Below are 50,483 nucleotides of genomic sequence, written 5' to 3' on the forward strand. Positions count from 1 at the left end.
TGGTAATATTTTATAATTTTTAGAATCGTAGTAGGTATGGTATACTTTATATAAATATATAATATTTATTAGTGAAGAAGAATTTGTCATTGAGCTGATGGAAAATGTGTCTGCACTCGGCTTCGTTTCAACCCGGAGGAAGATTGGCAGCATCAATAGGAAGCTGATGAATAACAAAAAAAAGTGTCGCAGGGCTGTGTTTGTTTAATACTATAATTTTTTGAACAGTAGTACAGTATATTATGAATATTTACTTAAATTATATTTAATTTTTATGGTTTTTTTCAGATAATATACTGTACTACGGTTTTAGGTGTTCTTTTTATTTTAATAATACATTGAAACATTACCAATTTTTTCAATTTTTTTCTTATCCCAAAGCAAGTTCGTCTTTGTGTATGTTTAAATTTATATTTTTTATAGTTATTGTGCTGTTTAACTTTCTTATAAAAGAGAGTGAGGAATTAAAAAGGTGGCCACCGAACAGAAAGTTAAACTGCAATATACTATAATCTTTTTAGTTCTTGTTTACATTTTTAACTGATAAATTATGAATATAAAATTTCAAATTAATTTAAATTCAAAAATAAAAGAACACCAACATAGATTTCTTAAACATTGAAATTTTACTATAAGTTTAAATAACATTTAATCTGCACATTAGTTGAAGTTTTATAGGAACCGAACATTTGGCTGGATCGTGGACTACTCACCGACGAAGAATTTGTCATAGAGCTGATGGAAAATGTGTCGGCACTCGGCTTCGTTTCAACACGAAGGACGTCTGGCAGCAGCAAAATGAAATTCAACTGACGATAATCAACTGTCGAAGGTATTTGTTTATATTATATTATAATTTTTAGAATCGTAGTAGGTAAAGTATACTATATATAATTATATTATATTTATTAGTGAAGAAGAATTTGTCAAAAAGCTGATGGAAAATGTGTCGGCACTTGGCTGTATTTCAACACGAAGGACGTCTGGCAGCAGCAAAAAGAAATTCAACTGACGATAATCAATTGTTGGAGGTATTTGTTTATATTATATTATAATTTTTAGAATCGTAGTAAGTATAGAACACTATATATAAATATATAATATTTATTAGTGAAGAAGAATTTGTCACAAAGCTGATGGGAAACATGTCGGCTGTATTTCAACACGGAGGACGTCTAGCAGCAGCAAAAAGAAATTCAACTGACGATAATCAATTGTTGGAGGTATTTGTTTATATTATATTATAATTTTTAGAATCGTAGTAGATATAGTATACTTTATATAAATATATAATATTTATTAGTGAAGAAGAAGATGTCACAAAGCTGATGGAAAATGGGTCGGCACTCGGCTGTATTTCAACACGAAGGACGTCTGGCAGCAGCAAAAAGAAATTCAACTGACGATAATCAATTGTTGGAGGTATTTGTTTATATTATATTATAATTTTTAGAATCGTAGTAGATATAGTATACTTTATATAAATATATAATATTTATTAGTGAAGAAAAAGATGTCACAAAGCTGATGGAAAATGGGTCGGCACTCGGCTGTATTTCAACACGGAGGACGTCTGGCAGCAGCAAAAAGAAATTCAATTGACGATACTCAACTGTCGAAGGTATTTGTTTATATAATATTATAATTTTTAGAATCGTAGTAGGTATAGTATACTTTAAATAAATATATAATATTTATTAGTGAAGAAGAAGTTGTCACAAAGCTGATGGAAAATGTGTCGGCACTTGGCTGTATTTCAACACGAAGGACGTCTGGCAGCAGCAAAAAGAAATTCAACTGACGATAATCAATTGTTGGAGGTATTTGTTTATATTATATTATAATTTTTAGAATCGTAGTAGATATAGTATACTTTATATAAATATATAATATTTATTAGTGAAGAAGAAGATGTCACAAAGCTGATGGGAAATGTGTCGGCACTCGTCTTCGTTTCAACCCGGAGGAAGATTGGCAGCATCAATAAGAAGCTCATCTTTATGTCAACTGTTGAAAGGATTTGTTTGCATTATATTATAAGTTTAAATTACATTTAATCTGCATATTAGTTGAAGTTTTATAGGAACAGAACATTTAACTGGATCATGGACTATCCACCGACGAAGGAAGAATTTGTCATTGATCTGATGGAAAATGTGTCGGCACTCGGCTTCGTTTCAACCAGGATGAAGATTTGCAGCATCAAAAAGAAATTTAACTGACGATAATCAACTGTCGAAGGTATTTGTTTATATTATATTATAATTTTTAGAATCGTAGTAGGTAAAGTATACTATATATAATTATATTATATTTATTAGTGAAGAAGAATTTGTCAAAAAGCTGATGGAAAATGTGTCGGCACTTGGCTGTATTTCAACACGAAGGACGTCTGGCAGCAGCAAAAAGAAATTCAACTGACGATAATCAATTGTTGGAGGTATTTGTTTATATTATATTATAATTTTTAGAATCGTAGTAAGTATAGAACACTATATATAAATATATAATATTTATTAGTGAAGAAGAATTTGTCACAAAGCTGATGGGAAACATGTCGGCTGTATTTCAACACGGAGGACGTCTAGCAGCAGCAAAAAGAAATTCAACTGACGATAATCAATTGTTGGAGGTATTTGTTTATATTATATTATAATTTTTAGAATCGTAGTAGATATAGTATACTTTATATAAATATATAATATTTATTAGTGAAGAAGAAGATGTCACAAAGCTGATGGAAAATGGGTCGGCACTCGGCTGTATTTCAACACGAAGGACGTCTGGCAGCAGCAAAAAGAAATTCAACTGACGATAATCAATTGTTGGAGGTATTTGTTTATATTATATTATAATTTTTAGAATCGTAGTAGATATAGTATACTTTATATAAATATATAATATTTATTAGTGAAGAAAAAGATGTCACAAAGCTGATGGAAAATGGGTCGGCACTCGGCTGTATTTCAACACGGAGGACGTCTGGCAGCAGCAAAAAGAAATTCAATTGACGATACTCAACTGTCGAAGGTATTTGTTTATATAATATTATAATTTTTAGAATCGTAGTAGGTATAGTATACTTTAAATAAATATATAATATTTATTAGTGAAGAAGAAGTTGTCACAAAGCTGATGGAAAATGTGTCGGCACTTGGCTGTATTTCAACACGAAGGACGTCTGGCAGCAGCAAAAAGAAATTCAACTGACGATAATCAATTGTTGGAGGTATTTGTTTATATTATATTATAATTTTTAGAATCGTAGTAGATATAGTATACTTTATATAAATATATAATATTTATTAGTGAAGAAGAAGATGTCACAAAGCTGATGGGAAATGTGTCGGCACTCGTCTTCGTTTCAACCCGGAGGAAGATTGGCAGCATCAATAAGAAGCTCATCTTTATGTCAACTGTTGAAAGGATTTGTTTGCATTATATTATAAGTTTAAATTACATTTAATCTGCATATTAGTTGAAGTTTTATAGGAACAGAACATTTAACTGGATCATGGACTATCCACCGACGAAGGAAGAATTTGTCATTGATCTGATGGAAAATGTGTCGGCACTCGGCTTCGTTTCAACCAGGATGAAGATTTGCAGCATCAAAAAGAAATTTAACTGACGATAATCAACTGTCGAAGGTATTTGTTTATATTATATTATAATTTTTAGAATCGTAGTAGGTAAAGTATACTATATATAATTATATTATATTTATTAGTGAAGAAGAATTTGTCAAAAAGCTGATGGAAAATGTGTCGGCACTTGGCTGTATTTCAACACGAAGGACGTCTGGCAGCAGCAAAAAGAAATTCAACTGACGATAATCAATTGTTGGAGGTATTTGTTTATATTATATTATAATTTTTAGAATCGTAGTAAGTATAGAACACTATATATAAATATATAATATTTATTAGTGAAGAAGAATTTGTCACAAAGCTGATGGGAAACATGTCGGCTGTATTTCAACACGGAGGACGTCTAGCAGCAGCAAAAAGAAATTCAACTGACGATAATCAATTGTTGGAGGTATTTGTTTATATTATATTATAATTTTTAGAATCGTAGTAGATATAGTATACTTTATATAAATATATAATATTTATTAGTGAAGAAGAAGATGTCACAAAGCTGATGGAAAATGGGTCGGCACTCGGCTGTATTTCAACACGAAGGACGTCTGGCAGCAGCAAAAAGAAATTCAACTGACGATAATCAATTGTTGGAGGTATTTGTTTATATTATATTATAATTTTTAGAATCGTAGTAGATATAGTATACTTTATATAAATATATAATATTTATTAGTGAAGAAAAAGATGTCACAAAGCTGATGGAAAATGGGTCGGCACTCGGCTGTATTTCAACACGGAGGACGTCTGGCAGCAGCAAAAAGAAATTCAATTGACGATACTCAACTGTCGAAGGTATTTGTTTATATAATATTATAATTTTTAGAATCGTAGTAGGTATAGTATACTTTAAATAAATATATAATATTTATTAGTGAAGAAGAAGTTGTCACAAAGCTGATGGAAAATGTGTCGGCACTTGGCTGTATTTCAACACGAAGGACGTCTGGCAGCAGCAAAAAGAAATTCAACTGACGATAATCAATTGTTGGAGGTATTTGTTTATATTATATTATAATTTTTAGAATCGTAGTAGATATAGTATACTTTATATAAATATATAATATTTATTAGTGAAGAAGAAGATGTCACAAAGCTGATGGGAAATGTGTCGGCACTCGTCTTCGTTTCAACCCGGAGGAAGATTGGCAGCATCAATAAGAAGCTCATCTTTATGTCAACTGTTGAAAGGATTTGTTTGCATTATATTATAAGTTTAAATTACATTTAATCTGCATATTAGTTGAAGTTTTATAGGAACAGAACATTTAACTGGATCATGGACTATCCACCGACGAAGGAAGAATTTGTCATTGATCTGATGGAAAATGTGTCGGCACTCGGCTTCGTTTCAACCAGGATGAAGATTTGCAGCATCAAAAAGAAATTTAACTGACGATAATCAACTGTCGAAGGTATTTGTTTATATTATATTATAATTTTTAGAATCGTAGCAGATATAGTATACTTTATATAAATATATAATATTTATTAGTGAAGAAGAATTTGTCACAAAGCTGATGGGAAACATGTCGGCTGTATTTCAACACGGAGGACGTCTAGCAGCAGCAAAAAGAAATTCAACTGACGATAATCAATTGTTGGAGGTATTTGTTTATATTTTATTATAATTTTTAGAATCGTAGTAGATATAGTATACTTTATATAAATATATAATATTTATTAGTGAAGAAGAAGTTGTCACAAAGCTGATGGAAAATGTGTCGGCACTTGGCTGTATTTCAACACGAAGGACGTCTGGCAGCAGCAAAAAGAAATTCAACTGACGATAATCAATTGTTGGAGGTATTTGTTTATATTATATTATAATTTTTAGAATCGTAGTAGATATAGTATACTTTATATAAATATATAATATTTATTAGTGAAGAAGAAGATGTCACAAAGCTGATGGAAAATGGGTCGGCACTCGGCTGTATTTCAACACGGAGGACGTCTGGCAGCAGCAAAAAGAAATTCAACTGACGATACTCAACTGTCGAAGGTATTTGTTTATATTATATTATAATTTTTAGAATTGTAGTAAGTATAGAACACTTTATATAAATATATAATATTTATTAGTGAAGAAGAATTTGTCACAAAGCTGATGGGAAACATGTCGGCTGTATTTCAACACGGAGGACGTTTAGCAGCAGCAAAAAGAAATTCAACTGACGATAATCAATTGTTGGAGGTATTTGTTTATATTATATTATAATTTTTAGAATCGTAGTAGATATAGTATACTTTATATAAATATATAATATTTATTAGTGAAGAAGAAGATGTCACAAAGCTGATGGAAAATGGGTCGGCACTCGGCTGTATTTCAACACGAAGGACGTCTGGCAGCAGCAAAAAGAAATTCAACTGACGATAATCAATTGTTGGAGGTATTTGTTTATATTATATTATAATTTTTAGAATCGTAGTAGATATAGTATACTTTATATAAATATATAATATTTATTAGTGAAGAAGAAGATGTCACAAAGCTGATGGAAAATGGGTCGGCACTCGGCTGTATTTCAACACGGAGGACGTCTGGCAGCGGCAAAAAGAAATTCAATTGACGATACTCAACTGTCGAAGGTATTTGTTTATATAATATTATAATTTTTAGAATCGTAGTAGGTATAGTATACTTTAAATAAATATATAATATTTATTAGTGAAGAAGAAGTTGTCACAAAGCTGATGGAAAATGTGTCGGCACTTGGCTGTATTTCAACACGAAGGACGTCTGGCAGCAGCAAAAAGAAATTCAACTGACGATAATCAATTGTTGGAGGTATTTGTTTATATTATATTATAATTTTTAGAATCGTAGTAGATATAGTATACTTTATATAAATATATAATATTTATTAGTGAAGAAGAAGATGTCACAAAGCTGATGGGAAATGTGTCGGCACTCGTCTTCGTTTCAACCCGGAGGAAGATTGGCAGCATCAATAAGAAGCTCATCTTTATGTCAACTGTTGAAAGGATTTGTTTGCATTATATTATAAGTTTAAATTACATTTAATCTGCATATTAGTTGAAGTTTTATAGGAACAGAACATTTAACTGGATCATGGACTATCCACCGACGAAGGAAGAATTTGTCATTGATCTGATGGAAAATGTGTCGGCACTCGGCTTCGTTTCAACCCGGATGAAGATTTGCAGCATCAAAAAGAAATTTAACTGACGATAATCAACTGTCGAAGGTATTTGTTTATATTATATTATAATTTTTAGAATTGTAGTAAGTATAGAACACTTTATATAAATATATAATATTTATTAGTGAAGAAGAATTTGTCACAAAGCTGATGGGAAACATGTCGGCTGTATTTCAACACGGAGGACGTCTAGCAGCAGCAAAAAGAAATTCAACTGACGATAATCAATTGTTGGAGGTATTTGTTTATATTATATTATAATTTTTAGAATCGTAGTAGATATAGTATACTTTATATAAATATATAATATTTATTAGTGAAGAAGAAGATGTCACAAAGCTGATGGAAAATGGGTCAGCACTCGGCTGTATTTCAACACGAAGGACGTCTGGCAGCAGCAAAAAGAAATTCAACTGACGATAATCAATTGTTGGAGGTATTTGTTTATATTATATTATAATTTTTAGAATCGTAGTAGATATAGTATACTTTATATAAATATATAATATTTATTAGTGAAGAAGAAGATGTCACAAAGCTGATGGAAAATGGGTCGGCACTCGGCTGTATTTCAACACGGAGGACGTCTGGCAGCAGCAAAAAGAAATTCAATTGACGATACTCAACTGTCGAAGGTATTTGTTTATATAATATTATAATTTTTAGAATCGTAGTAGGTATAGTATACTTTAAATAAATATATAATATTTATTAGTGAAGAAGAAGATGTCACAAAGCTGATGGAAAATGGGTCGGCCCTCGGCTTCGTTTCAATCCGGAGGAAGATTGGCAGCATCAATAAGAAGCTCATCTTAATTAAGTTGTCCCCCCCTTTACGCATTAGCGCTCATCTCTCATCCACTCATCCAACACATTGACTATCGCCGGCCGGCAACACACACATATTATACACATTACCCGTTTTATATTATATAAAATTATTAATATCTACATAGTTTAAGTTATTGTATATTTTTTTTTTATTATTTGAATGCATTCATATGATCAGTTGCGTATTTAGAAATTTTAGGATAAGAGCAACACATATTTGGTTGCCTCCCCCCCATTAAATAAAAAATTAAAAAAACTTCTATCCCGCGCATTGGTCAAACTGTTAATACCATAGAATACCATGTTATATAAATACTATATAGTATTTTATACCTCTATGTCACACATTTGTTGTGAAAAATATTAATAATTGACGTCACTGTGCCAGTACTCATAAAGTACGAAATAAAAATTTGCTGCCCCTCTAAATCTTTAAAAATCTGCCGTTCTGGACTACTGGACCCAAAGCCCCTACCTAAATACGCCCCTGCATATAATGCTTACAATGTGGATTAGGCCTACTGGGGACACCACAATAAAAAAACGCGCCTCGTGTAATACCTCATAAAGTTATTAAACCATACGGACAATGTTATTGTTCGTCGTTTAATAATAAAGGTGGTGTGGAAAATTACCTAACACTGTTATTCTTATCTTATAGTTACCTTGCATACATTTGTTTTTATTAAATACCAATTAAATAATCATTTATATCAAGAAACGAGAAATATTAACGTTTTATTAAGTATTTCAATAAAATAATATTTAATATTTAAAAAATATTCTTTGACTTGTTAAAAAAAAGACTCCAACTTCCAAGTATAGTTATTATATTAGTTCTTATTTTACAAATACACTAACAAAAGCGGGTCAAGTTTAATATTGCCAGAAATATTGTGTGTATCTATTACTTTACTTAAAACATTGAATTTACACATATTTTTATTTACTAATTTTTGTTTATTTTACCAGGTAGCTGAATTACCCGGCGTTGCCCGGAAAAACTCCTTTTAAGTGTAAAACGCTGTGGAAGCGTTGTCGAGAAGAAGAATTTTTTTTAAGTCTAAATTATATAGTATTTAAATTTGTAGCCACATGTGTAAAAAAAAGCTTAAATATTTTAGATGTTATGCGTGTCCGAACTGCTGGTACTACCTACGGAGTGCAAATGAAATGAACGTGTTTAGTGTGTAGGCACCGTGGCAAGGCAATGGAGAGATAACTAATAATTAGAATTTGTATGTGTACTGATTTATGTTATCGATTGTTATTATTATATGAATATAAATATACAAATTACACGTACAAATTTATTTTCACAGATTTCAACCCTTTAAAATCAAAATTTTGAAAATCGGGCGACACTCAGACAGGTATTTGGAACAACTCTGTGAAAAAAAAATTAGAAAAAAGTTAAATAGCGTCGTCACAAACGAATACATAAAAATGGTCTGTTCTTTTATATATATAAGAATAAATATAATGATTTTATTTTTATTATTAAATTTGAGACTTCATATTATTCTACTAATTTACTGACGCATTGGTTACGTAAGTATTTGTGTCTTATAATAAAATACAAATGTTTGCATGTGAATATGTGATTGTGCACATTTGGATTTTATTAACCATAGGAAATTCCTCTAAAATTTTATGTTCTTAATCTTTTACACTAACCAGTTATCAACAAAAATTATTTTTTATTTTCTTAAAATTCAAAAACGAATAGCCGTAAAATTTAAAATGTTTACTAAGTATTTATAATATCAATTTTTTCTATAAATGGTATAACTTTCAAATAATTGTATTTCATTTTGAGCTCTTTATAGACAATTATATTTTGTATATAATATATATTTTCCTCTACCATACTGTCTAATCTATAAATTTAGGTATTTTAAAACAGCAAATCAAACAAGTCTGTTTGAAAATGCTTGAAGAAAAAATAACATTGTATTTAACTATTATTAATAGTATACTTAGGAATATTTTGTTTATTCACATTAATATATCATGTTATTACATGTCTTTAAATAATATGCACAAATTCAATCCTTTTAAAAATAAAACTAGCCTTGACATACTATATATTACAAGTTATTAATAAAATAATTGAATAGTATTCTTATTTAACACATCACCGTTGAAATTTAAATAAAATTATGGCCCTAAAAAGTTAAAATAAAAATAAAATTATTTTGCCTTAAGAATGATAAGATAAAAATCTTGTTTTTGAGTTCTTCAAATAATCTTATGTTTTATATTTATAATTTCAAAGACAATTAAACATGAATCATGTGTTAGTAAAGCAGAAAGTTAAAAGAAAACCAAATTTTTAATTAAAAATATCTAAAATAAATAACTCTTTTTCATCTCAAATTAATAATTTACATTTTTTATTTTTGTACAATGTACATACATACAGGTAAAATTTGTGTTTATACTAAGATAATACAACATTAAAAAAAAAAAAAATAATGAATATAAAACATTTCTTATGCGTTAGACTTTGGACATTTAAAATGAATTGTCATTATCTACAATTAAACGAAAAGATGGATAGACCAAATAAGTCTAATCCAAACAAAGTACAAAATACGTAAAATTTCAAAATTATACATAATAAATTTGTATATTATCACAGTTGATGTATTACTTCATTTTTAAAATCTTATCTTACAAGAACTACACTTAACAAATTATGTTTATATAATATACTATATAATTACAATGCAATGTTTCTTCTTTAAAATTAAGATGGTACAAGTATACAAAAAAAATAAATATAATATTTACTTTCTTCTAAATTTACATTAATATAAACAACAATTAATATAGTTAGCGTGGTGAATAAACCCTGTCTGAAAATAACAAAAAATCAATGTATTTATATATATGTATGTAAAATGCATATGGTTTGAAATACAAAAACTATATAATGTCTTAATATTACACATTATAATACAATGTAAAGGTTAAGTAGAAATATAACTATTCATAGCTATAATATTTTTTCCAATAGTTGTAACTCCTAGACTTGGATTTATAATTTTCATCACCTCTATAATCTCTGTAATCTTTGTAGTCTCTATAAGTAGGTACTAATCTGAAAAATAAGTTGAAAAAATGTCTTATTAGTTCATGCACAATAATAAATTTTTGTGTCTTATAAAAACAAATATATAACATTGTAAAGTATATACCATTGAAAAGTAATATGAGTAACTTATTTAACTTTCATTGGCTCATCACATATTATACAATTTAAAAAATCCATAATAATATTTTTTATTATAAAAAGTACTGTGATATTATTACATTTAACCTACCTAAGAACAAACTAGGTTCAATTTACTAACCAAAACATCATAAGCGCAATTTGAGAGGGGCGTACATGCAAATTATAATAGCCCCCTCCCCTAAAGTTAAAACTCAAATTGCGCCTACGAAAAATATCCCACTAAGTTGATGATTGGAGCATTTTATCTACCCGATAAAATAACAACTGATATAAAATTGAAAAGTAATATCATTACATTAATTTCCCATATCAAAATCTATAAAGTAATCAGGGAAAAATGAAAAATTACAAGTCTCAGATTAAACTTACAAGGAACCTAACCTCTAGTAACCTGATTTGAATCTTGTTATACATACAAAATTATTAAGTTGTTAACATACTTGTTATTGGTTGATGATTTATGACGACGATATCCCGAAGAACTAGATGAACCAGAGGATGAACTTGAATATCGTTTACGACTTTTATTTGATTTTCTATGGTGTTTATGAGTTCTTCTATCAGATATTGATTTGGAACGAGATCGCTCATGACTAATCAATACAAAACAAAATTATAAATTATCCTTTTAAACACAACTAAATAATATTTTTCTTACTTTCTTTTTTTGGATTTCTTTAAATGTCTTGGACTTCTACTTCCAGACTTAGTTTCTGAAGGTGTTCTACTCCTACTCCTTTTTTTAATTGGTTTTCTATAAGAATTTAATATAATTAACACAATAATACATAAATTTCAGCAAGAAAATGAAAGTTAATAAACATACTTATTTGGAGTGGTTGAGCTAATATTTTCAGGGGCAACAGTAGTAATTCCATTACTAGGTGGAGGTACGACAACTTCTGTTTGTACTACAGGATGAACAATAGCTGCTCTAGCTTTTTCCTTAGCATGATCATATTCTTTCTTCAACTCTTCCACTCTCCTTTCTAAGTCTTCTGTGATAACCTGTAAATGATTATAAACAAATATGGTTATACTGAACATAAAAACTATGAATCTTTACTCACTTTAGGTCTGATATAAAGTTTTAGTATTTTGCGACAGATGTCCTGGATGTCCGTTTCATTCGAATTGAATAAAGAGTACCATGCTGGACTTTTTGGTAATGGTATTTGTAATTTCCTGGCCGACAAATATATACAGGCACAAGCAATAGTTTCTGGATCGAATTGAACAAAAACATCAGTTTGTAACGAGTCATTCATGTAGTTCCAGGACATCTGCATTATTGACTGGTGTTTCTCAAATCCAAGTGCCTGTAGGTACATGACAATGAGTTTATGTGGGTGTTTAACATGCACGCAAAAGCCAAGCTCCTTGAGCACGCGTCGTTCCGCTTTTATTACCTGCGTCTTTTTCTGTACATAATTTTGATCAAGTACCAACGGCGTAATCAATCTGCAACAGGGGCGGGGTATTTTTGGGTCTTGTTTTGGACTAGTGATCACATGGCAATACCATGGGTGAGACAAAATAAAGAATGATAGTATAATCAACCACAACTGACTATTTTTTTTTATATTAAAATGAGGTATTTAAATAAAATCTTTTAATTACTGTTTATATTTATATTTATTTACCGTTAGTGGCATTCAATCCTATTTGTTTTTTATTTAAATTTTTATTACAAAAATTCTTAAATTATAAATATTAATCTAATATTTACTAAATAATAAATTAAGTACATTGTACTCAAATCTATTATAATTTATTCTAACGTTAATTTGATGTTTTTATTAGTAATGAATAATGATTGTTATATAGTCATAATTTTCACCGAAAAATTTAATGATTAATTTAAACGAATATCATATTATTATATATACCAATATTAGTAAATAATAGAATGTTGTAATTAACATAATATTATTTTCATTAAAAAATAATTAAGTTCCTGGTAGATACCACGAATAAAAAATTGTATAATACAAATAATGCATTGTTTAATGCCATATAAATCCTTAATCCAAAACACATTTATTATCTTGAAACATAAAAATATTAATTATCAAACCATCAGGTAATTCAACAATTATAAAATTTGTCCTGTTAATTAAATGCTTTAAATTCTTGGCTTGATTCCACGCGCATTTAAAAGTTCACTAATTTAAATACTTAAAGCATGGTTTGTCCATATTTCATTAACTGTTTAAAACAATTAACATTCACCTTCAAACAAAAATATGAAAAAAAAAAAAGAAAGTTCACTTCAACTTCTGATTTAATCCAAGTCCATTTAAACGTCTACAAATAGAGTAGGTACCTTATGAGATGTAGAAAAACCATCATGTGGCACATATGATATCTTCACACATGATTTGCTATCTTGAATTCCGTTGTTTGCCATTGTGTAAAAAAGAGTTCTTAATTATCTGTGAAATTCTATGTTGCTTGATACAAAACTTTTATGGTTAAGTATAATCACTAAATTAGAGCACATTATGTTACAATGTTATGCACATTAGTTTTATACTATACCTCTCTTTTTGATAAATACATATATACATATATATTTTTAATTTTTTTTTTTTTTGGACACAGACCCTAACACTTTTTTTTTTGAGAGAAACCATATAGCTTATTTTTGGTTAAATCATGTTACAATATAATTTTTTAAGGGGTCCAACAGTGTTCTTGACGTGACGACCATCAATTTCAACGTGAATCCACCACGTTCGCTTTCCTCTCCACAATTCAAACCGAGGGCAACTCACCCGGCGGTCAGCTGTGGAAAGTATCTGCGAAAACGCAAGTTATAAAATAAATTTGTGCGTTATATTTGCACTCGGATTAACATTAACAACCACTGACTTTGTTGCATTAGACAATTTACAAATAAAAATAAATAAGAACAAAACAATTGCAACAAAAACAATGGATTTCTGTGCACCCTACAGTTATCGCATAAAGTCAACACATTGTAATTTTAACTAAATAATAATAATAAAAAAAAAAAAATAGTTAATATTAGATATAAATAAATAACAGAATAAAATTAATAGATATTAACATTTAATATGAGTACAAGTTATATTAATCTTTTTCTATGTGCAGGTACAGTATGCATACTCGTACATTACTAATGTTTTGTTTTTTAATTTTGTAGATTAACATAAATAACCACCCCAGTATTTGACACGTTTTGCCCATATAGCTACTACTATATATTGAATTCGGACTGCCATGCAAGATTTAGAAAAAACAATTAAATAACAACATAAGAATGAATGTTACGTTGATATCCGTTTGTGACTATAAAATGTATTGACATGGGAGCAATGCTACAGTTCTCTATTATTTAACTGAGACACTTAAGTTAAGTTAAAATAAATAAAGATTCTTTTTATCAATATACTCCAAAGTACTTTATAATAGCATTAAAATTTGTTATAGAAAATATATTGTTCCTTTTCTCAAATATATAAATATTTTTTGTTAACAAAACTTGTACAAATATAAAATGTCATCTGTAAATCAATCTTTTATTTTGTATTTATCATATCTATAGAAATATTAAAATATTAAAATATTTAATGAATGTGCATTTTGCGACTGCTGTAGGATATCTGAAAGTAATTAAACAACTAAATCAATTTAAGTAATCTTAAATTAAGTGGACACCACACTCCAATAAAAACTTAATTAAAAACCTTTAGTGCGGACAAGGACCACTTGGTCTATAGTCCTAGTTTAAACTTAATTTTCACCATAAAAAGAGAAGAACTTTAAAGGTGCTGTGTGATCTTTTTTTTTCAATAATTCTAAATGAAAAAAGTTAATATTGTTTTAAAATTTGTTACTTTCAAGTTTGACTAACTTGATAGAAAAAAAATAATAAAACTATATTGTACAATAAAAGTTCTCTTCTTATAGAAAAAATTTGTTTCTTACTATAACTGTAGCGTACACGGTATATCCCACTCAAAATCAGTTTTTATTTTTAAATGATTCCATAATCATGTAATGTATTCCATAATGTAGTACCATAGTAGCACTAGTTAGTTTTTTGAAATAAGTATTAAATTACAGTGAAACCGCCTTATTTAAATCTTAAAAAAGCAAATGCATGACGATCTCTTATTATTTAAAAAGTAAAATGTAATTAAATTATGAGGTAAAAAAAATATGTATGAATATAGAATGTTTAAGAAGTTGAAATTATGGATATTCATTCCACCAATCTTCCATCAAAATGAATGTTCATACATTAACATACTCAACTATATGCGTAGTTATACATTTAAGATAAGGATTCAAAACAATAAATAATTCAAATTATGCTAACAATATAATTTTAAAGTTAATAAATAGAAGATTGAATGAAATAAAAATGATAACTATGAATTATTGGCATACATATTTAAACTGGGTTACAACTTAAGATTAACTTAAGTGTGTATGCTAAGTTTAAACCTAAATTAATATAAATTGGTAAGACAGCACACGCCTTATAAGATAGACAGGCAAATATTATATATTTTTCAAATTAAATTTGACACTAACTTACCTTAAACTAAAGTTAATCAATTAATATATCTACTTTTTATTTAAAGACATATTGAAAAGGATTTAAAGAATATTGATAAAATTTACATATTTACTTTCTGGGTTAAAAGAAGTGTTGTTACAGGTTTACCTAATTTGAGTAATTTAAAAAATTAAATTTGGAAAATATAACATTTATATTATCTTTGTCTAAATAAAAATGAAAAATTTAAATATGGAAACATAAGCTAGCAGATTAGTCAGTTGTGATTAAAAATATTTAAACAAGATTCAAATGAAAAAAATATATTAATTATGAAAAATAAAAACCACTTCAACTTACTTTTGATTTAAAACTTGACGGATATGATGATAAACATTAATAACATCACGAATACGTCTAGGAGATTCTTCAACTTTAGAGGCCAAACATGTGCATGCCATTGCAGTTATTTCCATTGGGTGACGAACAAAGGATTTTGTGTAGTAAAACCGCTGAAACAACACCTGTCCAGTTGCCATTGCAACCTGAAAAATCAAAATCATGCTGTAATTTTTAGCATATAAAAAAATTAGTGACTCAAATTAATAACTTAATTTTTTTTACATAAAAGGTAAGCAGGACATGAGTGTAATGATTTTGCATATTGATTTAATTTATTGTAAATTCAAAATAAGTGATATACAAATTGTATTCAAGGCATACCAATTCTAAAAGGTGTGTATTTTTTAAATTTTATTTGTGTTTATAGTATTTTTTTTTAATTATTAATACTCAACATATAGGATATAAAAATAAATTAATATTTTTAGTTACATAAGATATTTGAATAGATGTCATAAAAATTATGATTCAACATGTTAATACATTTATATTTCTTAACATACATTAAATTATTTAAATACAGTGAAACTTGCTTAAGACGCTTTCCCGTATAAGACGCTGTTTTTCGTTGATCCCTAGACATTTCCTATACTAGATTAAGAAGAAAAAAACATTAAATTTAATAGCAAAAAAAAATATTTGTATGTTATTAATATTAATTTATTAGTGTATTGCCAATTAAATTATATTCAATAATAAGAAAAATTAACTCCATACTTCAATCACTTATTTTTATTTCATTACCGCTTAAGATGCTCTAAAGAGCTTGTCCCTTAAAAAGCGTCTTAAGCGAGTTTTACTATATTTATGTATGTAGATTATAGCCTATAGGTAGTTATACCACCTAATATATTCTTAAATTAGTTTAATAAGTTATATTAAATGAATATAATATTATTTTTAGTAGCTCATATTTGAAAAAAATATTGAATAGAAGTAAAATAATAATTGTGAATTAATGTTTATAAACACATATTTATTTATCATAGTATAATAGTTACATTATGAAAAATGTTGGTTAAGTCATATACAAAATTGTTGACTGGTTAATCTCTATTATAAGCATAATTGATTAATGAAATCACAAAATTAATTATAAAACTAGTCTAAAAAGGTCTAATTTTTTCAGTGGTTTAAGTAGTTAGATAAAGTACCAAAATAAGCAACAAAGAATGTGACATAGTATCTATAGCAACAATTTAAAAAGGCAAAATTTAAGCCTATAAATACTACAAATAGTAGTGCTAGATCTAGTATTTTTATCTAGGGCAAAATATAAAATTAGTTCTCTCTCATAATTTAGCCCTCTCTCCCTATTATTATACTTTAATACCAGTTACTACATATCTAAAAAAATATATATAATATATGATTGTCGTTCCGTAATAATTGTTAGTGTGACTATGTTGAATTAAAACTATATAATTTGTAAATATTTGTGTAATAATAATCAGATTTGTTTAAAAAAAAATTAAAATGTAATAAAAAAGTATGAGTTTAAAATTTGTGCCTGGGGCATGAGCACATTCGGATACTGATTAACAATATAAACCACAATACTGTAATGCTGATGTATGTTATCTAGTTATCTAAAAAATGAAATTATGGATTAAATAACATAGTAATTGGAATCAAAAACAAAGGGAAAAAATCGTGAAAAATAATAGTTGACATAAGGTGGGGGTCTTAGTCCTTGGCGCACGACGCGCGGATATGGTCTATAGTTTAATAATAACATTATCATAATATTTGTCTCGGTGGTCGCCCTATGACTACCGTTATAATTGGAAAAAAGAAAACCATGCCAAAATATGAACCCGATGGACGTAATTGTTACGATAACAAATTTGCGTAGCCGAGAGTTGGGACAAGTGTATACATTATGCAATAATCGCACCCGTCATTATAAGATGTGCATAGCGGGTACTTACGATTTATAATTTCTTACCTGGGGCAGTTTGAGTAGAATGCCAGCAGTTTGAATCCACTCACAGCCAACAATTCTTAGGTCGACTTCGGTTTCGAAATCTAACCCATCGATCATCGACGGTGTGGATGTGAGTTTTTCCTTGGGCAACAGTACGTTGCTAAGTGTCAATAGTACCTTGGTGGGTTGTTTTAATACATGGCGGTCGTGGTGTACGTCCGCCGCCGTTGTCGTAGCAGCAGTTTCCATTTTACACATCACCCACTACGCGAAGAAAAATCGTAAATTCTTCGTCACAGGGTTTTGAGGGAAAACACTAAACACGTCCTGGACAGAGGAGGATTAGGAGCATAGAAAAGAGATTGCAACTTGTGACGGTTGAATGAAAATTACTTCTTATTTCGCATTTGCGAAAAAGAGCAGAAGGTAGGTTACTTACCAGACGAGCGTGAAGTGTAAACAACAAACATGGCTGCTACGACGTTATGGCGGGTGCTCAGTGTTGCCAATACAGGAGTCATAAATATTATCTAAATGTCTGGCCATTGTGGTCATGGTCATATCTGTGATTGTGCGAACTGCGAGTAGTGAGCACGATTTAAATTGTGGTAGTGAGTGATTCATTACTCTAAGCCCTATAGTGATTACTGTCTTACTGTCTACTGACCTATGGGCTATGAAGTATCAATGAGTTAAAGACTATATTTTCTACTTAGTACAACAGGGGCGAAATTTCAATGAAAAAACTGGGGGTTCTGAAGCTCCTCTATCTATTTTTCATAATGTTATCTTAAGGTTATGGATACCTGTTACTTTTGAAATCTAAATTAACATGAAACAATTTAGGGGGGAGGGTGTTAACTGTTAAGCACACCAAAGCCACCCCCTCGAATTACGCCTATGGAGTCAGGAGTACAGTCGTGGCGTCGAAGTCCACGTTAAGGTCGGGCCATTATTTTGCAATGATTCCGGAAATCGTTTGGATAAACCTTTGGGAGGTTTATCGACTGATCTTAGAAAATATTTTTCAAAATAATGGTAAAAAAACAATCAAATTTGATTTTGTTTTTACCAAAATTCAAAAAAAGAATTATACCCAGAAACTAAACACCAATTCTTTTCTAATATTTTGTTTTATTATTTTTGATCTTTCTTCGTAATTAATACGTTTTAAATTTCTTAAACAACGAAACTCATTTAAAAACTAAAAAAGAAAAAAAATCGTTATTTAAACTATCAGTAATCAGAAAAAAATTAGAACAAATAAAATTATATTTTTAGGGAGAATACGAGATCACGCAATGTATATTATCAAACTTTACATAATATGATGCAACAATAAAATCTTTATCCTACTTTAAGGTTAAATGATGTCACTGATCAAGAATAGTTCAAACTAAATTAAAAAACTTTAGTTTTGATAGGTATTAATAGAATTAAAGAAATAATCCATATCAAATTATTATTTCTCTATATACTAGTTTTTAAAAGTAAAAAATTGATTAGAAAAATCAATGTTTTGTAGTAGATTGTTAATTTCAGTTATTGTTAACTTATAGGTCTAATATTTATAATTGGATAATAATAAAGGATTTAAATTAGAAGTAACTTCTAATCCCCATTCCCCATAGATTAGTAATTATGAATATATGCTTAGGTATAAGTTATAGGTACCAAAAATCACATTGAGGATTATACATATTTTAGAATTATAATATGTATTTATAAATCTTGATAGATATTCCTAGATTAGTAACAATGAAATGCTAAAAACGTATTGTATCTATTGTTAACTTGTATGAGTTATCAAAAGGGGTAAGAGAAGTTTTTAAAAATATAAGCCAGCATTGACAATATCTCTCATCAATCTTAACAAAATGTTACTAAATAGTAAATTTATCAGCTTGGTTCCTATTAAAAATTAAGTAGATTAGTAGGTCATTGTCAGATCATTTTTCTTGAAATCCACCTCATAGTTATTGAGCATTTGTTGAATGCTTACGAGCATAAGCTTTTCTTCTGTATTACTCTAAAAACATCATCAAAATAATTTTATTAGCACTAGGCTATAAATATTCATGTCATATCAAATAAATACAATTTATATCATTATGGTTGTAATTAATTTTGAGTTGAAAAATAAGGATAATGAGTAGTATCAACTATTCAGTATTATTACATAATATATGGTAAAATGATAGATAGAAAGTATTTGATGAGTAATTTGGCGTTTCTGTAAGTAATGCAAGTATGAGTCATTTGGTATTTACTCCAAATATGAACTAATCATATGTGTTATGAATTAATGATGTATGATTAATTAGCAATAATCTATTATTTGATTAAAATTTCTAGTAATGACAGTATATAAGTGAACGAGAATAGATACTTAAAAATAATCAACATTAGATTGTGTAGTCTTCCCTAAAGGTATGTTTGGAACAAAAGTAATTAGAAAATTAATTACTAGCATCTAAATTTTGAAAACAAGGGGAATTCAATAGTGCATACATTTAATTATAGAGAGAAAACCAGAAACTTTAATTTGTATTTGTTATGGTAATTCAGTGTATAAAAAAATTTAGAAAATTAAAGTAAATAAATGATGTTGGAAGAAAATTTCCAAAATTTTAGAACTGAGAGACAAAAAATGTGTTGAAATCTACTTTTGATTCAAAAATTGGTTAAATGAATATGAAATTAACTGACTTAATTAGGTTGAAATATATATATAAAAAGCATGTTTACCAATTATTAATAATTGCATAATTTATAACTGAATGAATAAAAATAATTAAAAATAAATAACTAATACATTTAGTAATGAAAATGAGATTATCTTTGTTGAGATTCTTCTAATAAATTTGTCAGCTTTTGTCGTAACCGTTTATTGTTTTGACACACACAGTTTATAACAGCTAATAGTTGTTTATGTGTGTATTCCTAAAAATTTAAATGCGTACAATTAGTTATTTATACAGTTATATTATATATACTGTTTATTAATTAAATACATTAATAAATAATTATAACCTGATGATCTCTTGTCCATGTCTCCAATGATGTTTCAGGTAAATAATAAGCCTTGATATACACTTCAACTAGTTCTTTATGCGGTAATGGATTGATAGGGCAAATTGAGTTTATTTGTGACATGAACTGCGTGAAATCAAGTTGCATTAATGCTCGACCAGCATTTGAACATTTTTTGGCTAATGAAAATCTACAATAACAATACCATTGAATATAACAAAAAATTTGAATAATTATATTACACAATTTTACCCTTCGATAAAAACAGACGACACTAGAACAGCTATAGCTTCCCAAATAGAATGTAATACCTGCTCATTTAAGTAAATATTTGATGTTGATGTTTTAAGAGTTTTAAAAAATACTCGTAATTCCTAAAAACATTATTATTTATTGAATAAGAAAAAAAATTTGATTTTCATAACCAATACAACATAACATACTTGGAGGAAATAATCAACATATTTGCTGTGTTCACACATGATATCTTTTACCTCCCAATTGACTTTGGTCATCATGCTAAGTACTTGATTATAATCAATAGATTTACACACCACACGACCATATACTGGCTTTCGTAAATCTACAGCTACTGCTACAGTCTTAAACAAATATTAAATACAATTTGTCTTTGTAACAACTCAATAAACAAATGTTAGAAATTAGAATTAATAACTATTTGTACTTGATTATAAAATTGCTGCAGTGAATAACTGCTGGTATCCGATGTTAATAATGTATTTAAATAAGTATGTAATAGCTTGTATTGCTCTCCTAAAAACATTAATGATTCTACAGCAACAATTCGTTCAGAAACACTATATAAATTATTTGCATCTGATAGACTTAACACGTGAAGTGCTACAGGTTCACGGATCTGAAATCAAATACAAATTTTTTCATACAAATATTAATATACATAATATTAAACATTTTCCTGTACAAAAAACATTTTTCATTTTGATCTACTTAATGACAAACAATTATGAACAAGAAAAACTATACACTACAATAATATGATTGTCTATCTTGTTATATTCATTTTAACAGATACATTGTAATTGCAGTATGCGCTTTACCTCAAAATATTTAAAATATGTTTCTTTTCATATATTTTTTTTTGTATAATTTTATTTCATTATCAAAATTAATTAAGAGATTTTTTCTGATTTAAAATTAGTTATGATTCTTCATTTTCAATAAAGCGTGAAATTTTTAAACATGTTCATATCTTAAAATGACACTTACTAATCCGAGCAATGTCAACAATTTACTAAATATAACTAAAAGTTATAATATGAGTTACAATTGATGGACAGCTTATCATAGATAAAGTATAGCAAACAGTTAAAGGTGTGACTAATTTAATTTGAAATTATAAATGACTATTAATTGTCGAGCTGTTTTAAAATATAATATGCAGGCATAACAATTGATAAATTGCTATCAAGAGTAAAGTACTAAAGTACATAAAACAAGATAATCATATTAAAAATATGCATGTTATTGAAAAAAATATCATGGCCTAACCTGACAAAAGGTTTTGTATAAGCTTAATTGTAATTTGTATCTAAAAAATATATATTTTAATATTTTATATTAATTTTCAAGATTGGGCATTAGTAAGCTTAAAAATTAAATTATTTTTAACTAGGTTATACATTTTTTAAATATCTAATGTCTAATTTAATTAATTTGTCTGGGTCCCATATATGCAGTAACTAATCAGTTAGATTTATAGTCAATTGTTTTCTTAATATAAATTAATATTATGGAATTACATGGATTAACATATATATATTTTTTTTTACAAATGAATATTTTTATATAAAACAAAACAAAATTAATAAATAATTATAAAAATGATTTATTATAGTAATATTATGAATATTGTAAATACTAAATTTTAGATTATAAAAATGTTTAATGCATTACTTCTAGGGTTAAAAAGGTATCAAAATAACAAATATAAAATACAAATACTTAAAATAAATATCCATAGATTACAGTTTCATCTAAACATATTCATTAATCTCTTAACAATAACACTACCTACTAGATATCTGAGTTTAACATTAAAAAAAAAATAATTATGCCTCTTGGTTCCTTAAAAATTAACCTAAATATTTAAAAATTTCTGTTAATGGGGCCTAATATTGGATTTTTATAAAATATACTATTTTTAGTTACATATTTTTTTTGTGTTAATACTTTATTAGTTTTACAAACAGTGGTTTAGTACGGATTATAAATATTTAGTTTAAAAAATAAATGCTACAAGTTTGTACATTTTATAAGTTAAAAAATAGTTACTTTAATCTTTAAATATAATTTATATTTTTGTATATTGAGTATTGACTATTACAAATAAAAAACATTAGTTAATTTGCTCAGTAATGATTAATTGTAAATCAAAATGTAAATACTTACAAATGGATCTTGATTTTCAGAATTACATTGAATCAGAGTGTTGCATATTCTTGTTATTACTGATTGAAGCTTTACACTATTTACACCACTACATATTTGAGGCTAAAAACCACATATAAGGTATTTATTTAGTAATTTTTTGATTAACATTTAGTTTATTATAAATATTTCGTACAGTAACAATAAAACAGTAACATTTAAAATTAAATTAAATTTAGCTTATGCTTTTTGAACTTACCAACATGTCTGATGTAAATAACAAATGGACAGAATACAAATAATATTCAAACAGTTGACATAAGCAAGTGACTACATCTTCTGATATTGATTTTAATATATTACATATTTTTAAGTACTTTCCACAATGTCTCATCACTGTTAATGTTGTATTTGTAAGCAAAGGTGGTTTTTCATAGTTATCTGCTGTTATATTATAATTATCTGTGTCTTCATAGCTGTTATTAGTATCATCACTACAAACACTATTTCCATCCATCTAGAGAATACAAATAAACAACATTAATACATCACAAAAATTGTAAAAAATATATTTTAATATTAATGATATACTTAAAAACAAAGTTTGTTATTACTTCTGTATCCAATATATCTTCACAATATGTAGAATTTAAATCAGTATCAAATGGTGATTTTTCTGATGAGAAATGAAAATATTCACATGTACTAATAGAGCTACTGTCCATAGACGAATTTCTACTATGACTTAGACGAGATGAATCACTTTTTTGGATATGATTTTTAATTGTTCTAAATTCCTTATGGTAAAAATAAATAAAATATAATATATTAATAAAATCATTAAAATCAAATATTTCATTATTTTCTTACTTGTAGTTGAAATAACTTAAATTCACGTTTTACTGGACAAGGAGTCCAACTTTCATTTTCAAAAAATATTGTTAGCTCATCCAGACAATTTTTATGATAGGTATGAAAATAACTGATACAAGACTTTTTGGTATCATTTTGTAATTGTTCTGATTTACTATTGCAAAATTCTTCACCAATTTTTATATGCCTAATATATAATATAATAAAAATAATAGATAAATATAAATTATTGCTTTATTGTTATAATATAACATGGTATAATTGTTATCGTGTTGAGATGATAAGTAAAAACACAAAACTAAATAAAGAGTATTAATAAAAATGAAAAATTGATTAATCTTCATGATTAAAATGAAGTATCATTTCTTAAAATAATTAATTTAAGTTTAAATTAATGTTTAAACCTACGTAAATTAAAATAATTTAAGAAAAGAGTGTTTAGTAAACTGCATTTGTTTTTAAAATAAATAATTTTTAATACTTGTTTAATATAGACAACACTTGAAGAAAGTCGTCAAATTTGAATTTTGTCATATTGGAATTGAATACTAAATTAGATATTTTAGTAATGATGTCACCCCATAATCGTGTTGGACCTATTTCAAATTTTTTACTTATATATTCTTGATTAACACATTCTTCAATATCATCTAAAACATACACATTGGTAAATATTATAACAATAAGTAATTACCATTATTAAAATTATATTGCAATATTTATTCAACCAAAAAAGGTTTAAAAAGTTATTTACACAATACCAATATTTATACCTTCAATATCTGTACTAATATCTTTAAATTCTCTATGCCAATCTGCCGCTTTCTTATAGCTTTGTAAAATATTCCAAAATATTTTACTCAATGCAATAAGACACGGAATTAACTGTTCATCAGGAACACACTATTTTAACAATAATATAACATTATTTCAATAATAATAAATAGTTTAAGAAATAAAATATAATGGATAACCTGACACAAAAGGGCAAATGAATTTTTATTGTTTTCCACCTTATCTGCATTCACAAATAAATTTATTGTATCAAACGAAGCACTATGGACTGCTGATGTATAATGCATATGCAATTGGTCAATAGCAATTCTTGTTTTACCCAGGCGCCTATAAGCTTCTTGAACAGCTGAATACTTTTCATTATCAAAATTGAAACACATCTAAAAATATATTTATATAATTTAATCACTTTTAGCCAATGTAAAAAACACTATAATAATTTTAGTTAGTAACAATTATCACAATTATTATTATTTTTAAAATATATTGTCTAAGTAATTATTTGATCCAACATACATTTGATAAGACAATGTCTAATTGCTCTTCGGTCATAATTAATGCATCTTGGAGTTTAATAGATAACGCAGCAATGCAAGTAAATTGTTTAAAAGCAGAAGCACCTTGTGTGCATTCTAAAAGTAATGCTATTCCTTTGGCATAATTAGCTTGAGAAACTAATTCTTCAAGTTTTTTTTCAGTTTGTAACTAAAAATATACATTATTTTGAAGAAAATATAAGAACAAACTGATGTATTTTATCTTACCAGCATTTTGATACTATTTAAAGAATTTAATAAATCGAGGATTAAAGATTTTTTTCTGCAATTACCCAAAAGGCCCAAACCAGCTGTAGTGATTTGTCTTTTAGCTAGTTTTAAGCGATTCTTAGCATGTTCACAGTTTTCTAGACTAGATTTTAAATTATTTTGTAACATGCCAATTCTGAAAAACAAAAAAAAAAATTATAATAATATAAATAATTTATATATATTATAAAAATTAGTATACTTGTCTAATTCATCATCACACGCAGCTTGATTTTCAAGAATTAATTGTAGCAGTTGTTTCTCAACAATTTCATGTTGTACCCTTAGTTTTTTTATATCATTGGCAATCAATTTTTTATCAAGGATTCTTGGTAATTTCTAGAATTAGTAATACATTTATTTAAATTGCATGCAAAATAATTGGTTCACTGAGAAAAAATAATGATAATTATAAAGCAACAATGTACTTTCAAAGAGAACACATATACAATTTGTTTTCTCAATGAACTGATTTTATATAATAAATTATTTTTAACAATAGCGTACAACATACTTCTAGTTCAAATTTAGTAAAATCGAAGTCAGAACTGTTAAAATATACTTGATCTATATTTGATACAAGTTCAGCATCACACTTTTCGACAAAATTTTCATTATTTACTGCTTTTAATAAAAGTGAGTCACTTTTTCTTTCAGGAATGTCCCAAAAGTCTTGTGATCCTATTAGTGGAACCTTCACAGCAGTCTATACAAATATAAACAAAATATAAGTAATTTATTATTATATAATATACATAATAAAAACAAAATTGACAGTATGTAAGAAATAAACAAAATACAATTTTGTTTTGCTCAATTAATTTATTCTAATAAATGGTAAAATTAAATAATAATATTGTAATTTATTATATAAGTGCAGAAAATTAATAAAAATAATTAATAATGTTAAAAAAAATATATTTTATTTTAATATTATTTATAGAAATAAACCTAAACTTTCCATGACTTTCTTTTACAAAGATTTGTTTTGTAAATAATTACAAACATTTAAGTTTATGAAAAGAAGTATAAAACAGTATATACAATATGTTTTGGTCCAATGGATAATTATGATTTCAGATTCTGTAAACTAACTATAACACATTTTATGTAATTAGTGTATTCAAAAATAAATAACTATAGACTTGAATTTTTCACTAAATATTTATATTTATTTGATATGATATAATTTTTGCTTCAATTTATATTTAATACCATTTTTGATTAAAAGTAAATAAGCTTGAAAATATAACTCAAGATTCTTCAATTGACTTAATTGGATTTTGTTGAAATGACAAAGTGACAAGTGATGTATATATAAATTATCTATATAGATAGAGGCAGATATACGGTCCTCGATTAGTATAATTTTTCTGTATTTGAATTGAATTAAAATTTAATATATACATTACAATGACCTTCTAAATACTATAAGATGTATAAAACAGAGTGTCTTTTTCACAGTATTTTAGTATAATACCTAAAATTATGTTTAATTGAATATGTTAACTAAATTGATATTTCTACATAATATACAAGGATACAGATATCATTAAGAGTGATTAAATTCATACACACCTTAGCATCTAAGAGATTCTTTAGTTTTTGTTTGAATTCTGCCATGCTGTTTTGGTTTTAATAGAAAAAAATTGAGATTCTTCTTTATTTTTTTTTAATTCTATTGACATTTTTTATCGTAAATACATAACATTAAAAATATTTTAGATTATTGTATTACACACATATGTATGCATATATATATAAATATATCACATAACGCTTTATATACCAGCGGGTATACATTTTTAACAATATAAAAATAATTAAACAATAATATGAATTTAAATCACAATTAAAAAAATACTTATAAAATATAACATAAATATTAAATTATGATACGTATTACATATCTCTTTAATCTTGCTTAGAAATTGTACTGATAAAAATTACTGATTATAAGTGATAAGTCACTCATTCATGGAATAAAATGAATAATCAAAAATATTGAGATTTTAGAACAACAACGTCCTGTGTCCAAAGGTACCTATCGTCGATATGTCGTTTACGCTAGCGAAAACAACCACGGCCGTGGTTCCACCGTTATATTCACAGAATAACGAATATTGGTCACTAATCTTATCTCTAAAAGTCTGAACTTGTTTAGACTTGAAATACCTTGTTATTACATGCTTCACAATTACCCGGAATTCCAAACTTTTAAACTTGTAACAATTTTTTGTATTTTAAACAGTCTAAAGTGCTATACATGTAATGGATACTATTAAATTTGAAAAAGAGGACGTAAGTGAGGTGAGTTATTATTTACGTTTATCTACACATGTATTTTTTTTAGCTTAATCAAAAAGTTATTTACCTATAATTATAATTTAAATTTTATTAGGTTAATTTATTAATTATTTACGTACTACAAATGACAATTTATAGGTGGACAATAGTGAAGCCGAGACGGAATCACCATCTTTCAGTGAAGAATCAGAATCTAGTTACCAACATTTAAGACAAACTGGCTTACAAATTTGTACTGAAGATTATCCTGGGCAATTTAATTTTAATTTTTATTTAGATGTTACAGAAATGTCTAAAAGACATTGGATGGCAAGTATTTTTTTTAACAATAAATATTTGTTGCTTTTGGTGAATTAAATTTAAAAAATATTTTTGTTCATGCTATTTAGCTATTTTCTTGTGTAATATTGCTTTTACTAAGGGTAGATAAATAAATGATTTTTATAAGCACTTTTAAAGATCTTAAATAGACATCTATAACATAACATTTGATGTTAGTTATGTTACTTAGTAATTTATATTAAATTGTAAATTTTCTTTTATTACAAATTATTTACTTTAATAGATGATTATTTTAACGTAAAACACTCATTATTTTATAAGCTATTAACGTTTTTAAAAATAAATTTTTTTCACAAATTATTCACAATTATTTTTATATACATAAAAATAAAATCAAAATAGTTAAATAGTCAAGTGTACTTTAATTGTTTTAATTGGCCATCTGAAATAAAAAAAAATATATATGTGATATTTAATTATATAATTAGTTAGCTATAAATGATTTTCACTCGTAGTGTTTATAAACATGTTATATTTATTGTTACTACCTAGATCCAAATTTTAAAATCATACATATTTATATAAAATAAAAGTTTTGATGGGTAGGAGTGATGGGCCAATATTTACTGGTGTACACTTGACTACCATTCCACTCGTATAAATCACAAATAATTATAAGTTATCACTCATTGACTACTCATCCAATAAAATTTTTGTATATCTAAGCATTTTAAAAATTATTCTACTTTGAAATAAGAATTTAAAACTGTTTAATAGTGTATACTGTATTCTATGAATACTAGTATTGTCATTAAATACAAGAAGTAATAAATATAGAATTCTTTCAAAGATGTTTTATAACTTCTTAAAATTATGTAAAAATAAATATTTCCAATAACACTAATAGTTTTAGAAATAATGAATGTTCATGGATAAAAGTATTACTTGGTATAAAATAATGCATGATTTGTGATTTTCTGTAAAAATTGTTAATTTTAAAAACATGTAGGTAATTATTTATTTAGATATCATTATAAAAATTTATATTAAATATAAATAACATTTTTTAATTCCTCTTATAATTGTTGAAGTATATTTATTTGGATATTTAAACAAGATACATAATTAAATCCATTTCTGGTATTATTTTGAATAACAAAAAAAATGTAGTAATTTAATTATAATTTATATCAAATTTTTTTTTTGCTTATTGTTTTATGTGTTAGTTGTAATTGTTGTTTTTTTAAGCTAGGAATTCATCTGATCAATTATCTATGTTTTAGTATTCTGAAACTTTGAATAAAGTATACATTGATATGAATAGAGTACTGCCTATTCAGTTCCAATGGCAATTTGATGATATTGGATTAGTAGGACTAAAAAGTCTTCAAATTCGTGCTTTACCAATATTTGCAGACTCTGAATTTCAGCAGTTATCTGTCAAACGTTGCCCTATACATATTATGCAGGATAAATTATGTGGTATAAAATAAATTAAATAATATTTGGCTGTAAATTTACGTATTCAAATTTAATTTTACTAAATTAATTTGTTTTAAATTTGATTTTAGATAGAAAAAAAAAGGAACATATACTTTGGTGTGAACAAAGTGATGCCATATATGAACAAAATCACATAAGTCAAAGGCATAGTGTTATTGCCATTGTTCATAATTTTATTCCTTGTTCAGATTTTAAAACTTACAATGTATTATATAAATTTATGTGCAAATCTAGTTGTAGTATGAGTCTTAGTCGAAGACCCATTTATATAATTTTTACTTTAGAAACATTAAAGTAAGATGTTTGCTATGCAATAATGGCTTTTTGAACAATTTAACTAATACTTTTTTTTATTTTGTTTTAGTGGACAAGTGTTAGGTAGAAAAAAAATTGGTGTAAAAGTTTGTAGTTGTCCAAGGAGAGACATGTTAAAAGAAGAAGAAATAGAAAAAAAAAGAATAGCAGGAGTAAAAATTTTTAAAAAACGTACATCATTAACTGATGATAATGAAATTCCGGGAAAAAAACTGAAAACTAATAATGATAATACTGAAGATAAAATTTATGAACTACCACCAGTATGCATTTTTATTATATCAATCAATTTTAATATTAAAATTATTAAAATGAAAATTAATTTTATAATGATTTTTAGTTACCTATTCTAGGAAAAAGGTTATATTTAAGCACTTTAGAATTATTACATGGTCATTTTTTGGGTAGTGCTGTTCGAGAAGATTGCTTAATAGACTCACATCCTTTGATTAGCATGCTTTCTGATCTTATATCTCAAGTGAAATCTGAAAATAATAATCATGTAAGTTATTAGATATTGCTTGAAAATGAATATAAAGTTAAAATTACTTTTATTTTATTTAGAATAAAGCTGAGTCAGAAAACCCATGAACACAAACAAATTAAAAATTAAAAAAAAAAAAAAAAACATTGATGTGATAATAATGACAGCATTATAAAAGTAATTTAATTAAGTTAAGACAATTTAATTGTTTCTTCTAGAATGTAAAAAAATATTTTCATCTTCTGTAATCATTAATTTTCATTTTGAATTGTGATCGTTATCTGTATAGCCTTCATATTTTACAACTGCAGAAATAATCTAAAATTAAAAGTATAAAAATTTAACTGTAAATATATTTATAACAATAAAATTGTATACATAAATATTTGTCTAAATTTACTGTAATATTATATGTAAAAGTTTTTGAAGAATTCTATAAATTATAACTACCGTCTACCTATAACTGAAAACTAATTAATTTAATTTATTAACTGTTAGGTGCAAACAAATTATGTTATTCAAACTGACAATACAAAAATAAAGTGATGTTACAAAAGGTAAATTGTATTGTTGTACCCACTTCATTATTAAAATGTTTTTACAATTATTTTACTATTTCAATCACTTGTATTATTATTACCTGAATGACCAATACAGCATAAAATAAGTATGTTGTGAATGCAATAGAGTTAATTTTATTAACTATTATGGAGGAACAACTATTTTGATAATATTTTTCTGGATCTGGTAGTTCACAATCTGTGAATGTATTGCAAATAGCATTAGGTAAACAACAACTTATTGGTGCAGCTGGTATAATGAATTTTCTGTTTTTTTGTGTATATCTTGAATAAAGTTTTAAATAATATCAATCTAATTCATAAATTAATATTATTTTGTACTTTTTTAATAGAGAAAATGAAGATAAAATAATTGGTGAAACCCAAGCTGTTTGGAACCAATCTGTATTTTTGGAACTACCACAGCAATAATAATGTTGTTGAAATTGATTCCAAAACAATTGCCAAGCTCTATTTGTGGAATATTTATTGAGACTAGCAGTCAAAATGTTTTCTACCTCTCCAGAAATTATTTGCAAAGTAAATTGTAAATTGGCACAATAAGAAATAAGTACTATGGCTTCGACTGTAGTTATCACAACATAAGATCTCAGTTTTAGATTTTTCTTTGTTAATGCCACTTTTCTGAAAATTAAAAAATAATTGTTGATTATTCAAAATGTATACATTTTACAAATGAAAATTTAGTTTTAATATATAATTGTGGGGAATCTATTACTGGCTAAATTTATTTAAAACCCTGGCTAATGAAAATTATATTAAATTTTGATTTAAGGCCATCTTCAATATTTTATAATTTTTTATGTCCACATTTATACAAAATTATTATACGTCCTCTCTAAAATGGTCTGATCAGATAAAAAAACAATGTGTAGATTTTTTGAGATTTTGAATATTTCATCACTATTAAGTATTATTGTTGTCTTGTAAATCTGAGGATATTTATTTATCACAATGAAAGTTTACATACCTACATATATGTATTTGTTAAGTTATAATTGTGTTTTATTAATATCAAGATCGGCTTTTTTTTTTAAGGCTTTACATTTTGTAGTAAGTGAGATTTAACTAATTTTATGAGAGGCTAGTTAGAAGTAGTTTTATTATTTATTATTATTTAGTCCAAACAAATTGAGTTTTAGAGTAATAATTTTACATGATTATTTTATTCTTGTTACTCTTTTACTATTACCCAGTACCCTTGTCCCTTTATGACTAGATTCGTTTTTGTATTTTCTACTGATAGATGATTAGTATGGGTTCTATTTTTACATCTTTATATTTTAGACTATTATTAGAATATAATGTTAGATATTTATTTAAGTTTATAACCGCGATTCATTTTCAAAATGTTTTCTATGTAGTGTGTGTCAGGCGTTACGCCGCCACTGTGCATTACGAATTTACGAAAAAACGCAACGGTTTTCAGTGGCGACACTGGCACCAGAACGCTTACAACGCACGTGTATGGCTGACGAATGTTGGCACTTCTGAAAATTATGTACAGGCTCAACATGAGTAGTAATAATAATACAATTGTTTACAGAATAATAATCATCATATTATTTAAACAGAATCCTGGTTATCACGATAGAATTTAATATTAATGGAGCCTTATTTGTAATAGTTGTTAATAATATAATTATTATTGTTCGTTTATAGTAAATCATCGTCATCTGAAGCGGTTCATAGCAGTGTTCGTCGTTCCCTGCGGTCCATCTACCGCCAGAACCTGACCATCGTGCCATGCACCGGCAGTAGACGTATTCGTCCGCGCAGACCGAGTGGCGAATACCATCCCCCAAAAACCGAGGTAATAACATAGTAGTAGTCATTTAAGCGAGTTTAGTGTAATTATTTATTAAATATCATTCTCGGGGCTGTTTAGGAATTGTTTCGGTTGCGTACAATTTTTCTAAAGCAGTCTCGTTTGCGGAAACGCGTATTTGCGTTAAAGCGTTGCCGGCACTAAGCCACCAACGTCGCCGCCTCTGGGTTTGACACATGCTGTCAAACGATCTTCATAGTTTGTTCCTAGCACCGTTTTAATGATATTTATAATTGTTTTCAGTAGCGACTTATTTGATAATATGAAGTTTTATACACCATGTGTACAATAATGTTTAATGATTATATATATAATAAATATTTGTGGACTCGTGGTCGTGATTGTTATTACTATGTGGTCCGACGTCGATAATAGCAAATAATAAATGTAATGTAGTAAATATACTGTGGTAAATGGTAATATTGTTGAATGTTGTATTGTTGTTATTCAGTGGGTAGAAGTGGGGGATGTGTAATCAACAGGGAGAAATTGAGAAACCTGATAAGCGTATACCAATATTACCAAATACCAATTAGACTTACCGCTATTGAAAATAGATAACCATTAACCTACCGCCTGTAGTGTCTGTATTCAGTATATCAGTATATTTTGTAGTTTGTTTAGTCTGGCGTCTGTATAGTGTTTACTTACGGCATGTTTCGTTTCTGTTCGGTTTTTATTTTGTAGTTTTTATTATGCTGCGACAACTTACGAATCAGTTACTTTTTAAATACTTAGGAAAGTGTGTAGACAGTTTAAAGTTCCAAAAATAATATGACCCAATAGATATTTCATGCTATTCAAGGCCAGTTCTGTAATATATTTTTAACATTGATCTCCTTGATGTTGTCCTCATTGCGTTCAAATCGAATAAAATATTAAAATAATATTGAAATTATTTAAATTAAGTAAGTTTTGTTTACTCTTATTTACACATTATTTCTATTTAACTGGTTAATTTGGTAGTAATTAACTTTTTGAATTGATTCAATAATATTAAATTTAGTAATTTTTCTTAGCTTTATATTGATGTCAGTAAAGGCTTCTGGTGGTACCAATTATTTTGTGAGGCTAAATTTATCCTCCCCTTCTACCGTTTTATAAGTTAGTCATCATTTTATTAATTATGAATTATTTTGTTTTATCAATAAAAAAAAAAATTAATTTGGAATTGGATTGTTTCTCACATATAACAAGTGTTGTCTTACATCTGTGTTCAGCAGAAACAGATTTGCATTGTTATTTATAATACTATAATAAATTTAATTAACCTATTTTCAAACTTAAATATTAGTATATTATTTGTGTTAATACGTGGGATTTTTACTTAATAAAGTTGTTAGTGCCAAATGTCCTAGCATTTTATTACCTACGGATAAAATGATAAATGAAAAAACATAACTATAATCATATAAATATAAACAAAAAAAATAAAATAAAATGGTGCAAAGGGAAGAGATATATTTTCTTATCTCCCCCGTAAATATGCCACTGTTCTTACATTCATTAAGATGTACCTACTACTCATAACTTGTTTATAAATTGAAATATTAATATGATCAATATTCAAACACAGATAATGTGTTTATCTTTAATTTTGACTAGATATTTACTTCAATTCACTAATATTAAAGCAAATAACTCAAAACTGATTCTGGTAATTTACTTTGTTGTACATTCTTAAGACAGAGACATATATATGTAAAGATCTCTTAGGTCAAGCTTATTAAAGTTTATTCAAAATTTGAGTTTCTTTTAAAATAAAATTACAACTGATTACTGAATCATTTAGAAAATTATTTTTAATGTATAGAAATTCTGCGACGTACTAGAATTTAAAATTAATAATATTTATATGATAATTAAAACAAGACAAAATTAGTTTGTTTATTTAAACACTGCTGTCCTGTATTATTATTGTAATACTGCTCACTTGATATTTATTTTATAATTTTTTTATTTTTATAATGGAACTTGTCTTATTTATATTTATTATGTTTTTAATGTGTACTTCTGGTGTACATTTATTAATTAAGAATTATTGAATAAAACCTATAACGGCTATAACAATTAATTCTGTTGTATTTTTAGTATAAAGAATAATTAAAATAGTATATATTTTTTCCAATCATTCCATATCAATTAGTATAAAATATACTCTGTCCAGCAAGAGAACGCGTTGCAGACTGACCAAAATCAGTTGTTCTGTGCATTTCCCAATGATACCCAGCCAAAAGCAAACCAGTTTTGATGTGAAGGGTTGCACAGAATCGGCGCGTTTTCTCACTGGACAAAGTATAGAAATATATTAGGTTCAAGCTGGCAATTAATGCCATTGATGAATTCATAATTTTTTAATTTATATTTTTTGTGTAATTATTATTGAGAATTAATATTTTTAATAACTATATTTTGAAAATGTTTGTTTTCAGAAATATTGAAATTTGTTTGAACTTCTTCACAAATTAATCATGGCAGATACAAAAAGACCTAATTTAACGGCATTGAATGGTCTGTCATTAAATGCATCATTAAAATCCAATCCTACAAAAAAACTAATAGTGAAAAATCTCAGAAATAAACCAATGTTACCGGACAATTATCAGGAACAAACATGGAAGAAGTTACGTGAAGCTGTTATTGCCATACAAACCTCAACTGCTATTCAATATACTATGGAAGAGCTGTATCAAGCTGTAGAAAATATGTGTAACAATAATTTAGCAGCAGCGTTGTACAATAATCTTATTGAGCTTAGTGAAGCGCATGTTAAAAAGCTTTTATTGAATTTTACTGAAATAACAAATGATAAAATTATATTTTTAAAAAAAGTAAACCATCATTGGTCATCACACTGTCAACAAATGTTAATGATACGCAGTATTTTTCTATATCTAGACCGAACTTATGTACTTCAAAATCCTAATGTTAATTCTATTTGGGATATGGGTTTGAATTTGTTCCGTCATCATATTATGCTAAATACTAATGTTCAAAACCGAGCAGTTGATGGTTTGCTTCTACTCATAGAAAAAGAAAGACAAGGTGATATGGTAGATAAAACATTACTCAAATCATTGCTTAGAATGCTTTCAGATTTAAAAATATACCAAGATGCTTTTGAAGGAAAGTTCCTACAGGCCACTGAACGACTATATAATACTGAAGGTTCACGATTAATGCTTGAGCTTGAAGTTTCCGAGTACTTGTATCATGTTGAGAAGCGTTTAAGTGAAGAAAATGAACGTCTCATTCATTATTTAGATACATCTACGAAGTGGTCATTAATACACACAGTTGAAAAACAGTTGATAAGTGAACACGTTAGCTCCATATTACAAAAAGGATTGGAACAATTGCTCAATGAGAATAGACTGGACGATCTAAAGTTAATGTATAGCTTACTGACTCGTGTAAAAAAAGGACTTACAGAACTCTGTATAACTTTTAATGGTTACATAAAAAAATATGGACGAACTATTGTCATAGATCCAGAAAAGGATAAAACTATGGTACAGGAATTATTAGATTTCAAAGATAAAATGGACATTATTGTAAAAAAATGTTTTCAAGCAAATGAGAAATTTGGCAACAGTTTAAAAGAAGCTTTTGAACACTTCGTTAACCAACGAACAAACAAACCTGCTGAGCTTATTGCCAAATTTGTTGACTCTAAACTTAAAGTTGGTAATAAAGAATCTACAGAAGAAGAGCTGGAGAAACTTTTGGATAAAATTATGGTTCTGTTTCGGTTCATTCATGGTAAAGATGTTTTTGAAGCTTTTTATAAAAAGGATTTAGCTAAAAGATTGTTACTTGGGAAGTCTGCAAGCGTGGATGCTGAAAAAAGTATGTTGTCCAAATTAAAACAAGAATGTGGTGGAGGATTTACATCTAAACTTGAAGGTATGTTTAAGGATATGGAGATTAGTAAAGACATAAATGTGGCTTACAAACAGTATTTGGCGCATGTTAAAGATATCCAACTCTCTGTTATTGACATGACCGTTAATATATTGACTATGGGACACTGGCCAACTTATGCCGTAACAGAAGTGGCCATGCCCAATGAAATTATTGAATATCAAGACTGTTTTAATAAGTTTTACCTAGCCAAACACAATGGTAGAAAATTACAGTGGCAGCCAACTTTAGGTCATTGTGTATTGCGTTCTCAGTTCAAGCAGGGTAATAAAGAGCTACAAGTTAGCTTGTTCCAAGCAATGGTGCTGTTATTATTTAATGAATATCAAATGCTCCCCTTTAAAGATGTGAAATCTTTGACTAACATGGAAGATACTGAATTGAGGAGAACACTGCAGTCATTGGCATGTGGTAAAGCAAGAGTGTTGATAAAGTCTCCCAAAGGACGGGATATAGGTGATCTTGATCAATTTTCGGTCAACAATGATTTTTGTAATAAGCTATATAGAATTAAAATCAACCAAGTGCAAATGAAGGAGACAAATGAAGAGCAGAAGGCAACTGAAGAACGAGTATATCAGGATAGACAGTACCAAATGGACGCAGCTATTGTGAGGATCATGAAAATGCGCAAGTCACTCATGCATAATCTTTTGATCAGTGAACTATTCAATCAGCTCAAGTTTCCCGCCAAGCCAGCCGATTTAAAGAAACGTATAGAGTCTCTTATTGATCGAGACTATATGGAAAGAGATAAAGATAATCCTAATCAATATAATTATATTGCGTAATTTTTAAATTTGCAAATATGTTGGTTTCTTTATATTTTTAAATATGTCGAATGTATATTTTCAAATTTATATGTGTGTATATAATGTATTTGTTTATAGAGAAATTACTGGTAAGACATAGATAGTTTTCTTCCAATATATTAGTGATGTGATTGCGTTATGATAGCAGTCTGGCTGTTAGATTATAGTACTCATCTTGTTTTTATATTAGTAATTTAATACAATATGTTTTATCTTATGGAATATGTTTTCTTTTTTTCCATTCTATTTTAGCATCTTATCATTCTTATCCATATGTCAACTTGTTTAATTTGGATGTTTTATTTTTGCATAGTTCACTTATTTACTGTGTTTACCTCTGATATAATGAATACATTTTATTAATGTAAGGAAATCATGTATGTTTGTGAATATTATATTTTATATTGTTAAAATTTAAAAAAAAAGTAATTAATTGCTTTTTGTATGAATATTGTAAAGTTGTAAAAATATGAAAAATTCATAGTTGATTGTATTGTTTTTTTTTTTTTTTTTATATATCATCTTATTAAAGGTAGGAGCCTCTTTTTGGTATAATATCAATGAAAAAAAGTACAATATTTGTAGTAACTAGTAGTACCTATTTAGTTTAATATTTTCTATTATCGTTATAAATGTTGTGTTCATTTAAATATACTAAAAATAAATGTAATATTATACATAATATAATATAATATCAACTATCAAGGTTGGGCAAACCAAAGCCAATGATTGTTTCTACTTCAGTTTGCAAACTATGAGAAAATAAAGTAAAATATTCAACATTTTAAACAAATGTTCTTTCTAGTTTGAACTTTATTTATTTTATAAAACTATCTTAGCATTATTTTTCTTCCAATATTATATTATTTCTGTATTTGACTATTGGAATTGGATATCATACATTTTAATTATAACGACTCAATGACTGCAAAATCTTAGTTATTTGATAATTTATGATGATAAATATTTTTGTTTATCAAGAAATGGTTAGGTATTTACCCTTTATTAAGTAGGTTTTTAGTAAGGTCTAAGTACTATAATTAGCATATATGTTCTAATTCCAAGAGATATTTCAATGTTACTTTTAGTCAAAATTATTTTCAGTTAATCCAGGATCGGTTACCATCATACAATGTCTATTAACTGTATTTAAACATATTTATCTGTATTAGGTATCTATTTGTTGAATAATTGCGTTAATATTCTGGTATTTAATAAAATAAATATACCAACAAACATTTGAATATTATATTGTATACTAAGTAGGTGGGTATTTTTATCATAAGTCTACCTACCTATTTAATATTTATAAAAATATAACTTTCTGTTTGTAGCTATATACATTATTGTACCTACATAGATGGATGAGGAGTAAAATTACCAGTAGTTCCTAAAACAGTCTATTGGTTTTACATTTTCATTAGGATAAAATTGGGAAATTGGGAAACATCAATAATGTTTTGTATGAAACTATTAATATGAAAATATGTTTCTTGTACCATTATTTTTTTTCTTATTGTATTGTTGTTATAAATGTCACTACATAAAGTGATTTTTCAAATATGCTCACTCCATTTTTATGTTTGAATTATGCATATATTCAAATTTTGATATTTTTTAAAAATTTTAAATGTAATTATAGACGATATTTTCGAGTACTTATATTTTTCACAGCATTTAAGGAGTATCCTGTATTCCTGTGGCGATACCAACTTAATTTTTTTAAATGAGAACATATATGTTTCATGTTTTAAAGCAAAATGTGAATCAGGTAATTTTTCTGAAAATGTTGACGTATTGTAATCGAAATTTGAACGAAAACTTTCGGAGTTAGTTATTATACTTTAAATACTAAGGAATGAGGATAATAGTCCATGTTTTGAAAACTGTCAGGTACAATATTAATCTATAAGCATTTAGTAATAAGTAGTAATTATTAACGAATAGTTTATATTGCATACCGAATTATAATTATCGAACTCGTATCCATTTACAAATAATTTTTGTATAATAGATTATTATCCTTAATTATAAGTATTTAAAGTAGAATAACTCCCGAAGTTTTCATTCAAATTTCGATTATAATACGTCAAAATTTTTAGAAAAATTACTTGATTCACAGTTTGCTTTAAAACATAATATATGTTCTCATTTGAAAAACTTATGTTGTTATCGCCACAAAATACTTCTAAAATGTTGTGAAAAATCTAAGTACTCAAAATTATCGTCTTTAATTACATTTAAAAATTCCAAAACTCAGAATTTGAATGTGTACCTACATAATTTAAGCATAAAAATGGGGTGAGTATGCTTAAAAAATTACCTTATAATAATATATAGTATACTTATATGAAACGTGTTGTGGCGGGTGGCGTGGTGCGATAAACTATTTGACATATATTAATTTTATACAAAATCCTTCTATTTTTAGATAATAAAAAAAATTAATTTAATTTCTAAATACACATAATTGTTATTATTAGCATTATTGAATAATAATGCTACTATAGTAGTATAGTCTAAACATTTTTCATTCTGATCAGACGTATAATAAATTGTAACCATAATATTTAGGAAAAAAAGTTCCAAATAATTCAGCCATAGGCCTATTATTATGAATTAATTTAGGGCCCGGGGGTTTTGTGCACCCCTCGGTATAGTTGCGGCACTGCAGTAAAAATTAAATCCCTCCCCCTAAAAAAAATATGCGATTATGTTATAAACTTATAAATAAAAACTCATTTTAATAATAAACAATAAAATATAAAATACACCAAAATTGTTATTACTTAGTATTATAATATGATAATTAATAATAAACACGCCCCCTAAATAATAATATTGCTTCAGCTTCACTGAACACAATATTGTGTATGGTATTGATATTTATTATTTATATATACAGGCGCGAACGCAGGAAAAAATGTTGTGAAGGAGGGGGGGGGGTTGATATATGTTCATTAATATTATACTTTTCATTTGTAGGTCGGTAATTTATTTTTTGTTCCTAAATTTCGTGGGGTTAAATACCCAAAAATCCCCTGCGTTCGTGGCTGTTTATGTACGTTGTTGCTTACTTGAACCGGTGTATGTTTTTTTCCGTGTAGTCTGCTAAGTTGATGACGGTCACCGAGAGCACGAAAAAAGAGGACAAAATCGAATAGAAAATTATGTCAGATAACCATTCTTGGAGTGGACTGATCAATCGGTTTTTCATGTCTATTACCAAAACTAACTGGGCGATTGTGCTAAACGTTAATAGGCATCTAAACGACGCAACGAAAGTTCCGAAACGTATAAATGCTTTTTTGTCCATTTTTCGCATTCGTTCCTAAAATGATGGATAGGTATTATCTTTATGTTGTTCAGTAATTACCTAATTAAATAGTATTAAAGTATATTTTATTTGTATGTTCGTGTATTTTTAAAAATCGACGGAACAGAGTCGACGGAATTAGATCGAATATTAAAGTCACATCATAGGAGGAGACTGTTTTATTGTTATATTTTATAGATGGCGATCAGAGCGTAGTAACACTAGTAACTAGGTAACCCACGATCATAGTTACTCACCAGTCACCACGTCACCAGCTATGTCAGCTGTCTTATAAATGCAATGCAATACTATACCTTCTTTTTACATTTTGTAATAGGTTAAAACCTAAATCTAGAACCCGTGTTACGGGACGTTAAGTTAAATTTTATCTATTTGTTGTAAACTGTAGATATAGCTAAGTTATAAATGTTCTAATTGTCTTTAATTTTGAACATTAATAAGAATACAAATAATAATTAATTAAGCTTTTGTTTTACCAATAACTCTTGGTCTCTTACAAATTATAATTAAATTAAATTAAGTATATGGTTAGAAATAGTATGATATTCAATTTTGTATCTGCAGTAGTTTGATGGAATATAGTGGGGGCAAGATGAAGCCGGGTATGGCCAATATAAAGTTTATAAGGATTTTTGTCTAAAGTAGGTTAGTAGATACCTTTATAAATCTATATATTTTAATTGAGGAAAATTCAGTATTTTATATTGGGATCATTCAAACTTGAGAAATGATACTGACATCGAACTATAACTGTTTTACGTACCTATTATATAAAGTTCGAAAACAAATACAAATTATGTTATAACGCATAACAATGTAGGTATCTGTTTTTATTAACAAACAACAAATAATTGAATTAAAAAATTGTTTCTCTTCAACGAACAGAGTTTCAACTTTCAAGTGGTACTCCCCCTAATTGGAATAATAATGCATTTAATTATTTTAAAGTAGGTACACACAAAATAATATTTGAAATTAATTTACCATATAACACAAAATATTTTTCTCCGTTCAATGGATTCAGAATGTACACATACTGTTAAAAATTACACATATAAGAAATCTTGGGAAATTGTAGCCAGCTATTTATTATGGTGCAAAGATGCAGGTAATTTCTAGTTACCTAGCGCATGCAGTATGTAGCTTCTCAATAAACCGCATTTTCTTTACAAAATCAAATCTCGTAATTTACCGTTATTTTAGTATTCTAATATTGTTCTCAATGAATGTAATCATTTTCTGATTGAGCAATCTAATTATTTGTATAGTTTTTTGATAAGATGATTGATGAATAGACGTTTTGTATCAATTAAATTTTTTTTTTATATTTATAAAATTGAATACTTGTTCTGGTGAGGCTTATAAAATGAAGAAGTAAAAGGAATAATACAATTAAGGTCGTACTTGGTCTATTAAAAAGGTATAATGTCGAAAATAAGATTCACTATTGGGTATTATGGCGTTATGACATTATAAGATATTTTATAGAGAATTGCCTATATCAAACTCCTTAAAAATAGTTCTTTAAAATTCTAATTATGTTATTAAAATAAATAATATTTCTATATAATTCACTGTTGGGTTTTATAAATTTCATTAAAGTAAAAATTAATTATAGTTAGGACAAGACTACAGAACAGACTAAACCATAAACACTATACCAAATACCAATAATATGAAAACATTTACACAGAAAATTCACTGTAACGTGTTTTATCAAGAGTTTGTTAATATGGTGTACTTAGTCAAAGTCGAAAGTCTCAAGGGGTATACCTAACGGGTTAGGTATTATATTGCTTAGCTATTCTGAACTCTAAATTCGCCTCCTAAACTTGTTTATTTCAAACGATTCCTATCATAAGAAACTCAGAATACGAAACTTTAGAGAAGACCTACCTCTAATTTATGTTTTAATCTGAGTTTAACAAAATTCATAAATATAGCTTATAAACTTATTATAACTAATATAAAAATTTTAGAGGTAATTGTTTAAGTATTTTTGATTTATATTTTATTATGATAATACTTTTACAAATATAATATAAGCAATAACGATAGTTTTAAATGAAATAATTGCAAAAAAATAAAAATGTGAACATTATAAAAATCATAAATTTAGACAATAATAATATGATTCATTAAAAGAAAACAAAGTACTACTCATAAGTACTTAAGTGTTGATAGGTAGAGTGAAATGGATCAACGTAAATGGTATCTAGACATGTTGGACTAACACTCCCTTCATAGTTCATATATAAAACTTTAAATTAATTTAATTAATTAACTAGACGTTTGAAATTTGAATTTAATATATTAAAACAATTAGAAAAATATAATGTTTTGGAACATTAATTAAACAAACGTATGCTGTTGTTCACAAAAGTAAAAACATGAAAAATATTAATGATGAAAAATAGTAAAAATATTATTTTATAATAATTTGTATCTAGTATCTAATGAATTCAAACTATGTTGTAGAAGAAAATATTTTGATAAACATTAATACTTTTCATATTGCATGTTTACCAATGAAATAATAATCATTTGTATGGTACATACGAGTATATACATTATACATACATAAAATGTATAGTTAACATACAGGGAAAATTTAATTATTTACTATTGTAAATCTTTTAGATTCTGAGCGATGAATGTATTGATTTTACAATGGTGTGTTTTAAACACAATATACATGAAGGAAGTGTAATTCCCAATCGGAAACGTCAATGTTGTATCAATTGTATTTTCTGTGGTCTTACCAAATAATAGTTGTTCCGATTAAAAATGAACTAAAGGTATATAACTATTATAACTAATATAACTATATAATTCGTGTTTGTTTTCCGTACAATGATGTAGTAACTATATAGTCTATATAGACTATTCTGCTGATTATTTATTTATAATATGATGGTCGATTCTAATTTAATATCATTGCCAGGTTTTCAAGCCAGTATGTGTTGTACTTTGTATTATAATTTAAATGATACAATAAAAACAATAAAAATATAATAATTAAAATGGATTTGGAAGAATTTTCAGATATTTGTATGACCATCGACCATAACTGAGGTACTTACTTGAATACCTAACTATCATTATCAAAGAATCTAATATGTTGAAAAGTAGTTTATTATTATTTAGTACTGTGTGTGCGCCTATTGCCTACATGTAAAAAGTATAACTGATTTTATTTTATTATACCATGTACGTTTTTATAAAGTTATAACACATGACATGTGAGAACTTAAAATTTTATAATTTTTTTCCTGTTAAATGTTCAAAAAAAAAATGAAAGAAAGCCAGGAATACATAAATAAGATACTATAGAAGAATGAAGAACAGTGTTTAAGAAGGAGGAAATTAGGATTATTTAAGAGTAAAACAGACTTAACATTTTCGATTTTTTGTTTAAGTTTTTTCTATAAATGTCCTTAAAAAATGTTAATTTGGTTAAAAAGCTTAAAAATTCAATATGATATAAGGTTCATCATAAAATGTTTTAAATGCCATTTAATAATATTAAATACTAGCAGGGATTACCCAGTCTTTGCCCGGGCCCCGGGCCAGATATTTTATAGTTATATTTATTGACCGTCAGTTGTTAATTATAATAATATATTATTATGTTAGCCCGGGTCGTGACTACAATAATTTAAAGTAGAAGAATTTTTTTTTTAAACATAATGATTTTTTTTTCTAAATACTCGTAACAAAAGTTAAAGTAGGCAGTAAAAGAAGTTAAATTACGTAGTCTTTAATTAATATAATACATTTAGTATTATAAATACAATCTACAAATCTTTAATTAATATTTTTAGAAGTAGATGGTTTTGGACGTTTTGGTTCTTCTATTTTTTCCGCTGTATCATATTTCAACGAGTACCATTCATGGAAACTGAAAATTTTAGCAATAATAATTAATAAATGTGCCAAATATATATATATAGATAACAGAATAACTATTATCCCATCAGAAACCAAAAGATCGACATGATCTGTCGTGCTTGATACACCGTGTTTCGACCATAGTCAGTTGTATGTGGCATGTTCAAGAGGGGGTGATCCAAAAAATCTTTACATATATTGTGAAAATGGCAAAACTATGAACATTGTATATGCAAATGATCCTAAATGATTGCTAATGATTTTTATTATTATTATTAGTACATTATTAATCCGCTGAAGCGCGCCACAAGTTACGATCTTGTTTCGTTACACCCTGAGCCCGGAAGGGATGTTGGGTTATTCTCACATAGACACCTTTCCCAGATCACGCTCAATATCCATGTTAAATTTCAAGTGAATCAGACGAGTAGTTTTAAATATTACGAGTGCAGAAAAAAACAACATTAATTTTTATTTATATAGACAATTATTTATATAATAATAATATATATAGATAGATATGGATATAGATTATTTATATAGATATAGATATAGATATAAATATACGAAAGCATGATTTTTTTTTTTATAAGAGTGTATTTTGATAGAAGTCGTGAAAATTTGCAAATTATTTTGTAGTTAAAAATGTATAAAATGTTCAATTTGTATAAATACTAAATAGGTTTAAAAATAGATTTCTCAGAGGAATTTATCATAAAACAAAAAATTCTTTATTGTTTTATAATATAATCCTATTTATTATTTAATACTACTAATTATTAGTGTAATATTTATGTGATTAATTTATTAGTACTTATTTGTAATTAATACAATTATCAATAATTACTTATAGGAACATAATTAACATGTTTGATACAGATGGGCTAGAAAAATTAAAATTAAATACCTATCCACCAACATGCCTACAGGAAAATACCATTCTTTATTCTTTTATTATGTAATATTTTTCAAAATATTATTAAAAGCATAATTATTTCGTAGAAAGTTTGTAATAGGTTTCAGTTATTTTTAATTATCTTACTAAAATAATTTGAATACCGTATTAAATATGTATCATTGAATTATCTATAAACGATATCTTTCGTGATTTTCGTCTCATGACTTTGTTATCATGGTGAAATATTGAAATTAATTATATGTTTAGGTATACAAAATTTAATGACTATTCATTAAATATAAACAATTCACAGTATTATCGAAGTTAATAAGTTGCTTATTTTTTTTAAATATTCAAAATGATATTACAATAGAATATAGATTGTTGAACACTTAAATACTCGACACAGTTTTATCGATAATTTAGATTTTATTATTAGATTGATTCATTCAGGTTGCACAAGTATAATCAAACATGGTTTTGGGATACGTATAAGCTCACGATAATGACGTATTGGTATGTTTGATGCTTATCAAATGTTATCTTTAAAACACCTTTTAAATTTCTTATAACTATTTAATGTAATATTATATATAAATAATATATGAATATTTTATGCACCTATATCCATATTAGTTGTTATTTTATCTACATTTTTTAATCATTTATATGACGAAAATTATTAAGTTCGTGACCGGTTATATTAAAATAATACAGAAATATTTAATAAAAGCTTAAAAAATAATTTTAAATTTTATGATTTATAATATTAATAGTATTATATATTTATATACATAATATAATATATGAAATACTTGATATTGAGAAATTATTGATGTTAATTCATCTATTCTGATTATAGTTTTTGATCGAAAACCGTTTGATATGTTTGATAGGTTAGTAATATATAGTATTCTAATGTATCCTAGACCCTAGTACATATATATGTATTCTATTTAATAACAGTTATAGTAGGTAGATGAAGTAGATAGCTGGGTAATTTTAATAGATGAGCAGGGAAAATTTAATTTGTACAACGCGTCAGTAATAAAAATAATAATATAATTTACGAGTATCATACTCTCATAATTTTTATAAATTTATGAAATTCTTCCCCGACCAATTGATTTAAATAGGTTCCTAATATAGAATAAAAATATCATAAAATCCATTTATGACGTGATATAGTATGTGTAGAGAAAAAAAATGTATCATCGATTATGTACCTACAGGATACAGATTTGCATAAGTAGATAACGAGTAAGGACTAAGGATCTGTATACAAGTTAATATTTTTTATTATTGTAGACCACGGTGTCACGGCCAGATATGGTGCTTAGATACGCAGTTATACCTATTGGATTTGGGTTATTTTACTGATCTAAGGTCCATTCCGCAAAATTGAAGGACAAATAATATTCATTCCTGTTTTTTAAACAGTTTTCAAAAGAAACATTAGAAATTTAAAAATGTTTATTATAAGTGTCACATATATTATCGGGGAGTATATTATACATTCCTAGTCATACAAAATATAAGTGAGTTTTTAAATAATAATATATCCTTGTATACTATATACTTGTAGTTTTATTCTAAGTGACTATTCGATAGATGGTAAAATATTATTGACCACTTTCTGTTTTTATCTTCAAACGTACATATATATCACACATTATTGTACCATATAAGATGAAAACTTTAATGAAATATCAAAACAAAAAAAAATAGATAATCTTCTATATAATAAACTTACAATATTATGACATAATGCAGTATGCAAGTAATCATATTAGTCATAACTCATAAATCATTGCTTATTATTCATTAGTCACACATCCATATACCAAGGATATAATAACAATAAGATATATTATAATTTATAACTGGTAAATTTTTAACGATTTAATGTTAAGTAGGTACCTATCTATATGACACATATGCGTAACATTATTATTATTTTACGTATATTAACACACAATATAATACATTACGAACATTTTTAATTTTAATATCTATAGCCTGAAAAAGTATCAAGATTCTTAGGTATAAAAACATTTTCTTTGCGTTCGGGGTGGTTTAAAAAATTGTAAAGACATATAATAATAGAGTATTTGATTTTTCTTCTTTTTAATTGACAACTGAAATTCCCCGCACAATACATTATATTATTGTTTGTGTGATTTTGATTTCTATCCATGTTTTGATATTTTTTTAATATCAGGTGTATAGTTTGTTGGTTTTAATGAAACATCATTTTATCCATCAATGTATTGTTTTGTTTTGATTTGATGGTATTCATTGTAAAAAAAATCTCACAAACTAGATGTTGATTTATTTGGAAGTAATTTCCCAACATTAAACGTTTTATAATTAATATTTAATAATAATTGTATTATTTATAAATAATAAAAGAAATATTTTTATTATTATTGTTTATTAAGTGCAAGATTGAACAATGAAATATGAGTATTTTTGTGTGCTATTAAAATTTAGTACGCCATGCCAGTGTGCTATCATATTCGTTTGTCACCTCTGAAATAGATACTATCACACTTCGGGTCTCATCACATCACTCAAAATCAGCCATAGGTATGTAACGATTTATATATTAAGTACAAATTTTGTACAATATAATCTATAGCTCAACGACGAGGTATGCTTTAAGTTTATTATAATATAGTCAAATGATCAAATGATTATACCAGATTTTTTTTTATACAGAATTGAGGATTTGTGATTTTGGCGAATTATAGACTTCTCATTTAAACTCAAGGTTATTATTTTTAAAGCTTTTATGCTTATAATATACCTACTCATATTTTTTTTTATGAGTATTTAACATTTAAGAAACGTCTTATAATAATAGTATGAGCTCTTTAATATATAGTATATTAGTATGGCACGACCTCCGTTTAGATTTCAGAATCATTTTCCGTGTGTAATGATTTATCTTTACTTTCAAATATATAATAACACAACAACACTGACTTGCTGACGTGTAACAACTGTTCACCTAACACAATTTTTGAAAACCTCTGTACATGCAAATACACTGGTACACACTACACTGGTACACATCTTACATCTTATTTAGGATAACTGTGTTTACTTATCTAAGCTAATATCTCTTTTAAAAGGTATATTATGTAAACAGTAACACTAAGTGGTATACTTATAACATAATATAGGTAGTGTAATATAATAGTTTGGTGTTTATGCAACACAATGATTAGAGTTTTAAATTAATTTTACACCGGAATAAGTGTGAAGAGTCCTCATAGTTAAATACCTAACGCATAATAAAAAAGGGTCGGTGATCATATTTTTTTAAAACTGTCTAAAAAGAAAATATCATATGGTTACTCGCTCGTGAATAACATAATTAATTACAATAACGTATTACGTTATATACGGCGATCTATTAGACTGGTTGGTTCAACGGTATAAATTCGGTAATCAAGTCGGCCGGGATGATCCACATTGTAAACGAAAAATTCACAAGCTGTTGGTATTTACGATATTTTCGGTCGTCAGTAAGTGAAATTTAGATAAACGCGGTAGTCACCGACTTTTTTTTCACGTCTGTCGTTCCGTTCGATTATCGATTAATTCATTCTCGAGTTTTCGTCGTTCGCGAGTACATATTAATATGTATTACAGCATTTTAAGTAGTGTGCAGTACGAAGGAATTTCAGAAGAGCGATTCCTGCATACGCGTATCTTTGCGAGCCTCATTAATCCTTATTGTCGGTCCAACAAAACGCGTCGCCTGTTATTCGAAGATTGCGAGTCGACAACGGAACGAACGCACACAATATATGTCATCTACATTATTCACATGTAATCCTTGTCAATTGTAGAGATATTATTTTTATTGTTTTTTTTTTTTTTATGGCTGTTATAGCTCAACCTGAAATTACGGTCTATCTTTTTTGTATTTAAAACAATGGAGCAATCTGTAGTCTGTACACTGCGTATATCATATTTTAATATTTACTTTTATATTTCACTTAACGACGAAAAAAATATATTCGTTAATATTACATGGTAACCATCACTATAATATATTATGAATTATGATCAATGATCACATAAATGGTTAAATGATATTTGTGTTGTGTGTTTAATTTTAAATAATTTTTCTCCGCAAAAGTATTCCATAATATACAAAAGTCGGAGTGTATAACAGTAATGATATATAGTATTGCAATATGACAGTACTATTTTATTATTACCTTCAGTATTTAATATTATAAATACATTTACATTTGCACGGGCCGACACTAAAATCAATATAGCGTTGCGTTTGATATTAGGACGTCCTTAGTGCAGAGTAGGTTGACTGTAAATAATTATTCGGAACAATGTACCTATATATGTACGCGAAATCGTTGTACCTGTATCGGCGGCGAACGTATCACACGTATTATTATACGACGTACACGAGCGTTGAATGAGATATAATATTACATCGGTACACTACCTATACACACATATATATACTTATATATATATACATATATTTAGAATATTTAATAAAAAAGAAAAACGTGACGAATAAAACCGTTAGGTTCTACTCGGGAATCGGGATTTTGTTTCGGCGCACATTGTACACTTATTAAAATTCGGCTAACGATATAACATATCGCCGAGTTGTCG

At 26.9% G+C, this 50,483-nt stretch overlaps 5 protein-coding genes and 3 long non-coding RNA genes across 13 annotated transcripts; 5 read left to right on the forward strand and 3 right to left on the reverse strand.

The window, feature by feature from the left end:
- The first annotated feature begins 1,501 nt into the window (after positions 1-1,501).
- LOC132930261 (uncharacterized) lies at positions 1,502-2,235 on the forward strand. Its single transcript, XR_009662203.1, has 3 exons — positions 1,502-1,621; positions 1,702-1,820; positions 1,901-2,235. It is a non-coding gene; the product is annotated as an uncharacterized LOC132930261 (long non-coding RNA).
- Positions 2,236-2,910: 675 nt separating this feature from the next.
- On the forward strand, positions 2,911-3,644 carry LOC132930776 (uncharacterized). Its single transcript, XR_009662275.1, has 3 exons — positions 2,911-3,030; positions 3,111-3,229; positions 3,310-3,644. It is a non-coding gene; the product is annotated as an uncharacterized LOC132930776 (long non-coding RNA).
- A 675-nt stretch (positions 3,645-4,319) lies between these two features.
- LOC132929700 (uncharacterized) lies at positions 4,320-7,907 on the forward strand. The gene is made up of 13 exons (XR_009662138.1): positions 4,320-4,439; positions 4,520-4,638; positions 5,140-5,251; positions 5,332-5,450; positions 5,531-5,649; positions 5,922-6,040; positions 6,121-6,239; positions 6,320-6,438; positions 6,519-6,859; positions 6,940-7,051; positions 7,132-7,250; positions 7,331-7,449; positions 7,530-7,907. It is a non-coding gene; the product is annotated as an uncharacterized LOC132929700 (long non-coding RNA).
- Positions 7,908-10,019: 2,112 nt separating this feature from the next.
- LOC132931014 (cyclin-L1-like) lies at positions 10,020-18,212 on the reverse strand. 2 transcript variants are annotated; one of them, XM_060997192.1, is made up of 8 exons: positions 17,768-18,212; positions 15,778-15,962; positions 12,296-12,347; positions 11,957-12,205; positions 11,713-11,894; positions 11,545-11,640; positions 11,327-11,479; positions 10,020-10,751 (listed from the first exon to the last, which is right to left on the reverse strand). In XM_060997192.1, the coding sequence occupies exons 1-8, from the start codon at positions 18,002-18,004 to the stop codon at positions 10,637-10,639; spliced, it is 1,269 nt and encodes a 422-aa protein (XP_060853175.1). In that variant the 5' UTR covers positions 18,005-18,212; the 3' UTR covers positions 10,020-10,636. The 2 variants fall into 2 exon arrangements, with proteins under 2 accessions (XP_060853175.1, XP_060853174.1); XM_060997191.1 differs by having other exon boundaries at positions 11,957-12,347.
- A 965-nt stretch (positions 18,213-19,177) lies between these two features.
- Positions 19,178-27,536, reverse strand: LOC132931013 (syndetin). 2 transcript variants are annotated; one of them, XM_060997189.1, is made up of 18 exons: positions 27,241-27,536; positions 26,177-26,368; positions 25,865-26,001; positions 25,621-25,798; positions 25,373-25,561; positions 25,036-25,236; positions 24,835-24,964; positions 24,543-24,711; positions 24,059-24,248; positions 23,803-23,985; positions 23,448-23,705; positions 23,210-23,311; positions 21,465-21,656; positions 21,223-21,381; positions 21,032-21,153; positions 20,780-20,969; positions 20,562-20,689; positions 19,178-19,775 (listed from the first exon to the last, which is right to left on the reverse strand). In XM_060997189.1, the coding sequence occupies exons 1-17, from the start codon at positions 27,283-27,285 to the stop codon at positions 20,582-20,584; spliced, it is 2,745 nt and encodes a 914-aa protein (XP_060853172.1). In that variant the 5' UTR covers positions 27,286-27,536; the 3' UTR covers positions 19,178-19,775; positions 20,562-20,581. The 2 variants fall into 2 exon arrangements, with proteins under 2 accessions (XP_060853172.1, XP_060853173.1); XM_060997190.1 differs by lacking the exon at positions 19,178-19,775 and having other exon boundaries at positions 20,490-20,689.
- Positions 27,537-27,693: 157 nt separating this feature from the next.
- On the forward strand, positions 27,694-31,848 carry LOC132930666 (cellular tumor antigen p53-like). Of its 3 annotated transcripts, XR_009662261.1 has the most exons (9): positions 27,694-27,972; positions 28,108-28,278; positions 29,535-29,733; positions 29,823-30,048; positions 30,119-30,332; positions 30,410-30,571; positions 30,634-30,730; positions 31,052-31,110; positions 31,467-31,848. XR_009662261.1 is itself a non-coding variant. In XM_060996655.1 (7 exons), exons 1-7 carry the CDS (start codon positions 27,934-27,936, stop codon positions 30,658-30,660), a joined length of 1,038 nt encoding a protein of 345 aa, XP_060852638.1. In that variant the 5' UTR covers positions 27,694-27,933; the 3' UTR covers positions 30,661-31,018. The 3 variants fall into 3 exon arrangements, 1 of the variants encoding a protein (XP_060852638.1); XR_009662260.1 differs by lacking the exon at positions 31,052-31,110; XM_060996655.1 differs by lacking the exons at positions 31,052-31,110; positions 31,467-31,848 and having other exon boundaries at positions 30,634-31,018.
- On the reverse strand, positions 30,812-33,618 carry LOC132928882 (peripherin-2-like). Its single transcript, XM_060993816.1, has 4 exons — positions 33,614-33,618; positions 31,456-31,758; positions 31,194-31,398; positions 30,812-30,871 (listed from the first exon to the last, which is right to left on the reverse strand). Exons 1-4 carry the CDS (start codon positions 33,616-33,618, stop codon positions 30,812-30,814), a joined length of 573 nt encoding a protein of 190 aa, XP_060849799.1.
- Positions 32,666-38,186, forward strand: LOC132929233 (cullin-4B). 2 transcript variants are annotated; one of them, XM_060994426.1, is made up of 2 exons: positions 32,666-32,947; positions 35,395-38,186. In XM_060994426.1, exon 2 carries the CDS (start codon positions 35,434-35,436, stop codon positions 37,675-37,677), a length of 2,244 nt encoding a protein of 747 aa, XP_060850409.1. In that variant the 5' UTR covers positions 32,666-32,947; positions 35,395-35,433; the 3' UTR covers positions 37,678-38,186. The 2 variants fall into 2 exon arrangements, with proteins under 2 accessions (XP_060850409.1, XP_060850410.1); XM_060994427.1 differs by lacking the exon at positions 32,666-32,947 and adding an exon at positions 33,310-33,870.
- The last annotated feature ends 12,297 nt before the right edge of the window (positions 38,187-50,483 follow it).

Source organism: Rhopalosiphum padi, chromosome 4 (genome assembly GCF_020882245.1).
Source record: "Rhopalosiphum padi isolate XX-2018 chromosome 4, ASM2088224v1, whole genome shotgun sequence".
In the NCBI taxonomy this organism is placed as follows: Eukaryota; Metazoa; Arthropoda; class Insecta; order Hemiptera; family Aphididae; genus Rhopalosiphum; species Rhopalosiphum padi.

Excerpts from the sequence above, each read along its gene's own strand:
- LOC132931014 (XM_060997191.1), bottom strand. The coding sequence starts at position 18,004 with ATGTGTAAAATGGAAACTGCTGCTACGACAACGGCGGCGGACGTACAC. Across the intron at positions 12,348-15,777 it reads CGTCAAGTTTTAAATCAAAA|ATTGATTACGCCGTTGGTAC; the intron begins GTAAGTTGAAGT and ends CCCCTGTTGCAG. Across the intron at positions 11,480-11,544 it reads AAGAAATCCAAAAAAAGAAA|TCATGAGCGATCTCGTTCCA; the intron begins GTAAGAAAAATA and ends TGTATTGATTAG.
- LOC132931013 (XM_060997189.1), bottom strand. The coding sequence starts at position 27,285 with ATGGCAGAATTCAAACAAAAACTAAAGAATCTCTTAGATGCTAAG. Across the intron at positions 25,237-25,372 it reads TAGACATTGTCTTATCAAAT|ATGTGTTTCAATTTTGATAA; the intron begins GTATGTTGGATC and ends ATATATTTTTAG. Across the intron at positions 21,382-21,464 it reads TGCAGCAATTTTATAATCAA|ACTGTAGCAGTAGCTGTAGA; the intron begins GTACAAATAGTT and ends TATTTGTTTAAG.
- LOC132930666 (XM_060996655.1), top strand. The coding sequence starts at position 27,934 with ATGGATACTATTAAATTTGAAAAAGAGGACGTAAGTGAG. Across the intron at positions 30,333-30,409 it reads AAATTTATGAACTACCACCA|TTACCTATTCTAGGAAAAAG; the intron begins GTATGCATTTTT and ends AATGATTTTTAG. Across the intron at positions 30,572-30,633 it reads AATCTGAAAATAATAATCAT|AATAAAGCTGAGTCAGAAAA; the intron begins GTAAGTTATTAG and ends TATTTTATTTAG.
- LOC132928882 (XM_060993816.1), bottom strand. Across the intron at positions 31,399-31,455 it reads TCATTTTCTCTATTAAAAAA|ATATACACAAAAAAACAGAA; the intron begins GTACAAAATAAT and ends ACTTTATTCAAG. Across the intron at positions 30,872-31,193 it reads ATGCTGTATTGGTCATTCAG|ATTATTTCTGCAGTTGTAAA; the intron begins GTAATAATAATA and ends TTTTAATTTTAG.
- LOC132929233 (XM_060994426.1), top strand. The coding sequence starts at position 35,434 with ATGGCAGATACAAAAAGACCTAATTTAACGGCATTGAATGGTCTGTCA.